A 72,089-nucleotide genomic window follows, 5' to 3' on the forward strand; every position below is an offset into this window, starting at 1 on the left:
TAGTCCCAGCTCTGCAAACTATTCCTATCACCATGAAAAGACAAAATTACAGGCAAACCAAGATCACAGAGACACAAGAGAAGGAGACAGACCTAACCAGTCTTCCTGACAAAGAATTCAAAATAAAAATCATAAACATGCTGACAGAGATGTAGAGAAATATACAAGAGAAATGGGATGAAGTCCAGAGGGAGATCACAGATGCCAGAAAGGAGATCACAGAAATGAAACAAACTCTGGAAGGATTTATAAGCAGAATGGATAAGATGCAAGAGGCCATTGATGGAATTGAAACTAGAGAACAGGAATGCATAGAAGCTGACATAGAGAGAGATAAAAGGATCTCCAGGAATGAAACAATATTAAGAGAACTGTGTGACCAATCAAAAAGGAACAATATCCATATTATAGGGGTACCAGAAGAAGAACAGAGAGGAAAAGGGACGGAAAGTATCTTGGAAGAAATAATTGCTGAAAACTTCCCCAAACTGGGGGAGGAAATAATCGAACAGACCACGGAAATACACAGAACCCCCAACAGAAAGGATCCAAGCAGGACAACACCAAGACACATAATAATTAAAATGGCAAAGATCAAGGACAAGGAAAGTTTTAAAGACAGTTAGAGAGAAAAAGATCACCTATAAAGGAAAACCCATCAGGCTAACATCAGACTTCTCAACAGAAACCCTACGGGCCAAAGAGAATGGCATGATATATTTAATGCAATGAAACAGAAGGGCTTTGAACCAAGGATACTGTATCCAGCACGATTATCATTTAAATATGATGGTGGGATTAAACAATTCCCAGGCAAGCAAAAGCTGAGGGAATTTGCTTCCCACAAACCACCTCTAGAGGGCATCTTACAGGGATTGCTCTAGATGGGAGCACTCCTAGAAAGAGCACAGAACAAAACACCCAAAATACGAAGAAGGGAGGAGGAGGAGGAATAAGAAGGGAGAGAAGAAAAGAATCCCCAGACAGTGTATATAACAGCTCAATAAGCAAACTAAGTTAGGCTATAAGATACTAAAGATGCTAACCTTGAACCTTCTGTAACCACGAATTTAAAGCCTGCAATGGCAATAAGTACATATCTCCCAATAGTCACCCTAAATGTAAATGGACTTAATGCACCAATCAAAAGACACAGAGTAATAGAATGGATAAAAAAGCAAGACTCATCTATATGCTGCTTATAAGAAACTCACTTCAAACCCAAAGACATGCACAGACTAAAAGTCAAGGGATGGAAAAACATATTTCAGGCAAACAACAGCGAGAAGAAAGCAGGGGTTGCAGTACTAATATCAGACAAAATAGACGTCAAAACAAAGAAAGTAACAAGAGATAAAGAAGGACACTACATAATGATAAAGGGCTCAGTCCAACAAGAGGATATAACCATTCTAAATATATATGCACCCAACACAGAGGCACCAGCATATGTGAAACAAATACTAACAGAACTAAAGAGGGAAATAGACTGCAATGCATTCATTTTAGGAGACTTCAACACACCACTCACCCCAAAGGATAGATCCACCGGGCAGAAAATAAGTAAGGACACACAGGCACTGAACAACACACCTAATGGACATCTATAGAACTCTACATCCAAAAGCAACAGGATATACATTCTTCTCAAGTGCACATGGAACATTCTCCAGAATAGACCACATACTAGCCCACAAAAAGAGCCTCAGTAAATTCCAAAATATTGAAATTGTACCAACCAATTTTTCAGACCACAAAGATATAAAAGTAGAAATAAATTCTACAAAGGAAACAAAAAGGCTCACAAACACATGGAGGCTTGACAACATGCTCCTAAATAATCAATGGATCAACGAACAAATTAAAATAGAGATCAAGGAATATATAGAAACAAATGACAACAACAACACTAAGCCCCAACTTCTGTGGGACACAGCGAAAGCCGTCCTAAGAGGAAAGTATATAGTGATCCAGGCACACTTGAAGAAGGAAGAACAATCCCAAATGAATAGTCTAACATCACAATTATCAAAACTGGAAAAAGAAGAACAAATGAGGCCTAAAGTCAGCAGAAGGAGGGACATAATAAAGATCAGAGAAGAAATAAACAAAATTGAAAAGAATAAAACAATAGCAAAAATCAATGAAACCAAGAGCTGGTTCTTTGAGAAAATAAACAAAATAGATAAGCCTCTAGCCAAATTTATTAAGAGAAAAAGAGAATCAACACAAATCAACAGAATCAGAAATGAGAATGGAAAAATCACGACAGACTCCACAGAAATACAAAGAATTATTAAAGACTACTATGAAAACCTATATGCCAACAAGCTGGAAAACCTAGAAGAAATGGACAACTTCCTAGAAAAACACAACCTTTCAAGACTGACCAAGGAAGAAACACAAAAGTTAAACAAACCAATTACGAGCAAAGAAATTGAAACTAATCAAAAAACTACCCAAGAAAAAAGCACCCGGGCTGGACGGATTTACCTCATAATTTTATCAGACACACAGAGAAGACATAATACCCATTCTCCTTAAAGTTTTCCAAAAAATAGAAGAGGAGGGAATACTCCCAAATTCATTCTATGAAGCCAACATCACCCTAATACCAAAACCAAGCAAAAACCCCACCAAAAAAGAAAATTACAGACCAATATCCCTGATGAATGTAGATGCAAAAATACTCAATAAAATATTAGCAAACAGAATTCAACAGTATATCAAAAGGATCATACACCATGACCAAGTGGAATTCATCCCAGGGATGCAAGGATGGTACAACATTCTAAAGTCCATCAACATCATCCACCACATCAACAAAAAGAAAGACAAAAACCACATGATCATCTCCATGGATGCTGAAAAAGCATTTGACAAAATTCAACATCCATTCATGATAAAAACTCTCAGCAAAATGGGAATAGAGGGCAAGTACCTCAACATAATAAAGGCCATATATCATAAACCCACAGCCAACATTATACTGAACAGCGAGAAGCTGAAAGCTTTTCCTCTGAGATCAGGAACTAGACAGGGATGCCCACTCTCCCCACTGCTATTTAACATAGTACTGGAGATCCTAGCCACGGCAATCAGACAAAACAAAGAAATACAAGGAAACCAGATTGGTAAAGAAGAAGTTAAACTGTCACTATTTGCAGATGACATGATATTGTACATAAAAAACCCTAAAGACTCCACTCCAAAACTACTAGAACTGATATCAGAATACAGCAAAGTTGTGGGATACAAAATTAACACACAGAAATCTGTAACTTTCCTATACACTAACAATGAACCAATAGAAAGAGAAATCAGGAAAACAATTCCATTCACAATTGCATCAAAAAGAATAAAATACCTAGGAATAAATCTAACCAAAGAACTGAATGACCTATACTCTGAAAACTACAAGTCACTCTTAAGAGAAATTAAAAGGGACACTAACAAATGGAAACTCATCCCATGCTCATGGCTAGGAAGAATCAATATCATCAAAATGGCCATCCTGCCCAAAGCAATATACAGATTTGATGCAATCCCTAGCAAATTACCAGCAACATTCTTCAATGAACTGGAGCAAATAATTCAAAAATTCATATGGAAACACCAAAGACCCCGAATAGCCAAAGCAATTCTGAGAAAGAAGAATAAAGTAGGGGGGATCTCACTCCCCAACTTCATGCTCTACTATAAAGCCATAGTAATCAAGACAATTTGGTACAGGCACAAGAACAGAGCCACAGACCAGTGGAACAGACTAGAGACTCCAGACATTAACCCAAACATATATGGTCAATTAATATTTGATAAAGGAGCCATGGACATACAATGGCGAAATGACAGTCTCTTCAACAGATGATGCTGGCAAAACTGGACAGCTACATGTAGGAGAATGAAACTGGACCATTGTCTAACCCCATATACAAAAGTAAATTCAAAATGGATCAAAGACCTGAATGTAAGTCATGAAACCATTAAACTCGTGGAAAAAAACATAGGCAAAAACCTCTTAGACATAAACATGAGTGACCTCTTCTTGAACATATCTCCCCGTGTAAGGAAAACAACAGCAAAAATGAACAAGTGGAACTATATTAAGCTGAAAAGCTTCTGTACAGCAAAAGACACCATCAATAGAACAAAAAGGAACCCTACAGTATGGGAGAATATATTTGAAAATGACACATCTGATAAAGGCTTGACATCCAAAATATATAAAGAGCTCACATGCCTCAACAAACAAAAATCAAATAATCCAATTAAAAAATGGGCAGAGGAACTGAACAGATAGTTCTCCAAAAAAGAAATACAGATGGCCAACAGACACACGAAAAGATGTTCCACATCATTAATTATCAGAGAAATGCAAATTAAAACTACAATGAGGTATCACCTCACACCAATAAGGATGGCTGCCATCCAAAAGACAAACAACAACAAATGTTGGCGAGGCTGTGGAGAAAGGGGAACCCTCCTACACTGCTGGTGGGAATGTAAATTAGTTCAACCATTGTGGAAAGCAGTATGGAGATTCATCAAAATGCTCAAAACAGACTTACCATTTGACCCAGGAATTCCACTCCTAGGAATTTACCCTAAGAATGCAGCAATCAAGTTTGAGAAAGACAGATGCACCCCTATGTTTATCGCAGCAATATTTACAATAGCCAAGAATTGGAAGCAACCTAAATGTCCATCAGTAGATGAATAGATAAAGAAGATGTGGTACATATACACAATGGAATACTACTCAGCCATAAGAAGAGGGCAAATCCTACCATTTGCAGCAACATGGATGGACCTGGAGGGTATTATGCTCAGTGAAATAAGCCAAGTGTAGAAAGAGAAATACCAAATGATTTCACTCATCTGTGGAGTATAAGAACAAAGGAAAAACTGAAGGAACAAAACAGCAGCGGAATTACAGAACCCAAGAATGGACTAACAGGTACCAAAGGGAAAGGGACTGGGGAGGATGGGTGGGAAGGGAGGGATAAGGCGGTGGGTGAAGAAGAAGAGGGGTATCAAGATTAGCATGCATGAGGGGGTGGGAGAAAGGGGAGGGCTGTACAACACAGAGAAGTCAAGTAGTGATTCTACAACATTTTGCTATGCCGATGGACAGTGACTGTAAAGGGGTTTATAGGGGCACCTGGTATAGGGGAGAGCCTAGTAAACATAATATTCTTCATATAAGTGTAGATTAATGATAACAAAAAAAAAAGAAAGAAAGAGAAGGGGGATTACTCCCTGATAGGATAAAACTAACTGTAAATCAATGATTAATGCATGCTTTAAATATCCTTAATTTTGATCACTTAAAGGGTGTCGGATGATTGGCTATGGATGTACACTTTTCTGATAATATTCCTTTCTCTTAAAAAAAAAAAAGCAGTTCCTGTGTGGTGACCTCCAATAAGTTCTACACAATGGTATAAAGGGCATATCAAAGTGTGGGCAAAGGGTCTGTTTGTGTTTATAAAGAGGATAAAAGCCTAATTTGGCTACCCAGAAAATGAACTAAGATATGATTTGAAGAAGAACTTCCAACATCAGCACTCTCTGGAAGAGACATACCAGAAGATGATCATCAAAAAACCTCAACAAAGATCCAGGCAATGCTGCAGTTGTAGCTGCATTCATCCCACCAGTTCCTGGACTTGCCATTGGAATGAAGGAGATATCTAAGCTGGCCTGTGCATACAGTAAAACAACAAATTTGACTGGATCTATACTGTTGGAACTCAACCAAGAATTAGGAGAAGTGCAAGTTGTAGCGCTCCAAAATCTTACAACTACAGACTATCTACTGTTAAAAGAACATATGGGATGTGAACAGTTCCCAGGAATGGGTTGTTTTAATTTGTCTGATTTCTCTCAGACTGTTCAAGTACAGTTGGACAATATCCATTATATCATAGACAAATTTTCACAAATGCCTAGGGTGCCTAACTGGTTTTCTTGGCTTCACTGGAGATGGCTGGTAATTATAGATCTGCTTTGGTTATGTAACTGTATTCCTATTATGTTAATGTGTGCACAATTTAATTAGTAGTTTAAAACCTATACATGCTTAAGTTACTCTACAAGAAGATGTCAAAGAAATAATCAATCTTCCCATGTTTTCTTCCGTCTGCTACCTCTATAGCTTTTCTTCTTCCTTCCTAATTACAACCCTTAAATAGAATTTGTGCCTCATATCGAATTCACCGAGTATCATAACTCCTCCAAGTGGTAAAGATACCTCAAGACAAATGCTGGGCATAGAAGCCACAGTGCATAAATCTGCAAAGAAGTAAAAAGCTAACCTTTTCAAACAATATGGCTTCTCTCTCACTTACCAACTTTACATTTCCCTGTATGGCCCCAGAAGATGACTGGTTAGCCAGAGACGGGTAAGATTCCTCAAGGGAGGAACAACCTAAGACAGGCACAGTCACAGGGGGGCCATCAGGTGAGAAATTGGGGATCAACAGAGGTGAGGCTTAGAACCTCACCCCCCCCCCTGTTTTGAGAGAAATCTTCTGTATCTGTGGATGTATTACTGCCCTTGTCTAGCTTGGATTAACACATAGTCTACAGGCACACACCTGATCATCTACATTTGCTCTCTTACAGCACTAAACTATGTTTTCTACCTTTATCTTGCATCTACCTACCACTTCAGCATTTTATTTAAAAAAATAATAATAATAATAATAAAGGGAGAAATGTGGGATTCACTGTTGGGAGCCAGGGCTATGTCCCTTCCCCCATGTCTGAACGCAGCATGGAAAAGCACAAGCTTGAGAACAGCCGGTGCAGTCCTTGGAAGTTATCTGCCCACAAAAACATATCTTGTCCTCGAAGACGAGCCAAGACTCCTCACTCTGAAAATAGGGAGACCTTGAAGATGTGTGGTAACACCGCCCCTGCTTCTGGCCTGCCTTCCCCCACTTGCTGATGTGGCGGGAATGGAGAACAAAGAACATCCTATTTACGCATTCCATGAGCAACAAACAGAACTCTGCTGAGCCTACCTTTGCCCGGCTACCACTGACGTCAATACTGTGCTTGATTGTCTATTGGATAATGCTATGTCCTGGAATCATGTAACCCCACTGCATTATATAAACTCTGGACCTTCAATAAAGTTTTGCTGGCGACGCGAAGGAGCGTCAGCCCTCCCCAGCTCTCTTGTGTCCTTTATTCAGGTCTCCTCACGTCCTTTGGTAGCCCTGTTCGACTGTTGCGGCTGGGCCATGACAATTCACATATAAATCAAGTATAAAAATCAAATGAATATTCATATTTGACCTGATTGTTTGTAGTTCATAATGAGTGATCAAAACCGAAAGTTTCTGTGATATGACTGCCGTTGCACTGTTCACCATGTAAGAACTTATTCACTATGTAAGAATTTGTTCACCATGTAAGAACTTGTTCATTATGCTTCAGAAGACTGGAGACTGACGAGAATTAAGCTGGGGTGGATTAATGATTGTGCATTGAGCATTGACTCCCCTATACAGAATTTAATTGTTGTTAACAACCATTAGATCAATAAATATGAGAGATGCTCTCTCAAAAAAAAAAAAAAACAGCTTTCTCGTCGCAGTCACCTGTCAGCATGGGCTTGTGGTGTGGGTGATGTCAGCAGCAGGCTGACGTCCAGTTGTCATGGTTACCATGGCGCTTCTCCAAGGGCAGTACCAAATGGATGTCTTGGGTCAAAATGGCAATGGTCTCACTTAAGAATCACTAATTTTTACAAATGAAACATTTGGAGAAATTACCTCACTCATAGATGATCATGCTGGATTATAGGCTTTCTTTAGCAATGAAAAGACAAGAATATCTTTCATATTAGAAAATCTTCCTCACACATACATGCACAGTGGGAAATTGCAAATGCCTCAGAATGCAGAAATAATACCAAAGGGGCAGGAGGCAGGTCCTGTTTATTTCAACCACCTTCCAGCATCTCAGACAAGTGGAACCTGGTGTCAGAAAGACGAAAGCAAGAGTGAGACAGACTTATTATATATTTCAATCATATTAGACCCTGTTGGTTTGAGAAGTGTGTTAGGAAGAGTGTCCCATGAGCTTGGGCCAGTGGCTGCCTGAAATAAAGGGCAAAGTTGATGAGTTTCTTCCTTAATTTGTGATCTTTCTTTAAACAGCATTTATTATTTTTTTTAATTGTGGTAAAATATACAGAGCATAAAATTTACCGTCTTAACCATTTTTAAAAGTGCAGTTCAATGGCATTAAGCACATCCACATTGTGGTGCAGCCATCTCCACCATCCATCTCCAGAGCTCTTTTCGTCTTACAAAACCAGAACTCTGCCCCCATTACACAACGACCCCCCTACCCCACTCCCGACCCATCCCACCCACAGCAAGACCCTGGCAGCCACCATTCTACTTCTGTCTCTCTGAATTTGACTACAGTAGGTATATCATGTAGATGGAATCATACAGTATTTGTCTTTTTATGACTGGTTTGTTTCACTTAGCATAATGTCATCAAAGTCCATCCATGTTTTAGCACATATCAGAATTTCCTTTCTTTTTAAGGCTGAATGATATTCCATTGTATGAATTTTATTTATCCACTCATCTGTCAATGGACACTTGAATTGGTTCCATCTTTTTGTTCCTGTGGATAATGCCACTATGAATGTGGCAGTACAACTCTCTTCAGGATTCTACTTCCATTTCTTTTTGACACATCCCCAGAAGTGTCTTCCTTAATCAGTTATCTTTTATAATGTCTGAAAAGTTAATAAATATTGATATTATTTCCTTTTGCACAAGAAAACACGTAGTGACCATTAGTGAAATGACTCAAGTTCTGTATATGTATATGCTCATGTTTTATATATATATGGAATAGATGTTCAACTAACTACTATTTATCATCAATAGCCTTGAGAAGTTCTCTAAAATTCTGTGAAAAAGAAGCCCATTCCTTTCTGCCTGAATATTTTAATTTAAATCAACCAGGAAAATTAAAACTATAAAATCAACTCCCTACATTGATGACCTCTACAACTTTTTTTCCTATGGTAAAAAACACAAAACACAAGGTAGTGCCAAGTATATTCACATTGCTGTGGGATCTGCAGAACTTTTCCATCTTGCAAAAATGAAACTCTGTAACCATTAAGAAATTCACCATTCTCCCCTCCCCCAACCCACAGCACTCACCGTTCTGCTTTCTGTTTCTATGAACTTGACTATTCTAGATACATCATATAGGTGGTAAATTCTTTAAAATTAGACTTTAAGCAAAATCTCTAGGCAATAAAGAAAATTGTTTATTGGCCATTAACCACTGTGTATACACATAAAGAGTGCTTTGGCAAATTTTTTACAAACCTCTCATTTCCTAGTGATTAAAGAATGCTAACTTCCCCTGAAAAAAAAACAACCACTCAATTTTAGTCAAAGCATAAATACTTTAATCAATAAAGGTAAAGTTATTTTGATAAATACCTGCTACTGTTTCAGGTTTCTTTAGAGGTTGATTTGTCTAGGCCAGAACTGGCTTCACTTTCTGTGGACCATGTGTGTGAGGAGTCTTATCTGGCTTCAAGAGCCTTCAACGCTCATTCTTGGTTCCATTTCTTCAGAATTCTTGAAAGAAACTGTGCAGCAAGGCAAAAATTAGCTTGACCATGTCCCCGGTAAGATCACAGCACTGCACTGACTTGCTTCCCCTCTTCTGCCCCGGGGCAGCTGAGCTTTCCCAGGGCCCGCTCTCCACCCAGCAGCCCCCCTCACCCACAGACTTGCTCCCTGCGTCCCCCTTGCCCTGCCTCCCGTGCCCTGTTTCCTAGATCCTCAGGAGCTGTTGCCGAAGCACAGCAACTTCACCCACTTTAGTCCTTTTTGTCATCATGTGACAGGTACATAAAATAGTAAAGGGACATTAAATGTCCTTGCCAAACAGTCCTCCTTTCCCCTTTCCATTCTCTCTCCCTTCCTCTCTTTCCCACTGGCTGGCCTACACTGCTGTCAGCAGGCTTCCAAGGATCTCTGCTTACCAACGGACCTGTCAGCAAATGCCACTTGTATTTGTCGAAGACCTGCTAACAGCAGCCCAAACCAAGAAAATAAAAAATAGGCACCTTGGGGTGACACAGCTCAGTCCAGCTGTGTCACCAGAGGAGCTGTGTGGGCGTCACACCTTCCTCTTGGGCGGAGGTGTCTCCACGGGGTGCTACTGTGGGAGTGACTCCAGCCAGGATGTGCAGAGCTGGCATCAGGTCTTAGATGTGACTTTGCCATATTTACACACTAACAAGTTTGCCTGATTCTATTTCTTGGTTGCAAGCAGGAGACATGAGACTCCTGGATCAGAAAAACAGGACTGGGTTGCTCACGACACAGCAGGAGCATCAACCCATCTGCATTGGATCCTCTTGCTGTCACATTCCACAGAGTGACCTGACGGGCTCAGGTCAATATTGCCCACGAAGTGGGTTTGTGTCACACCCCAGGACCACTGAGCATGGGTGATCCATTGCTTTTGCAGTGATTTGCTTTTTAGGGGCTGAGGAGTGAATAGACGTTACCTCATTTCTCCATGTCAGCTGCAGAAATGGCTCCGAAGACAGCCTGGGGGAAGAGCAGCGAGTCCTGGCCCACTCCGCAGGTAATATGTACCCCATTTGTCTCACAGGGCCTGTGGGAGGTCAGTGGCATTGTAAGGAAGCAATAAATAGACTGGCTTCCTACTTGGAATTCCTAAGTCACTCCTGTGTCTCCCCCAAATCATGCAAAGCTAGTAATATTTTACAAAGAGGTTTATGGCCTGAAGTCCACAAGATCATGTTCAGCCTGTTCTTAGCCAGTTCTCACCAGTTTCCATCATTCTTTATGGAGAAAGCTCACCTCAGGCCTAATACTGAATATTAAGCCTCCAGAAACCTCCCTTCCCGCCACTGCTAGGCCACAGCCCACTACAACTTACTTGTTCTACACCCTCTTCCCCAGATCCCAGTTCTCTCCTAAATGGCCACATGCCCTGAGGCACCAAACGGTGCCTGAGTCCGTGCTGATGTAGATCTCCAAGCTGTGGACTACATGGTGCAACTCTGATAAACTCTGAAAATTTTCAGATAAACTCTGAAAGTTTTACCCATGCCATTATATTTCAGAAAGGCATTCTGACTTACAAACTGAGTCTAAGCCAGTCTAAACTTAATAAAAAAGTAATTCACTTTCGTCAAAAGTCTTAATGGGAAAAGCATAAATTGAAATAGAAATTTGACTTTATTGGATCAATTGCCCATGAAATACACACATTTCCTATAGAATCCTGCAAAAAGAATCTGAAGGTGGAAATGTTTAGGATTATTGAGGGGAAATGCTTAGCAGACCTTCAAGGCCTTCTAATTATATCCAGAGGATGCCGGCTGATCTGCCCAGGCTCTGGCCAAGGACTTTATCCCATAAACACTTCATCTCCAACGTTACGTATGTTAACACACCAAAACATGTATGTCTTCACTCTGACTCTAGATAGTTGAAATGGATATAATTAACCCATTTTAAAGATGACCAAACTGAAACATCTAAAGGCTAGATAATTTGCCCAGGATTAGACGTTTAGTAGGAAGCAAAGCTGGAATCAGACCTATGTCTCCTGCCTCATAGTCAAGCTCCATTACACATCTGTCTCAGAATTTTCCGTATTATTTGTAGTAAATCCCTGAATAATCTGGTCAAAGAAGGAAAGGAAGAACAAGTCAGTTGCTTTAAAGAAGTCCAGGCTGGTGGCGATACGTAGCATGTACATAGCTAGGAAGATAGGTAGGTAAGTACATAGGAAGGAAGTAGGTAGGTGGATAAGTAAGTAGGAAAACAGCACATGCACACCTAGCCATAAATATTTGAGGCAGCTTAGAGAATTAGCCACATATGCAACAGAAAAATAAATAATAGAAACAGAATCAAAATCAGTTGAAAGGAACAAATAAATGGATGCCACCAGTCACTAGACTGTGACAGATGCTGCCACCGGGGGCAATATTCAGTCCTGAATCTCCCATAACAGTGTGGGATACACTTACCACTGTTAGGTCAATATATTGTTTACTTGGAGAAACAAACCTTTTCCTGCCTTACAGGTTCTTATAAAAAGGACTTTTAAGTAGCATGACAGATAAAGTCCTCCACTGAGCTTCTGTAAAAATACCCAGGTTTGTTCTTCCAAAGTACTTTTCTGTGTCAGCTGCCCTGTATGAAAGCTGAAGACATGACATTAAATCTTAATTCACTGGATGCTTTTCTGTGGGGAGCTAAGATAATGAGGTCCAGAAACATAGCTTTCGGATGATCTAACTGAGAGTGAAGGTGAACGTGGTCCGGCACCCTGTTTTCTGTCTCTTAACATCTAATTCCCAGTGACAGGAAGAGGTCTCAGCATGTAGGCATCTGACACCCCATAAACATCCCAGCTGAGAAGCTGCAGATGTACGAGAGAGTCAGACACCCAGGAGTTAGGAAGCAGGCAGAAAAGAAAAGGTGAAAATAAAGGAAGAAAATAACAAGGGTTGTAAATGGAAGATTCTAGATAAGATTATGTTTTTATAGTCTGTGTGGGTTAATATAGACATAATCCAAATGCCAAATGCATCAGCTTCTTGAAGGCTTTGATTCTTGCATTCATTTGAATGTTTCTGCATTAACAGCACATTTAACTTCTGTACATTGTTTAGTTGGTTTGCCTTCTAAAGTCTCTGACAGCCATTGTCTGTTGGACATTACTCTCTTGAGTCCATTTCCATGCTTCAGCTGCCACCTGCCTGCTCACTCTGACACTTATTCATTCAGTGGGAATAAAGTTTCTTCCCAATTCCAGATGCTATCCAGACCAATACATGTACTCTCTGAAAGAATAAATGGAGAAAGAAGATGTGAATTGAGTCGTGCTTGAATAAACGTATACCTGGTCCAATAAACATTTATTGAGCCCTGCCTATGCTAGGGACTGTGTGGGGTGTCGTGCTTATAAAAGATGAATAAAGCATGTCCTACCCCTCGTGAGTTCACAATTTAACAGAGAGGAGTGTGTGGTGGGAACACAATGCTTAACAAAAACTCACGCCCTTGAGCAAACACATTACCCCATTGTGCTCTGCCGGCTCTGACAGAGGGAGGAATGTAGTCCCTGACCCTCTCCTACTGGGAAGATGGGTGCATTTTCAGGGCGTTGGTGATTGCCTGCTCAACGTTCATTCCACCACTCCAGTTCCTTGCTAACAGAGCCATGATTTTGTTCAGGTTTGCATCCCTAAGAGAAGGAATCCATAGGAATAAATCCTAGTCAAAGCCAGTCATGGTAATTCCCTTCTTTGGCCAGAACTGGTTGAGGTAAGGACACATGCTGAAATTCCAAGGAGATACGAGAGGAAGCAGGCTGGGGGTACTTACAGGAAAGGTTCCCTTGTTCTTAAAAAGAAATGTCCATTTTCCTCTGGATCTGATGGCCAGACTTCCTGCCATCTTACCAATGGGAGGCATACTTGCCAAAGGGCTATAGGCAGTTGGTTAGCTGGTATTTATATGTGTGGACGTGTAAATGTGCATGTGTGGGTGTGGGCACTTCTCCACAAGGCTGTGTGCTCCTAAGGACATGGACTAGTTATTACACATCATTCCCTCCTCCCACAGGATCTAGCATAGCACCTGATACATAGAGGATACTACCTAACGTCTTTGAATAAATCAGTACATAAAAATTCCACTTACAGCACTTATTATAATCATATATTTGTATATAATGTATAATTTTACTAGAATTTTAACAAAACATGTGTTTCCACTACATGTAATGTTTTCCATTTTTGTGATTTGTCAAAATACAAACCAAGACTGTTCTAGATTTGTGCTGTCCAATATGGTAGCCCCTGGACACATGTGACTATATAAATTTAAATTAATTAAAACTCATTAAAAATTCAGTTCCTCAGGCACACTAGTCATATAAGGCCAATAATTAGCATATTAGTCAGATACAGAACATTTCCATCATCATAGAAAGTTTTATCGGACGGCATTAATCTAGAGCATGCACTGCCCTCCTTTGAATCCAGCCCAATGCCTGGCACACAGCAGGTATTCAATAAATGTTTGTTGAATTAATTAATGCATTCTCTTGATCATTCCAGATGTTATTAGAACAGCCAAAATACAATATGCCAAGTCCTCCCCTATCAATGAAAGCAATACAACTAAGTATTTAACATATGGCAAAGCCACTGCCCACTGGTCTATAAGGATGCAGAAATACCTGGAAAGGCCCACAGGTCTCCCAACTGGCAGGCTCTCCTAAGCACAAGTGCCCACCAGCCACAAAGTCAAGCCCAAGCATAGCTGATGAGTCCAGTCTGAGAATCCATGACATCACAGCCTCTGACGGACAGGTTTTAGGCTCAGAATATATTCTCTTTTCCATGGACTGACTCTCCTGAAGGCAGCTGAGCCAATGTACTTTTCAGAGCTTATGCCCAAATTCTGTTCTCATAAATTTCATTAAGAAACTACACTATGAATTACAGATTTGAGACTATGCTCCAAATCCCAAGGGATTCAAATGCCTTTTCCAGTCCTAGGGCAGCAGACATAACCGAGGCATGTAAACCAGACAGACCTGGGCTGGAGAGCCGGCTCAGCCCCTTAACAGCTTTGGCCCACAAGCAAGTTGTTCAGCTTCTCCAGCCTGTGTACTTTCATCAACACGATGGAGAGTAGGAAGTTCTACCTGATGAGAGTCTTTCTGAATTTGATGTGTCAGTGTGTGAGCACACGTTGGTCCCTCCCTGCACACAGTGTGGCCTGGACAATTGGTGGGTCACAGAAGGCGCTCGGCAGTCATGGGAGTCTTTCCCTTTGTCTCCCAGGCAGAGTCTGCCTGTTGTCTCTCCACATACATCCCCTGTTTGGGGGAATAGTTATTTTTTAAATGATAAATTCTGGCTTGAATTGATCAGTCAAAAGAAGGAAAACAGCACTGAGTCTAAAGAGAAATCAGCCCCTAAAAACCAGCAGTCTCCCCATAGACCGGATACCTGGCCCAGAGCAATCTGCAGTGAGCAGGGGCTGTCTGCTGCTGCCAGATCATCTCACACCTTCCAACCTCATCAAAACACCCAGCCCCACACTCGGGACATAATCCTGAATCCAATCAGGAGAAAGTACACTTGTGCCCAGCCAGTTGTGGTGGATTTGGTGAAAGACATGAGGCCCGTGTGGTCTGGGAGGCCTCTGTACACAGGCTCCAGTAAATAGGCCAGGTCTTGCCTTGTCCCTTGAGATTGGCCCCCCCCTCCCTTTCTCACCCTCCAGACCTTTCTCACCCTCCAGACACCCCTCTCTGTTGGCCAGGTTGTCGCCTCTGTCTTCCACCTCCCCACCTCAATGACCTGTCTTGGTTCTCTTTTCTGGCATACCTCTTTCTTCCCTGAAGCACCAACAGGATTCCTGAATATTCCCACTAAAACGGTAATATACACTCATAAGGATGTCTGCATCTAATAAGGATGAATTTAATAGGGCATATGATGTTAGAACATGAGTCCCTATTTAATCCCATGCTTTTCATCTCCAAAAGAGCTTCAGATTTAAAATGAGGATCTGTGCTTATAAAGTTAACCAATACTCAGTTATTGAAATCTTTTATTGATACATTGTAATGCATGAACCTCTTTCTGGGGTAATGTAGGCACCTGAGTGAATTGCATTCACTCTTGAGAAAGTAGCATCCTTTATTTAGTCTTCTTCTGTTTTTACAGTAACACATTCTATAAAATATTATTTTATTCAGCACATTTAAACATTGTATTGGCCCCTAAATTACCTTCTGACCTCAAGATTGAACATTAGCACAATTCAAGCTTTTGATTTTATTAAGTAGATAATACTACCCTTTCCCACTTTTGTCATTCTACACTGAAAAAGTCTTAATGGTTTTATTTGCTTATCTTTGGGTCATTGCTCATCAGTCTGAAATACATGATGAATATTTTAAGACACCCTACATATTTTAAGTCTTCTTTAATATTTTAAAGATGAATCAACCTTCGGATTTTTTTTTAGGAACTAGTTTCATCATTGATCTCAGCCTCTCCTGATGTTAGTGCAGCCAACATTTAATACAGTGCATTTGGATAAAAAGGGGCAAGCACTAAAGAAACAGAGCTATTTAATCATTCACTTAAAGTTCTTAGTCTTTCCTTTACATGCTTAACTTATCTATCAAGGCTTTACTTAATTGAGCCCTAGTGTTCCCCAGGCTTAAGGAGACCTTGCTTTGAGTAATCTCCCAGGACACAGCCAGTTTCAAGTGCTTCTGGGATGTTTCCGAGGTGAAGACAGCTATGGTGCATTAAAACAGCCACAGGCAAACTTTTATCATAATAGGGGCGAATTATTTTGACTGCTAAGTTTTGGAGCATAGCTCTTCCCAGAGATCAGAAACCGAAAACTGTACCATACTTTGCCTTTATTACCATCACCTGCATAGTTTTCTTTGTTTCTTTCTCCTGCAGACGGTCCTGTCCCACCAGATGAGAAGCCACAACACAGCTCTGCTTCCCTGGGCCAAGTGCTTACATCTTTGTAGTCCAGTAACAGTGACTATTTTCCAGCCAATCAAGGAAGAGTTCACCTTAACTCTACTGCTTCCATCAACAAGCATTTGTGTAGTATTTCCTATGTACTAAACATCCTGGCATATGATTTAGTCAAAGAAAGCTCTAGAATAAGACATATAAACAAAGGGTCACACTAGCACATGGGCTCAATGACCATAGGAGGGGCCAGGGACCATGTGGATACAGAGGAGGGTAGACTCTGCCCTGATGACTTGGTGAGGCTGGCAGAGAGATGATGTCCTTTGAGAAGGACTTAAAAGATCAACAGTAATTTCCCAGACAGAAAAGAAAGGGTGTGGGGCATTCTAGGCAGAAAATGTCATTCGCCAACTTAGAAAATACAGATGCAGAAATACAATTCAGTTCTATTTGGATATGATACGTATGAGAAGTCTGCAGGGCCTAGAGGTGGAAACGTCTAACAAGAAATTGGAAGTTGGAATCTGGAGCTCAGGAAAGATAATAAGAGTCTTTGTTTCATGGCCACTTGGTTGAAGGCGCAGTGTGGCTGGTCTCAACCCAGAGTCTGTGTGATAGAGGAGAGAGAGACCAAAGACAGAAAGCAGAGAGAAGGCATGGAACATCTCAAGGCACTAATTATAGAAATAGGACTACTTCTCTTTTTTTTCTGAAAAATCTCTGCAGGCAAAAGTTGACAGGTAGGCAAAAAATCTCACTGATGGAACCATGACTAGGCCTTCTTCCTGCACAATATGCCTACTGAGGGCCTCCTGCTTCGGTGTTTTTCTATTTGGAAGTAGATGTTTACACTCTCCTGGTCTCTGTATCCTTAATTTTATCCTTTATTTTATGTTCACTCTAACTGCTTCCAATGTTTTTTCTTGCATTGTAAGATCCTTATAAATGGACTCAAAATTTGTAGAATAAAGTTAAATAAAAATAAAGATCCAAATATAATTCAATGTAATGTCTAAGTTATTTTGTGTACTACAGAAGAAATCATCTATGCTTAAATGAATTAGTGTTTCAAAGGTTTGGGATTTTAGCTTTGTTTCACAACTAATTGCATCCTCTCCAGCATAAGTGGCAGGGGATCCCAGACTATCTGAAAATGCAGCTACTTACCTCAGGTACAATGCTCTTCTCTCAGAAGTTAGTAGCTTTCTTCATTCCAAGTTCCTGCCATGTTGCTGACAGAGATGATTGTTCAGGAGGTGGGCCACTCCAGCTGGAGTTCTACAGAGGGGTGAGAGAGCAGGGTATGTCACCCTTCCTCTACACACCCTGTGTTTGCTGTGACCTGTGATTACAGAGGAAAAGTGAGGCCAAGAGCCCTGGGGATGTGAGCACCAGCAGGAAGGAGAATTAGAGTGATGCTGGCTGGCAAGCAACACGCATGCATGAGCCGTGTCAGCACGCTTAAGGGCCAACCACGGGGCAGAGACCCTCCGCCTGGGGCATGTGGGAGCCAAAGGTGTCTGAGTAGGGCAGTAAATGTCACCTGGTTCAGGACCAGGTCCACATGGCTCAGCTTGGTACCAGGCAAGAACTCAATAGAATACCAGGAAAGGGTTTTCCTCTCTATATGGCTATGGGGTGCTGGCCTACACTGGGCCTATTAGACTCTCTCCAAGATCCTTGACATTAAGCCAGGGTCCCATGGATGGACACTATAAACCAATTCATCTCAGCCTGGTTCTTTAGCTAGTTCTTTAATTATGTGAGTCCTCTAATCCTCCCAATAAATTCACTTTTTGCTCAAGTTAGCCAAAAGTGGTTTCTGTTGCTTGCTACCAAAGGATTCTAATTATACTGCATTTGATAATTGCCCTGGCAACCCCACAGACCAGTCTGAGAATCACAAAGACCATGAGTGTGAAAGCATTTTACTAACAAGAAAGCTCTGCGTGTATTTTGGCATTTTTACCATGTAGAGGCAAATTCTTGGCATGTACACACTGAGCAACACAAATCCTAGAGGCTATGAAATTTCCATCACGTTGTTCTAGTGGGATTTGGGATGAATTGTGCCCAGGAATCTCCCCTGCGGCTGTGAACAGCACGCATGGTGCACTGCCCTGACCCAGTCTACATGATGTTTTCCAGTTGTACCCAAGCACCCGGCCAGGCAGGATCAGCGGGGTGCCCTCTGCAAGTAGGCAGGGCTATGCACATCACTAGCTAGATTTATGGTGTATGGATTCATTGGGATAAATCTTCCTGCCCTCAGAGACCAACTAAATAAACAAGGAGAGAATATAATGTCAGAGTGAGCTTCACAGCCTGAATGACTAGGAGTGGGCAGAATGACAGGGGAGCTAGAATTGCTTTCATTGAGATGCCTTTTTAAATACTCAGAAGTTTTGATGCTGACATGTGAGGCTGCTGTTTTCTTGTCTTTCCTTTGTGGCTCTTTCCAGCCATGCTGTATGTTCCCAGAGTGCTAGGTTCATTCTTATAAAAGAAAGGGCTTATGGTGAGCGTTCAGGATGGGCTCAGAATCTGCTCAACTGGCTGAAGGATGTCAAAACATCATTTCAAAAGGCACGGGCTTGACCCAGTGGTTTCTGTGGTTTAGAATTTTAAATCTCAAGGGAAGCACTGCCTTGAAGTGGACAGAAATGTGTCCCTGTGTTAAGTTGTCCTTGCATAGGAGAGTTTTGCAGAAGAGGCACTACAGCCCTCGATTTGGTGTCTGATATATGCAACACACCCTGCATGATTCAAAATTCCTCCATCCTGGTTCCTGCTGCCCAGGAGAACATAGGCTGGAAGGACAGATGTGTCCAGCACAGACACAGCTTTAATCAAAGGTAGAAAAACAAAAATGCCACAAGAGAAGCCAAGACAAAGTTTCTGGATATCCCAAAAAGAATGCTGGGACAAGAGAAGAATTTGTAAGGGGAGTCACCTCTGCACAGACCCGTGGTGGCTCTTCTGAAAGCTGAGAAGGTGGGGCAGTGGGAAGGAGTTTTGGCTGAGAGGAAAGTTGTGTACAGTGGTATGGCAGCTAAAAACAGGAGGCAAGAGTTTAAGTGGGTAACGGGCAAAACCACTGTTAGTATGTGATAAATGCCAAGTTTGGAGCCCAGATCTGCAGAACACTTCCACAAACTAGGAAGAAATCAACTGAAAGTCCATTTTGCAAGTCTGCCATGCATATGCAGTACTGCAAAGTCTGCAAAGGACTGTGGTCTCTCAGAGTTGGCCTCTGCCATCATGAACCCAAAAACCAGCTGAGGAAGGCAGGCGTCTATGGCCTGTGTGCAGCCATCTCCCCCAGCTCACACCCTCTCCCCTGTGTGCGTGGGCAAGAGCGTGCCCCAGAGTGACCCTGAGGCTGCTCGAAGGGAACAGCCCATGCACACAAGCCAGATTTGCAGCTGTACCCACCATTCCTTCTTCTCCTCTCAGACCCCAGATGTCCATGTCCAAGACCCTGAAGGCCTGGGGAGGGCTCCCCACCTTGGTACTGCTTTCTCTGCCCACATGAGCCCATAGATGCCCTCATCTGGGCACTGTGTCCTAATACACAAAGCCACCAGCCCTTGGAGTACCAGGGGAGTATGGGGATCTGACAGAAATAAGAGAGCCATTGTCACAAGGGCCTATGTCCCAGGTCTCATGAAGTCTTCCCTGAAAAAAGTGCCTTTACTTAGCTTCTGGCCCCAAACATACCCTCCCTAGGAGATCCTGCCCAGCCCAGAGGACAGATGGGAACAGATGCAGTGTCCTCTATTACACTCTTTTCTTTGCCTTACTCCTGGCCCCAGCACCAAAACAAAAGTAAACCACAGGACACCTTTTTCAGCCCCAAACAAAAGCACTGTGCACATGCACAGAGACAGTAAGAACGACCACTGCATTGTTAACTTGCAAACAGCCAAGTTTAGAATTCCAACTAAAGCAGTGAAGCCATGTGTACATATTTTTTAAAATATATATGGGGGAGGATACACATAAAAGGAGAACTAAATACATAGACAGAATATGGCAAATGTCAAAAGACTAATTCCCACTGATGAGAAATCAATCTTAGTCAAATGTCTTTCAGGCAAAGTGGAATTTAAGCAAGGACTTAAAGACAGAGAAGCAAAAGACTCATTTACACATGCTTGCAGAGCCCCTGACAGTCCCCCTATCAAAGCACTTCCCACACAAAATTTTATTTGTCTGTTTACTTCTCATTATCCTCCAGTGAACTTTACAATCCATGAGGGTACCTTGTTGAGTATAGTTTCTGCGGGGTTTCTGTTCAATATTACACTCCAGAGGACTTTCAGAGTGTCTGACCCACAGTAGGTATGTAGTCAGTATTAGATGTATAGAAGGATACTAGATGGACAGACAGAATACTGGATAGATAATGGAGAGGTGGATGGATGGATGGATAAGTAGGTGGGTGGGTGGATGGTTGAGTGGATGGGTAGATGGATAAGTGGATGGGTGGAAGGATGGGTGGGTGGGTGTATAAGTGGATGGGTGGATGGATGGGTGGATGGGTGGATAGGTGGAAGGATGGATGGGTGGGTGGGTGGGTGGATAAGTGGATAGATGGATATGTGGATGGGTGGATGAATGGATAGATGGGTGGGTGGATAAATGGATGGATGAGTGGGTAGATAATTGGGTGGGTGGCTGGATGGACAAGTAGATGGATGGATAGGTGAGTGGGTAGATGGATGCATGCATGCATGCTTGCTTGGATGAATGCAAGGGTGGATGGAAAGATTGACATGAGATCTGCATGGGCAAAAGGTGTTCTTTGTATGCATCAAAATGGAGCCTGTCTCACTTTCCTTGATACTTTTCCAAAACTACTTTTTTATTTAGCATTCCTTGGAGAGTACAAGTGTAACCAAGCACAGAAAATTATAATCAACAAAATTCCTTTTCAGTGAGAATATCATGTAATGGAGAAGTGAGAATGAGGTGGAAGGGACAGATGGTGTAAGAAGCAGCAACTGGGGAGCCTATAAGCTGAATGATGACTTGGGCAAGAATGATGGAAAACACAAATGGATGATCCTCATTTTGAAAAGGGTTATGGACAGATTCAGTATATAATTCAGACCAGAATTTCTTGTCAACAATGTGGCACAGAAAAAAAGCCCAGGATATATAATCTGACAATCTGGGTTCAAGTCAACCACTTACTTGCTCTAATAAAATGGGTAACTCACTGAGTCTCTCTGGTGCCTTAGTTACTTCACCACGAAAGGACAATAATAATAATAATATCTAGTTGGTCTTCCTGGTGCAGAAAATGCTTATAAGAGATTACAAGGTGAAAGTTCTCTATCAGTTGGCAGGCACCTTGCAAATGCAGATATTCATCATCAAGTGTTCAACCAATCTGTGACATAGGTACATCACAAACAGCATCCTCTTCACCCATTTCCAAATGAAACTGAGACACAGGGCATCAGACTATGTTACTTCATGTGCTGATGCTTGATGATCTGTGAAGGGCTGATCATCTCCTGGCCCTGACCATGGAGCCCCCACCCCCAGGCGTGCTGGGGCTGCACATTGCGGTGGGCAGCTCACTAGGCCCTTCAAAGAACACCAGGATGTCCCTGCTCATGACGGTGCTCCATAAAAGGCAAATTTCAGATATAAACACTTCTGTCTTTCCATGTGTCCTTGGTACCCGCTGCCCATCTAGGCAGAAGATGGGAGACTGTGTACCCCTACCCCAATGCTGACAACTTCAGCCTTTGAAGGTGCTCATCAGATCTCAGGATTCTCTCAAATTGTTTGGATTCAGTCCTGAAAGGGACCTTAAAAATCACCTAGTTCAAACCTGTCATTTAAAGAATGAGAAAACTTCTGCTAAAGAAGTGGTAAGATTTATTAAATATTCACAACATGTGGGCCCTGGGGATTTCAAAGTAGATATTGCATCTGGCAATAAAGAAATAAGAGTAAGTTCTAATTTACGAATTCTTTTGAGGACACAGATGGGAGGAGAATGCAGGGGCGCTGTTTATCAAGTGCTGCTGCCCATGGCAACTGGATAGTGTCTCTTGAGTAATGAGAACTTTGGGGGAAGTTATCCATTTAATCTAACATGTGGGGCAAGTTCTGCCTTCAGTTTTCAGGCACAATACTCTTTTGATTTTGCAACAAGGCCAGATGGCAGGATACGGCTGCAAAAAGATGAAAACATGTTTCTGGTTCATGGACAAAGAAATTGCGAGCCTCTCAAAGCTTCTCATTAGGCGCTTCGCTCACCTCACCCCCACTCCGGCCCCACCCCATCATAAGTCACTGCAAAGACCATTCCAGCATGTTGAATACACACTGCCCCAGAGTGCAAACAAGGCCCCCGGACAGCTACCTTGGGCCTTACTTCTGACCCTGAGGTAGAATACACCCTCCAGCATAGACTGAAATACAATATTAGTAGATTCACTCCTCCACAAGGCTTCTAAAAATAAAGCTCAGGGAGCAGCACAAAGACTGAGGGAGGGAGGGGGTCTGAGACCCTGCATGGCCTCCATGTCAGGCAGTGTCCATGACCAGACGGCAGAGCTGGGCAGCACCAGCCACATGTGAACCCAGCTCTCCCTTACAGCTTTTCAGTAGGTAGTGAGGACATGGAACAGGAAAGGCTCCATGTGCAAAAATGGATGGCTTAGAATGTGATATCTGGAGGCCTGACCCTCTCCGAGTTTTGCTCTTTCCTTTGGGTCATAAGCGATGCTATCATCTACATCCTTGCAATTATTTTCAGCTTCCGTAACCAGCACTAGATTTACCTCTGCCCCACAAGAGAACAGACTGTTTCCTTATGCCCACGAAAATAACAAGTTGAAAGAATTGAGAACATTAAGAAAAATGATATTGAATTAAAATTCGTGCACAATTAGTAACCCCCACTACGTGCCACATGCAGCGAGGCATTGGGTACACAAAGGGACCCAAAAGGCCTATTATCTGAGGAAGATCCTTGCCATTGCAGCCACTCAGCTGCCCTGTGTGTCAGTGCAGTCAGCAGACACTAATGCAGCCCTTGCGTAGTTTAAGAGGAAAGAGAAGGTAAATGTGAAGAACTTGGTTCTCAGCAAACTGGAAGTTAGTAGCTAAGGCACAGATTTGCCCTTGAGAAGGTCACAGAGCAGAGCCACTACTCTCCAGGTCACCTTCCACGATAGACACTGGTGAGAGGCGTCGCACACAGGGTGTCCTCGGGCAGCAGGGCTGTGCAGACCTCCTGAAGGGCTGTCAGCATCTGCAGGAGACCCAGAGGGAGGCACTGACCAGGTCTGCTCTGCACCTGCCGTCCAGCACTGAGGGGGAGGCGAACACCCCCGGGTGTTCCCGGCCAGCTTAGCCTCGGCACACCCAAGGTAGGTAGATGTTGCCTGATCATGTGGTGGGCGGCACAAAGTGGACCCCTGGGGCCCACAGACCTGCCATCCTCACCAGGGTTAGTGGGCCATTCTCATTAGGCAGCTGAACCTTATTTCTATTTCCCAAGCAACATAGTTTCCAGTTAATGATTCAGAGGCAATTTTTCAGCTTAGAATATCACACAGACAAGAGTTTCAGACCCTCTTCCTTCATTTGTCTGGGAAAGGAAACATTACTCCCTAACAAATGGTCCCTTAGGTATAAACTTAAGTCAATTTGTCATGGACCTGGGCCTGACATGTTCAAGGCACTGGGCTGTGCTCTCCACAGGCTGAGAAGTCACAAATCTGCACTCATGGAAAGTTGCTACAGTTCAGCATAGCTGCAATACCAGGTGAGTGTCATAAGGAAAGTACAAATCAAAGCTGGGAAAGGCTTCCTGCAGGATGGGCATTTCATGTTGATACAGAGGACCTGGGTGATTCTAGTCCTACCAGCATTTGATTTTTCATTCATTAAGTCAGCATGATATCTGAGCACATGGCGTCCTTGAGCAGCAGGGCTGTGCAGATCTCCTGAAGGACAGTCAGCATCTTCCCAGGACCCAGAGGGAGGAACTGACTAGGTCTTCTTGGACGGAGCCTGGACATGAAGGACACGTGGACACCCCATTTCTGGAAAAGGATCACTTGAGAAAAGACCTTCCATTGATAGGCCAATTCTGGGCTTATCCCTAGATTCAAAATTCCCTGTAATTTCCCCTGTTAGCCCAGAGTTCAAAGCAATGTGGCCACTACAAAGTGATTTTTTTTTTCATTTTTCCCTTTACAATCCCTTCTTGGAGGCAGTGGGAGCAAGCGTCTGAGCGGTTTCAGCTTCCTGCGGTGCCCGGCTCCAGGCCTGAGAGCCCCTTGTGCTGACAAAATCACCAGTTGTGGTTTCAAACCACATTTGTACAGACCATCATTTTCCCTTCTCGGATTTCTGGGTTCTGTACTCATACACATGCCAGGCTTATGAAGTTGTGCAAAGCTCAGGAAGTAAATTCCTCTGTAAGAAAATGATTTATAACATTACAGCTGTAGGCCCGCATGCTGTCAGAATAAATCTAGCTCAATTCTTCTCCAAGTTCTTCATAATTTATGCCTCCCTTATTCCCTCTCCCTGACTTGTCCAGTACAGCCCCACACACATGTCCACATATGCACATACAACACACGTGAGGCCCCCGGCCCCTTTGCTTCACTGTCATGTCACAGGGCTGTGGCCAATCCCCCTGGGACTGTGTTCCCTTTACTGTGGCCCCCACTCACTGGCTGGCCATACCCAGGGCTTCTGACCCATCTGGAAAGCCTGCCTCTAAACATCAGCCTCCAGTGCAGCTCCACAGTGAGAGTCTGCAAATGCTATGGTCCCTGCACTGGTGGCTTGACCAAACCAACAAAGTCCCCACAGCCTTTCTGGAAGTCTCTGACTGCCCAAACGGTAAAATGAATAACCAAGAAAGGAGGCTAATGAGCAAACATGGTGCATTGCCTTCACACAACAGAAGCAAGACCAGGTAGCTCACAGGCATCCAAAAACTGCTAAGACCCACAGCACTGTACAGTAATTAACGTGAGATGGAACTGTCCATCCATGGTGTCTGTGCCTTTGACACGAGCATCAGCAATGGGTTAGTGTGAAGAATGGTTGTCTGATTCTGTCTTACATTTCCTCCCACCATGCATTTCTGCCAACCTGCTTTGAACAGGAGCAGGGGTCCGGGTAAATGGTTATCCCCAAGGTAGTGTTCCTCCTGTAGCTTTCTCTTGCAGCCTTCAAAAAGCATTTGCACTGCCTCCAGAGATGTCCTGAATGGTTTGCCCTGGTCATCAGTTTCCCTTGCAAGAAGCAAAAGCAGGAGCATTTGCCCACAGAGTTTAATCGGCCTGCCTTCTGGCCCCAGACTAGCTCTTGGAGTGATGGGATTTTCAATCTAACCCATTTGTTAGAGTTCTTGAAGACTGCTTGGATTTCTTTCCATGGCGTCAGCCACCGAGGAATTACTGGCACACTGCTCTCCCAAAACATTTGTCAGCTCAGATAATCCCCCTGCCTCTGGCTTTAGATGGTAAAGTCAAGGAGAGAAATGTATTGAATTCTGTGTTACATGTTGCCTACCAATTTTTGGATGTGCAACAAATGCTATCAATAATTAATCACCTGCTCACTGCAAATATAAACCCCTCCTCAGGAGTAAATTGGACTGTTGAAGGAGGCCTGTTCCTTGGCCTCATGCTCATCAAAAGGTCACAAGGGTGTATTAGTAGTCGAGCTGGAGAGTGGTATGCAAGGCCGGGGAGAGCTGAAAGCCCATGACAGGTTGGTCCAAGCAGCTCTTTCAAATTACCCAGGAGCTTGATTCCTCCCAAACTATTTACCAAATTTCACTTTAAAATACAGATTTTTGACGATTTGAAAATCAAAATCTCATGGTTGGACAAGACTTAAAGTCACCTGTTTCAATCTTCTTTCTAATGCTTTCAAATAGGGTGGTTATACAGTTTTCCTATAACAGGGCTTTGACGGCCACCCACAACTCCATCCCCCTCAAGAGTTCTGTTGGAGTGGCACCCCTCAGTGTCCTGGCCCTGGGTACTGAACAGTACCCAAACAGTCCTGTGGCCCTTCAGTCCTTTCCTCAGAGATGTGTGTTCCCCCTTCCCCCTGTTCTCAAGCTGAATGGTCCGGGGCACCCACGCAGTCATGAAGGCTCCTTCAGAGTGCTCCCAGTCCATCACACCCCTCTAAAGGGGGGCCACACTCCCAGAACCCGGCCACACACCCCGGGTGGTCCCACTGAGCCAGAATAAGACAATCACTCCTCTCCTTCTAAAGGCTACATTTTTATTAACACAGCCATGGCTCATATTTTTGGCAGGCACAACAAACCTGTACTGAATATTAACTTTATTCTTGACCAAGCTTTAGCCTGTTTCACTCCTGTTCCCGCTAAATCCCACTGCACCCCTCCCCAACCCCCAACCCACCCCAGACTCCTTCAATTCATTTTCTAGACCCAAAAGCTGACCCCTTTGTTTCCAGGTATTTTAATTTAAAAGTAGATGGCTAAACCACAAATCAAACTTAGGGCACACCCCTCCATGTCCTTTTAAAGTTGCTTCAGAACCAACAAGAAAAAAAGTCCAACAAGAGAACAAGGACCATTAAGTTGAAATGAAATCCAGACCACATTTCATTTAGAAATGAACTTTAGTCAATCATTGATTCAAGCCCCCTATTAATTTTAGTCAACCATTGATTCAAGCCCCCTGGTATCCAGGCAGCCTAAAAGACAGAAGGCATATATCAAAGCAACTGCTTGGGTGACAGTGACAATGGGGCCATTCTCTTGCTTCAGCTCTGTGGGGCACAACCGGGGTCAGGGTGAGTGGAGGGGCCACACAGGAGTCGCTGCAGCTCACAGGCCTCCTGATCTCGGTGACGGTGGCAGAGAGCCAAGCAGAGCAGCGATCTCTCACAAAGACCAGCTCATCTCCAGCTCACAGGCTAGAATGCCTCCCCCACTGCATTCTACCATCAAAAAGTATCAATGCGGGGGCTTTCTTGTCCCCTCCTGGCATGAGCCGGAAGATCTGTCCTTTCACTTTATCTCCGAATAAAAGCCTCTGCCTTGCTCTCCTACCCTGGGTGTTTGCAAAGTTCTCTCTTTGACTCCACGAACAAGTACCCCGGCGTCATCTTTGGGGGCTCGTCCAGGATAACTTCGGAGGTGAGTATCAGCATCTGAGCCTGTTTTTTTCTTTCACTGTCCTTATAGAAGGAAGCCATCTATGGCACTCAAAATCGGGCGCTCGTCAGCCACTTAAATGGGACTAACCCGGCTGCCCATCTCAAAGTCTGGAGCGACAGGTTCCCCTGCGTCTCCCTCAGTGAATCCCCCATCCCCCTTGGGAGCCGGGAATATCAGCTGAGTGGAGGCCAGGATTCCCTTTCAAAGGCATCTCCTTGGATACGAGGGACTGAGGAAGGCCGTGGGCAACTGCGAGAGTCTAGGCTGAGGCTGCACGTCAGTGGCTTCTCAAAGGCCCACGTGTCTGCAATCAGGCCCCGACAGCCCGTCTGGGTATCCATGAGGCGTGTCTCTCTGTCTCTCTGACTTCCAACCTGCTTCTTCAGGCCGCCCTGGCCTCAGTGAGGCAGGGGGCATTCCTAACTCTCTAATTTTATCAATTTCATGGAAGCTGATACTCACCACAGCAAGGTAGGAGATCTATGCTTTGCTCTTATTCTTGATTAAATGCTGTACTTTTTATCTCATAAAAATGTGTCTGGGCACCAGTTAGTCACTTAAAAGACAACTAGCATTGGCTACCAGTCTTGAGTCTCAGATGAATGGTTTCCCAGTGTCTGCCACTCCTTGATCCCCCGCCTCCGGACAGATGGGAATGTCAGGGAGTGGCTGAGCCAATTTCCTACTTTCCTATCCTAATCTGCAGACTCCGAGGGCAGACCAGACTAGTAGACAGTCATCCTTGGATCTTGGCTGGAACCAATTGATCTGATAGTGCTGAGGGAACCTCTGGCTAGGCTGCTGCCTATGTGAGAGTCGCAGATGACCCCTGACCTCTTGTCTCACAGAGCAGATTTTCTTACAGTGGGTGACTAGCAGGATAATTCCCAGGCAGTGGCAGAAACTGGTGTTTGAGAGTATAGACTCCCCCTTCACTACTGTCCACAGCAGCCTCTGTCTGAATTTTATCACTGGCCTTAGAAAAAGTTCTCCTGCTCCTCATTCGAAGAGGTCCTCTTGGGACTGTGCCACTTCCTCCTGTGTAGTGTTAAATCAGGTTTGTGAAGTAGTCAAGCTGTAAACTGAGCCCAACATGTAAATGGCTCCATTCTATTGACCTCTCTTCCTTAGAGGCAGTCATCCTGGTGTATGGCATTTCCTTTTCTGCAGCCCCAGGAAAATGGAACAGGCTGTGACTCTGATGAACCACTGCTCTGGCAGTGAGAGGTCACACAGTCTCTGCACTTTATCACACAGGCAGGGGCCTCTCAAAAATGATCCCGAGTGTATTGTGCTAAAGCCTGTGCAGAAAAAATTAGGGTCTGGATTAGAACTCCCAAAAGGTGTAATGTAAGATCACACTGGTAAGGTCCACTAAAGCCAGAGCTATGAGGCAACTCTTGCTTAGTGGGAAAGCAAGAGGGAAATCAAGGCAAGGTGCAGGCCATGCTGGTAAGGAGTGGTTAAGTCCAGTAGGCCTGGCAGAGGAGTTAATTGACCACTGTCACCCAGGCTACAAGGAGAGGGGACGCCCTCACAGGAAAGGCCGGCCAGGTGTCACACACCTGTCTTTCTCTCTCTCTTTCAGATGGGAGCTTCCTCTTCAAGTTTAAAGCCAGACACACCTCTGGCATGCATTCTAAAGAGTTGGGAGCCATTTGATCCCCAAACTCTGAAAAAGAAGTGTCTTATCTTCTTCTGGCCTCAATACAAACTTTCTGATTGGAGAGGCTTGGCCCCTGAGAGAAATATACAATATAATAAGGTTATGCAGCTAAATTAATTTTGCCACAAGAAAGGAAAATGGCCAAAAGTCCCATGATCTATTCCAATATAAAACTGGTTTTTTAAATCCATTTATTGAAAATCTATTCTACTTATTGGGTTCATCGTTGTCCTCAAAAATTGGGAAGTTTTTAAACTAGACCCTCTGAAACAGAAGAAATTTATCTTTAATACAGACTGGCTTAAATCTTTCAAAAGAAAGAATGCTTAAAGAGAGCCTTTACTTCCTCATGCTTAGTGAAGATTTTCTAAGTAATCTAGCATGGTGTTAAGAATGAGTGAACTAAAGCGTAGTAACTGAGCTTCTTGGCTGCAAGGACGTTGGGTTTAGAACATCCTACACCTTGCACTTCCCAAGCCCTCAACATCAATGGAGTAGGGGTGTTTTTCACTGATATGGTCACATAGCCTACATTTTTATACCATCTCTTGGTTTAGAAGATGTAATTTGGCATATCAAATCCTTAACCAATTTTACTCAAAGACCTTAATACTAAGGTTAAACTAATGCACCAAGCAGTTATGCAAAATAGAATGGCACTAGACATCTTAACAGCAGCACAGGGTAAGACCTGTGCTATAATTAAAATTAAGTATTGGGTGTACATTCCAAATTATTCATAAAATGTCTCTGATTTGATAAGGAAAATATTCAACACAGCCGTCAAGGTCAGCAAACCGCTTTTTCCCTCCAGTTGGCAAAGCACTCCCAGCTCCCTCCTGCTCTCCTCCGGGCTCCTCTTCTGCCAAAATGCCACATATAAAAATAATATAAATGCTCCCCTTGCTTGTGCTCAGGGCTCAGACCTTGGGAGATTACTCTCCTCTGGGCCCGCTGGTGTAAAATAAACCTCAAAACTCCAAGGCCTCCGAGTGCCACTTGGTTCTTCTGCCAGTGATCCAGTCCAGGTTTTCCAGTATTTTCCATAACATTTGGTTCCCTGACTGGGAAACCCACCTGCTCTGGCCCATTGTTGCCACCAGTTTGGAGCAATGGCGGGGTGGTGATGGAACAGACCGCGGAGAAGGCACGCCCTGCCTGACCATTCGGCAGTCTCCCGCCCTGTCGCCCTGGGCCAGCCTCACTCCGCTACTCCCGCCAGACTCAAGGAGGCTTGGCAGGTGAGGACCTGGTTCCGACATCAAATCCGGTAAGGCCCTGGGGCCCCTGACCCAGCCAGTTCCCACCCCTTGAGGTGGAAGGGGAGTCTGATCACCTCCTGGAGACTTCTTAGAAGTCTCACAGGTAGACATTCACAGAGGGGGAATGTTTAAACTCTGGTCTGCCTGGGTGTATGTGTGTGTGTGTGTGAATGTGCAGGGCAGCTGAAGTCATTCAGTCTGTACTGAATCTGTGATTCCACAGCTTGAGCTATGGAATCTGAGTGGGCCCTCATCCGCATTCACTGTTGGCCACCACGACATAATAGTGAGTCAGCTTCGGCTGACCTGGGACTTATACAGGTGCACCTTAGTCAAGTCTGACCAAAGTCTCCGAGAGGAGTGTGAATGGATGGGCATCTGATTGGTCTCCTCTCTAGAGCAGGCACCCCTTCTTTGTCTGTTGTCACAGCACCGTCCATGGATACATCATGGGGTTAGGGCACAGTAAACCCACAGTCCTTGACACTATGATCAAGAATTTCAGAAAGGGATTTTCAGAAAACTATAGAGTAAAATGAACTCCTAGCAGGTTGAAAACCCTGTGTGAATCTATATTGCCCACCTTTAATTTCGGGTGGCCTCCAGAAGGAACCCTAGATGTCCCAACAATCCACTGAGCCTGGCGGGTCATCCCTAGAGATCCAGGTCATCCTGATCGTTCCCAGACTTTAACTGCTGGTTAGAAGCTGCCCAGATGCTTCCCCCTTGGGTGCGATTTGCTTGCAACAGGCAGGGACAGGGTAGGGTCTTAGTTGCCTCAACAAAGAAGCCTGCAAAGAATCAACAGAAGCCTGAGCCTCCGCAAATTTTTGCTGGTGACCCAAAGGAAGAGCCAATATTGCCCCCACCTTATGCAGCCCCAAGGTCAGCAGCACCCAGCCTCCCAGTCCCAGACACCCTGCCACTGTCAGCCTCCCCGCCAACTCCAGAACCAGTGGACCCACTCTCCCCTTGACCAACAGCCAGACTGTACCCTTGGCTGGGAGCAGGCACCCTCCAGATGCCGCAGGGGCCTGAAAGGCTTGATAAAGATGGGACCATCCAGCTCGGCCAGTCCATGTTTTACTATCAACCCTTCTCCATGACTAACCTCTTCAATTAAGAACACAACACCCCGTCAGAAAAGCCACAAGCCTGGTTGACCTCATGAAACCCCTCTTCCAAACCCATTGGCCAACCTGGAAAGACTGCCAACAGCTTTTCTACACCCTGTTCACAATGGAAGAGAGGAGGCAGCCAGGGTCCTTGATTGGGGTGCATGGGCTGAAATTGCTGTCCCCGAGGAGCACCCCAAGTGGGACTTCACCACCCCTGAGGGTCAGCACCAGATGCACCGATATCAGGATGCCCTCCCCCAGGGGATCAAAGACAGGTCCAAAAAGCCTACGAACATGACCAAAGTATCTTCAGTCACTCAACAACCCAGAGAGTCTCCTGGGGACTATTATGAAAGACTGCGTGAAGCTTATCGCATCTACACCCCCTTCAATCCTGAGTCACCAGGGAGTCAACAAATGGTCAACACCTCATTCGTAGCTCAAGCTGCCCCAGACATCAGACAAAAGCTCCAAACACTAGAAGGCTTTGCCGGGATAAATATCACTCAACTGATTAAAACTGCCAACAAAGTATATCTAAACAGAGAAGTTCAGGCCGATAGAGAGGCTGAAAGAAAAATGAAGAAAAAGGCCAGCCTCCTGGCAGCTGCCCTAAAAGAAAGAGAGATGACCAAAAGACCGAGAAAAAGCCAGCCACCAAGAAGGGGGAAGCCTAGGACACCCCTAGCCAGGGACCAGTGGGCTTACTGTGAAGAGAAGGGGCACTGGAAGAACAAATGCCCCAACAGAGGCAAAGCCCTGAAGCCTGGTCGCTGCCAGGAGGAGCTCCACGGGGACAGGCTCATTAGTCTGGCAGGAACAGACGCAGATTGACAAAGACCAGGCTCTCTCATGCTCAGCCCCCGTGAGCCCAGGGTCAGAATGAAAGTAGGGGTCAAGAGATGACTTTTATGGTTGACACAAGGGCAGAACACTCTGTGGTCACCCTCCCTGTAATTCCCTTCAGTAAAAGGACTGCAACTATTCTCGGAGCCACCGGGACAAAAGCAGTCCAGCAACACTTCTGCCAAGCCCGCCAATGTGAACTTGGAGGCCACAAGGCCTGACATAAGTTTCTCTACCTGCCCGAGCGCCCTGTTCCCCTCTTCAGCCAAGACATACTCCCAAAGCTCAGAGCCCAAATAACGTTTGAACCAACTGGCTACACCAGCCTCAAACTAAACCCAGGCCAAGAAGAGCCAGGGTCCCTCATACTGGCAATAACCGCACCCAGGGAAGAGGGGTGGAGGCTATTCTGTGTCCAGACCCTCTCCAGTAGCCCACCTGAATTCAGAGCTGACTTCCCCTCACTTTGGGCTGAAAACGACCCACCAGGACTGGCCCATAACCAAGCCCCTGTCATTGTAGAATTGGCTCCAGGGGCCCAGCCACAAAGACAGCGGCAGTACCCCCTCTCACAAGAAGCAAGAGCAGGCATCCAGGAACACCTGACCAGACTCAAAGAGGAAGGCATTCTAACTGAGTGTTAGTTGCCCTGGAACACCCCACTTCTACCAGTCAAAAAGCCAGGAGGAGGGCACCAGCTTGTTCAAGCCCTGCGAACCATTAACAGAGTGACTGTTTCTTTACACCCCGTGGTCCCAAATCCGTACACCCTCCTCAGCCAGATCCTGGGGTCTGCCAAATGGTTCACTTGCCTAGACTTAAAGGATGCCTTTTTCTGCCTCTGGCTGGTCCCCCAAAGCCAGCTCTTGTTTGCCTTTGAATAGACTGAACCAGATATGGCGGCAGATGCAGTTAACATGGACAGCTGCTGCAAGTGTTCAAGAACTCACCCACTCTCTTTGGAGAGGCATTGGCCGCAGACCTCACCAGCTTTCTGAGGGAAGCCACATGCTGCGCCCTCCTGCAGTGTGTAGATGACCTCCTCCTTGCCAGTGATACCCAGGTAAATTGTGCAAAAGGCACAAAAGCCCTCCTGCAACTCCTGTCAGACTCAGTATACCAAGCCTCATAAAAAAAAGGGGGCACAAATCTGCCAGCAGCAAGTCTGGTACTTGGGCTTCCTCCTCACCCAGGGAAGAAGGGCACTAAGGCCAAAGAAGAAAAAGGTCATTAGCTCCTTATCTCAGCTCCAGATGAAGAAAGGCATACAAGAGTTCCTGGGGGCCACCGGGTTCTGCAAAATCTGGATTCCCGGATTTTTGGCAATGGCAAAACCCCTCTACAGCCCCCTGGCTGTGGGATGATGGTGGGGGAACCATACGGACAACCCCATGTCTAGACAAAAGAGGCAGAGCCACCTTCCTGGAAATAAAGGCTGCTTCAGAACAGACACCAGCCCTAGGCCTGCCAGATACAAAAAAAAAAACCTTCAGTCTCTTCATACATGAAAAAAAAGTAGCCCTTGAAGTTCTCACATAAACTGGTAGGCCCTGGCAGCGGCCGGTTGCATACCTGTCGAAAGAAAAAAAAAAACTAAACCTGATTGAGGCAGGGTAGCCACCCTGCCTCAGGACACTGACAGCCACAGTTTTATTCATTAAAAAGCAGATAAACTTACTCTGAGACAAAAAATAAGTGTCAAGTTCTCCCATACTCTTGTGTCCCTCTTAAACACACAGGGACACCAATTCCTCTCCAACTCTCAGTTGGCACAATACTAAAACTCCTCAAGGCTGTCTGTCTCCCAGAAAAAGTAGCAATTCTGCATTGCAAAGAACACCAAAAGGAAAACAACCCTATAACACAGGGGAACCAGCTGGCAGATAAAGCAGCTAAAACAGCAGCCAATAAAAACAGATAAAGCTCCTTCCCTCACTCACCATGGCCTAATACCCCCAGTGGAGGCCCCTCCACCCAAGTACACTGAAAAAGAGAATGACTGGGCCATGGCTAAAGGAGCCACCCTAAAAAAAAAAAAAATGATGGCTGCTGCCTGATAGACAAATCTTTGTCCCAACTGCAACCGGAAGGCATCTAGTCAGCAAATACCATCAGCTCACCCACCTAGGAAAAACTGCACTAGAAGCCCTCCTCAAAAAGCAATACTAACCTGCCTTTGTAGCAGATGCACTACAGATTTTAACTAAATCTCTCAACATAACCTGGAAATTCCACACTGCATACAGGCCACAAAGTTCAGGGAAAGTGAAGCAAATAAACTGCACCCTCAAAGGAACCCTAGCTAAGTTTTGTCAAGAAACTGGCCTCCGTGGCATGTGGACCTACTGCCCCTGGCCCTCCTGCATGCTCACTGCACACCTGGGACTCAAGGCTTTTCCCTTTTTGCATCAGTGTATGGACACTCTCTCCCGTGTCTAGGAAGCCTCCCAGGGAACCTACAGCAGATAGGTAATAAGAGAGTAAGAGAACAGCTCTAAGCCTTAAGAGCTGCCGTAAATAAGCTGCAGCAGTATACCTTAGAAAGAGCCCTGATGTCCTTAGAGACCTCAGTACATTCCTTACAGGCTGGGGACTCAGTCTGAGTCAAAAATTGAAAAAGGGATCCCCTCAAACCTCAGTAGACTGGGCCCCATATTGTTGTTCTAACCACTCCTACTGCCCTCAAAGTTACAGGCATACTCCATGGGTTCATCATTCCAGAGTGTGAAGAGCCCATACTCCGGACAAAGAAATACATCAGTAGAAGGCCCAGCCAGACCCCCAGAATCCTCTCTGCCTCCACATCCAACAATTACCCTCTGGCTAATGAACACCTGCACGCCGTGGATCCTGGCCCTCGCCAGAATGGAATCTCTCATCCTGGGCATTAAACTCTCTGCTGCTGCCCCCTCTGACTAAACTGTTCCTCAAAAAGTTGCCCTTTCTATTGTCTATTGGGTAATCATTAAGCTGCTTTGCTGTACTTACACGTCTCTCCAGCTGAACTCAAGTGTCAGCCTACATTTCCAAAGTACCTCTCTATAATGTTTAACTGTACAAAAGTTATAAAGTGCATGGTCATCACCCAAGGGAGCTGCCCTCAGTGGCCCTCCACCTTTAGCACCCGTCCTCTCACACTCAAATAAGCCAGCCTGAGTGTAACGCTCAGCTGCATAAAAATAAATTAAGACTGAAAAAAACTGCATATTTTTGTTAAGCACAGGTTTATCAAGAGTCTGAAGGACTCATTTCAACTTGTACACACAAGACCCATACAGACAGATGCATAAAAACATAATCATTTGTGTTCTTCACAAAGTACTCAGGACTTTAACAAAAGAGTCACAAGGAAAAAATCCTAGCTCAAAGCAATTACAAGTATAAATATAAGCCATTATAAACCTATCATAAACCAGAAAGATGATGCCCCCTAAAATGAAATGTTTAAAGGGGCATCAGAGGGGGGAGTGATAAGGAAAATATTCAACACAGCCATCCAGGTCAGCAAACTGCTTTTTTCCTCCAGTTGGCAAAGCACTCCCAGCTCCCCCTGCCCTCCTCCAGGCTCCTCTTCTGCCCTGCTCATGCCAACATGCCACATATCAAAATAATATAAATGCTCCCCTTGCTTGTGCTCAGGACTCAGACCTTAGGAGAGCACTCCCCTCTGGGCCTGCCGGTGTAAAATAAACCTCAAAACTCCAAGACCTTCAAGTGCCACTTGGTTCTGTCAGTGATCCAGTCCAGGTTTTCCAGTATTTTCTGTAACATATTCACTCCAGGACCTCCAAAAGCTAGTTCAAGCTATGTCAGGCCCAGAAGTCCCATGGACTACAATAACATGGAGCTGGTTTTCTAAATCCTTTTGAAGCCATAAAACTGAAAATGGTGATCAAAATGGAACCCAAGATAGAAATGCCCATCTTCCGAGGCCCTCTCAACTGACCAGTGATGGGGAACTAACTGCACCCTTTACTGCGCCCCCTCTCAGCATGGAGCAGCCAGAGTGGTTGTCATCCCCTTTCCCCTAGCAGCACCTAGGGTCTCCGTCTGTAGAGGGGAGAATGAGACAGGGACCATGGGCTTAGACAGAGTAGGGTGAGGGGCTCTGGAAAAAACAAAGCAAGATAATCCATTGTTGGATTTACTTTGGCCTGCTAGGGGGCCCAGCTAGTTTTTCTGACTTTACCCAGGTGCTGCTTTTCTTCCTCCAGCCCTAAACAAATGATTTGCAACCTGGGCAATGTAGCAAGCAAGCCCAAAACAACGTCGTAAAAACAGGAAGGATTCCATCTTGGAAATAAGATTGCATTTTAAAACCCAATTAGTTAAAAAGTAAGTTTCTTAACACACTCTTTAACAGACAGTAACTCAGCCCACCTTGGGAGCAAAGCAGGCAGTCTTGAGTGATATGCTCCCAGACCAGGAAGCTATCCGGGAGGAAATCAGAGCAGTAAAATTCTTGTAAATAACCAGGAAGACTAATTAGAAACCTACTGTCTCTTCAAAGATAAACATTTTGGGACCACGTAGCAGGTGTGCATCCCAACCCTTTGTCTCTCAACCGCCTATAAAACCCCTAGACAAAGCACCACCCCAGGATCTCTTGTCCCCTCCTGGTGTGAGCCGGAGCTCTGTCCTTTCGCTATATCTCTAAATAAAAGCCTCTGCCTTGCTCTCCTAAAAAATAAAAAAGTATCAATGCTACCACTGGGTTTTCCCATAGTATTAAGAAGTGCACGCTGCCTTCTTTTTTCCCTTGATTTCCCTCTAAATTGCAGTGGTAGGAAGAGAAGAAGAGGAAGAAACGGGAAGATGAGAAAGGAGGAAAAAAGATGAGAGATGGCTTATCGCAAATATGACTCCTGCACTACTTTAAAAAAATGCACAGAACTACTCAAAACTCTGGCGTTTTGTAGGAAAGCAAACTGGTAAGAGGGATAATGTACACGGACCTCCCGGCTCGAGAGAGGGAATAAACGCTCCCCTCCGAGTGTGCCCTGGCAGAGGGGGCTGCTCTGCCCTCAGGATATCCATGCCGCCAGTCACCGGGTCCGACGCCCTGAACCCAGAAGGCAGGCGGGACAGTTGTCCACAAACGGCCTAACTGAAAGGAGCCTGAGCCGCAGCGCTCGCAGCCTCCCATTCGCAGTCAGGGTGAGCCAGAGTTCTTGCTTGCTGACGGGGGCTTATAAATTGATCACCAAAGATCGTTCTTCCTGATGATCCTCTCTTCTCATTGTTCATAAATCACTTTTAATTACCAGCCCACAAGTCGTCCTTTGGATTCACTTCGCTTACATGGCTTTCAGTTAAAAGGAAAGCGGAGCTCAGTTAGAAATGCAGTTTGAGCTTATTTCCTGAACATTTCCATGACTGTTGTTGTTATTACTCTGATGTGGGGGCTGAATTGGCCAGAGGCACCAACTCCACTTACACACAGCTGGCAAATGAAAACAGTATCAGCACATCTCCGTTACACAGCAGGCTTTTATACAGGGGATGGTTCGTGTTTTACTGCAGTTTCCTTTGGAAATGCTCAAAGCAATGACATCTGTTTCCTTTCATTGGGATTTTTATGTTCTTCCAGCCAAAAAAGGAGAGGATAGAGTTCATTAATTCAGCATAGTAATAATTACAATGTCCACATAAATTTTGTTGAGTTTGGTGCTTTTAAATATGGAAGCACCCATCAACCTCTTTCCCTCCCACTTTCATAGTTAAGAAGTGAAGATAAAAAACTGGAAACCCTCAAGGTGAGGCTCCAGACATCCTGCAGCCATAAAGAACTCTCCAATGGCTTTCCAAGGGGCAGGGGCCATTCCCAGACTACCACCAGGGAGCTGTCAAAGACCTTGGGAACATACCACAAGGTGATCACTCTGCCTGCGGTTGACCACACTGCTATGGCAGAGGGAAACTTACACTGCCCCACATTTTATATCTTGAAGAAGGTGAAAATCTGCCACAGATAATCAGAGGCAGGAGATGTAAGTGAGCAGAAGGAGACAGGGCCAAGACATGAAAATCCACGTAAGTTAATAAGTTTGGGCTTCTTCCTGAATGCATAGAATACACTGACAGTTTTAATCAGAGGAGTGACTTAATAAAGTACATTTGTGAAAGATTGCTCTAGTTTTAGTTTGAATAATGGGTTGAGAAACAGTGATACTTGAGACAGAGGAGCCTTGGGGTCAGGCTCAGTGACGTGGGCAAGGGCTGGAGGAGGCCTGGATCACAGGGCAAAGAGGGACAGGCACAGATTCAAGAAGCCTTCGAAGCACAGAAGTCATAGGAAGTGCTGATTGATCAGATGGTGGAAAGGCAAGCTGTGGAAGGATCTAGAAGTCAAGGGGACTCCCAGGATTCTGGGTCTGGCCACTGCGTGGAGAATAATCCCATTCACTTAAGATAGAAGACAGTCCAGGAGAAGTAAGTTACAGACAAAGGATAAGAGAATGTGCTGAATTTGAGGTTTCTATAAACACCACGTGGAGATGAGCATTTGTGCTGGATTGTGTGTGCCTGGAACTCAGGAGAATCAACTGGACAAGACATCTTGATTTGCATCATCAGAGGCCACAGGAAGAAATGTAATTGATAGCAGAGCACATAGGATGTGCAGGGAGGAGAAACTAGCACAGGACCCAGGAGAAGTTCGCCATACAGGGGAGAGCTGGGGAAGATTCCTGCCAGAGAGGCTGGCAGGCTTGTTCCCAGGGAGGAAGGAAAAGCCAGAAGGCCAGCTGTGTCACGAGGCCCAAGAGGCTGTTTCATGGGGAGGAGTTGAGACGCTGGGCAGTGGCAGGCGCTGTCAGAGGCATGGTTCTATAGCCACACAGTGTCCACTGGTGGCTTGTTAAGAGCTGTGTTGGTGGCAACTGAATCTGGGAATGAGTGAGAAGTGAGGATGGGGAGACAGACCCTCACCCAGTTTGGCCACAAAGGGAAGGAGAGGACAGGCCAGTAGCTGCCCAGAGGGAGATATGGGAATGTAGGTCAGGAGGAACTTTCGTTTAGCTTGTGAATGAGACCTGCCTAGGTTTGCATTTGCCTGCCCAGCTGAAGGAGCTCACTGGAGGGGAAGAGGCGGTGGGGACGGAGTCATTGCAGGGCAGAGGCCCTGGAGAAGAGAAGGGAGTGATGGTGGAACAGGGAGGGGAAGTGGGCTCCCACAGAGGAGCCGCCCGACCTCCTCCGCAGCTGCAGGCTCTGAGGACAGTGAGGAGGGGATAGGCAGGGTGGTAGGTGTGCTGGAAGGAAGTTCATGCTCCCTCCTGGCAGCCTGTTTTCTCTGTGAATGTAAGACAGGAAGATGGTGAAAATATAACAGAACTGAAAGGAGGAACTCCTCCAGCAACCAGAGCTCCACTCCTGGCCTGAAAGATCAGGAGAGGAGTTGGCAACCAGGCCACCAGCTGCGTGGGGCTCAGGTCTGCAGCCTACCACTTGCCTGACGTCACAGACTTGATAGGCTTAGTCCATCCCTTGAGTTAGTCATTAAGTTACATGTATTTACAGAGCTCCTACCAAGAGCCAGGCCTATCCAGAGTCGCCAGCAAACAATAATGACTGAATAAGGCTGAGCAGCGAGGCCAAGGTCACCTCCCCCCAACACCACCCCAGATTCTCCCAGTCACCTGCCCATCCTCCCCTGTAGCATCTTCCCGATATGCCCACTGTAAGACACTCAAGAGCTTTCTTTTTTTTTATGTGCATATTTGAGCTTTGATTATACATTTCTCCAAATAGACTAGCTTGGTGGTTACTCCAGAATTTGAAAAAGCTGAAGACAATGGGCTGATTGACATTTTCACTTCCTAAACTCTCAGGATATTTGAGGAATTCAAGGCCCGTGAATTAACAGACCTAAAACAAGGTCACCTTTGGTTGACCTCCTGGCTCACCTTCCCTGGAGCTGAGGGAATGCTTTGGAAAGAATGACCTTCTGTCTAAATGGGTCAGGTCACCCTGCAGGGCAGGTCCTCCACACAGTACCCTGGAACAGATTCCGTCTTGAAGGAAAAGACATGACCTTGAGGTGAAATGAAGCAGCTGACTAAGTACTGAGACGTAACAGATAAAAGGTAGCCCAGCAAACTCAGATGGGCTGGGGCCACTGAGTGACATCTAGGAGGCCGGACATGCCCCTCCTACTGGGAACCTGGTTCAGATCATTGCCACAAAGAGATTGGCAACAACCAATGGTCTTATCTCACGCTCCGAGCATTAAGCCAAGCCTCACAACCACCCTGTGCCTCAGTCTCCTCACTTGTAAAATCAGGACACAAACAGAATACCTACCAAATGGGTCTGTTGTACAGATTAAATGAGTTATTATCTTCATGAGGGGTCTGGAAGAGTGTTGACACTTTATAAATACTAAATAAGCAGTATTCTTATTTTTTATTCCTTGCCAAAAAAGAAAATTGATCTAATAGACAGGTATCATGACATGAAAGAACCAGCCTCCCTTCTCCCCTTAGAGGGACAGAAGAAATGACTGTGAGATCCTCACCTTCCTTCAGCCCCTACACAAAACTATTTCATTCACCCATGTCAGGAATTCCACATCAGGGCCACTATGTCGGAGGAGAGCTTGGTCCCTGCCTCTTCTCTGCCCATCTGTCCTCCCCTCTGGGCAGGCAATTAGGGGAGCCTGCAGCCCTTCCATGTGAGATTTTCTAACAGAAAAGCTGAGGTAACACCATGCCCTGGACATGTGGAAAGAGACTGCTGAAATCAAGGGGAAACTGTAGGAAGGTGACTTTCCAAACCAAAGTAGGGAGAACTAAAGCCTAAAGACAATACAGGAAACCTGAAGCTGGCAGCCCCCAGTGCGTGCCTCTCTGGAGGGTGAGCAGCCCCAAGGAAAGAGTCCCAGGCTTCCCTTCCTCCCCAGAGGGGCTGAAGCTCCCTCCCTCTCACCCCACAATGCTTCTCAATTCAAAAGACCTATAAATTAATTTAGGGTGTCACAGAATCACAAACTCCCATTTAAAAGTCATGGTTAAAGAATGCAAAGAAGCCCCACAACAAGGGCTCCAATGTGGGAAGGCTCCAGCCCACCTGCCAAGTACAAGCTCCCTTTGTGCCCTCCATGCCCCAAACCCTGGCTTCCCTGATGGCAGTTTGTTTCCAACCACCTTGGAGGGAGGGGAGGTGGATGGGCAGGGGTTGTCTTTCCTTGACTGGCCTACCAAGAATCCTTGTCAACAGTGTTTTGATTGATATTTTGAACTTTCAAAGAAAAATAGACATTCTGTGGTTGTGTGGTTTAGAAATCTTTTCTGCATTTCCAGTACATCAGACACTGGCTTAGGGGCAACGGCAAGAGACAGCAAATGAACCCATTTTCTATCATCATACCTATCTGGGGTTAGGGTCAAAGCAGGCCAGAAGATTAAATAAGTAGCCAGGATTGGGGGCAGGAATGAAGCAAGCATTGGCACAAGGATGAGGTGCGTCTGCATGATACAGAAGCGGGGGGCCCATGAGGCTCGGTTCATACTCCTGTGGCCTTGTATCAGTTCACGCCTTGTTTCACATGAACACACTCCTTGCCTTTTAAACAGGTGAGATAGTTCATAAGAAGGAATTTCTTCAAAGTTGTGATGAGCTCTTACATTGGACTATTCTCAAAACCTTACGTGTAGAAGAAAAGGATACTTAAGTATGTGCACTGGGAGGGTGCTGTTTCTTATCTCGGCAGTGTGGACTCAGACATCTGCACACTGCAGAGCGCCCACTGCAGGTTCCCCTAGGCGTCCTGAGGCCCCTCAGAGGCTGAGCAGGATCAGGAAAGGTGAAAGCAGATTGGCCACAGGATGAGCCCAAGGAACACCTGGCAAAAAGTGGTGAGGAAAGGAGCCCAGAGCCTTTCCTGCCCGGAGCCACTGTCCACTCATCACATACTCTCAGGACATGTAGTGAGCCCTCCAAGAAACAGCACTTGGAACAGAGTCTATGAGAACAAAAGGCCTTTGTTTGCATACATACAGGGCTTTGTTTGTACTGAAAAGAAGTCCTAGTGGACCCTGACGATTTGTCTGTGCCCCCGCAGCTCCAAATGCGGACACCTTGCTTGTAAAGATGCTGGACAGGGGGTAAAATCCAGGTTTATTTTTCCTCCCTATGTTTGGTATGTAAAAAGTGGTGCAGTATGTAAAAAGTGCCAGACAAAACAATTACAACGAAAGTAAGCTTGAATGTAATTAAATAAGTCAACGAGAAGACAGTACCAGTTGTGTGGACAACTCAAGAGGTAACAAAGGGAACATTTCTATGACAGTGCTCTCTTTATACAAACCAAACTTGACAAAGATGGCATGCCAGCGCCATGTGCTGGAAGGTACTGATGTCAGGTCCTAAGTGTGCTGGGCTGTCCCAAAGCCACCCCAGTGGGGTCCCAGCAGGGGGCCCAGCCTGGGGTCCAGCCTGGCAGAAACACTGCACAGGCCAGCCATCAGCACAGCCCACAGGTCTCCCTAACTGCCTTGGCTGGTATTGGTGGCTCTGCATTTTTCTAACAACAAGCACATGAGGTGAATATTGTCAAAGGGGCCAAGAGTCTGTGGTCAAGGCCAGAGGTGATGAGGAAGAAGGTCTGTTTAAATCCTGCAGGGGTCATCCAAGCAGCACAGTGTCCTGGCACAGGCACGGGGCTTGAGGTGAGACCAGCCCAGCCTCACTCCGCTCCTAACTAAGCCCATGTCAAGACAAGCAGCTTTACTCCTGTGAGTTTGGTCAACTCATCCTCGAAACAGAGCCACAAGCCGAGGTGAAATGAGGAGATGCCCAGGCACCAAACGATGGAGCACGCACGCAGGATTTCCTTTTTCCTGTCTACCTGGAGATAAATCCTCATCCCAAGTCCAGAAGAAAAAGGAACCAGAGATAAGCCATGAGGTCCAGGGTCATTATAAGTGTATTTCACAATTTTTATAAATAATTAAAAGGGTAAATGTAGTTAAAATTTATACATATCAGTATAAATAAAATTTTATAAATACAAATTGCATTATAAATTATAAAATAATTCATGTGGTCATATATAAATACATTGTAAGTATAAATGATATAGTCATAAAATATAAACTATACATATTATACACATTTGTAATACATATTTACATTTTATATAGTCATATTTATCATATAATTTAATTATGTATTAAGTATAGTATTAATATAAACGTACATGTATTATATGCATAAACGCATAACAAAACCACTTGTGTCAGGCAATGTATGAAGTACTCATACTCCCAACAATGTACCAGTATTCCCATTGGATAGAAGAGAAACTGAGGCAGGAGGTTCAGGGACTTACCCAAATCATCCAGACTCGTGGTGGCTTCTTGTGTGAGAACTGCAGAGAGAACGTCATTTGTTGGCTCTGGATCGTCCCAGCTCCTGGAGCTGCCCAGGGACATCAGGTTGGACTGTGAGTGAGGAGGGATCCTCTGCCCACCCCCCAGGACTCCTGTGACACTCCCCCAGCTCACTGCCATCTCCTCCCTCATCCTCCCCCACGGTGGGCAGGACCCTTGCCCTCCACTGACAGTGCAGACAGGGCTTGGTCCCCCACACTCACCACAGCACGCCCTCTGATGGAGCTGACAGCAAGCTCACGCCAAGCTCAGATGCCCAGCTCACACCAAGCTGAATTCTACCTCCCTGCCCTTTCCCACACTATGACCCCCAAATGCCCTCCCTCTTTCCCTCTGCCCATCCAAATGCTGCAGCTCCTCTCAGACCAGGCTCATCAAGCTCCGTCATAAAGCCTTACAGAGCAGCTCCAGCCCACACAGCTCTCTCCTCATCAGACCGCTGCTGCCCTTGGCTCAGCCCTGCACAGCCCAGTTTCTCCCATAGCTGTGCCCTAAATATTCACTTTGCTGCTCCCAAATACACTGCCAGTCCTGAAAGATAGTGACTATGTTTAGAAAGTTTCTGTTGTCTCAGTCTCTAAGTCTGGTGTGGAGCACACAGTCCAAACTCAGCAGATTTTGATGGATTGATTGAACTGATTGATGGGCTTCAATTAAGCAGTAACACCACCAGAAAAAAAATGGTGGCACTTTGATAATGACACCAGTAAGTCTGGTTATTTGGGATCTCAGAAGTTTCATTATGTTTTAACATATGCTTCTTCTGTATAGAACAACCTAATTAGTTTTCTCACAAAAGTGTCTGGGTACACATTCTGGGTGCTTATCAAGGGAGCAGTAATAGACATAAGACATGAGCTCATTTGCCATCATCATTAGCCAGTGACAGCAGTGTCCTGAGCTTCCAGGACAGGAGGCAGGCAAACTGCCCCACAGTCTCATTGCCCAGTATGCCTTCTGCAGGCTCTGTGGAGCTAATTTCTGTTCTAGTCATTTATAACATTTGAGGTCCTGAATATGTGCAACCTGACTTAGCCTAATAAGCCATGCCATAGAGGGTAGCATGAACTCTCAATTTCCTTGCTTTCTCAGTTAACTGGCTAACAAAAAAGATGCCTTTGGGTCATTGAAAATATTACAGCAACAAAAGCAAAAATGAACAAGTGAGACTACATAAACTCAAAAACTTCTGCACAACAAAGGAAACCACCAACAAAATGAAAAGGTAGCCTATGGAATATGAAAAAACATTTGCAAATCATATATATGACAACGGGTAAATATCCAAAATATAAGAATTCATACAACTCAAGAGCAAAAAACAATCCAATGAAATTATGGGCAGAGGAACTAAACAGACATTTCCCCCAAGGGGACATACCAATGGCCAACAGGCACATGAAAAGATGCTCAACACCAGGAATCCTCAGGGAAATGCAAATCTAAACTACAATGAGATATCATCTCACATCTGTTAGAATGGCTATTATCAGAAAGACAGGCAATAACAAGTGTTGGTGAGGATGTGGATAAAAGGGAACTCTCATACACTGTTGGTAGGAATGTAAATTGGTGCATCTGCTACAGAAAACAAAATGGTAGTTTCTCAAAACTTGAAAATGGAACAATTGTATGATCCAGCAACCCCACTTCTGGGTATAAGCAAATGCAAACAGGATCTCAAAGAGATACCTGCACTCCCATGTTCACTGGAACATTATGCACAATAACCAAGATATGCAAATAACCTAAATGTCTATAGATGGATGAATGAATAAAGAAGATGTGGTATATATACACACACACAATAGAATATTATTTAACCATGGGAAAGAAGGATATCCTGATATTTGTGACAACCTGGATGGAACTCAAGGGTATTATGCTAATTGAAATGTCAGACAGAGAAAGACAAACACTGATCTCATTTACATGTGAAATTAAAAAAGCTGAGCTCACAGAAGCCAAGAGCAGAATGGTGGTTTTCAGGGTCTGGGAGATGGGGGAAATAAGTTGTTGTTGATCAAAGAGTACAACTATTTAGAAAATTAATAAGTTCTGAGAAATCTAATGTATAACATGGTGATTACAGTTAACAATTCCATACTATATACTTGAAAGTTGCTAAGAGAACAGATCTTAAATGTTTTCACAACAACAATAAAAAAAATGATGATTATGTGCCATAATGGAGGTATTAGCTAATGCTGTGGTCTGTGGTGGTAATTCCTTTTGCAATACAAGTGTATCAAATACACGTTGTACACCTTAAACTTACACAATATTATATGTCAATTATATCTTAACAAAGCTATGAAAAGATTATTTTAAAACCCAAAAGCTGACTTTTATCACTTCTCCCACTCTATTTTTTTTTTAGAGGGCATCTCTCATGTTTATTGATCAAATGGTTGTTAACACCAATAAAATTCAGTATAGGGGGGTCAATGCTCAATGTACAATCATTAATCCATCTCAAGCCTAATTCTCGTCAGTCTCCAATCTTCTGAAGCATAACAAACAAGTTCTTACATGGTGAACGAATTCTTACATAGTGAATAAATTCTTACATGGTGAACAGTACAAGGGCATTCATCACAGAAACTTTCGGTTTTGATCACGCATTATGACCTATAAACAATCAGGTCAAATATGAATATTCGTTTGATTTTTGTACTTGATTTATATGTTGATCCCACATTTCTCCCTCTATTATTATTATTATTTTTATTTTTATTTTATTTTATTTTTTTTTGAGTTGTACATTTTATTGTAGGTACCTCAATTAAAAAAAATTAAATCACAGCATGGATTAAATAGTTACCATCTAAAGATGAAATATATGGTTGAAAAAACAGCACAAACAATCATCATCCCTTAATGATTTCTATCCTTTTTTTTTTTTTTTTTTCAGTTGCAGTGGGACATTTTTTTTTTTTTTGAGAGGGCATCTCTCATATTTATTGATCAAATGGTTGTTAACAACAATAAAATTCAGTATAGGGGGGTCAACGCTCAATGTACAATCATTAATCCATCTCAAGCCTAATTCTCGTCAGTCTCCAATCTTCTGAAGCATAACGAACAAGTTCTTACATGGTGAATGAATTCTTACACAGTGAATAAATTCTTACATGGTGAACAGTACAAGGGCATTCATCACAGAAACTTTCGGTTTTGATCATGCATTATGACCTATAAACAATCAAGTCAAATATGAATATTCGTTTGATTTTTGTACTTGATTTATATGTTGATCCCACATTTCTCCTATTATTATTATTATTTTTATTTTTAATAAAATGCTGAAGTGGTAGGTAGATGCAAGATAAAGGTAGAAAACATAGTTTAGTGCTGTAAGAGGGCAAATGTAGATGATCAGATGATCAGGTGTGTGCCTATGGACTAAGTATTAATCCAGGCTAGACAAGGGCAGCAAGACATCCATGGATGCAGAAGATTTCTCTCAAAGCAGGGGGGGTGAGGTTCTGAGCCTCACCTCTGTTGATCCCCAAATTCTCACCTGATGGCCCCCCTGCGACTGTGCCTGTCTTAGGTTGTTCCTCCCTTGAGGAATCTTACCCATCTCTGGCTAAACAGTCATCTTCCGGGGCCATACAGGGAAATGTAAAGTTGGTAAGTGAGAGAGAAGCCATATTGTTTGCAAAGGTTAGCTTTTTACTTCTTTGCAGATTTATGCCCTGTGGCTTCTATGCCCAGCACTTGTCTCAAGGTATCTTTACCACCTGGAGGAATTATGATACTCGGTAAATTCGATATGAGGCACGAATTCCATTTAAGGGTTGTAATTAGGAAGGAAGAAGAAAAGCTATAGATGTAGCATATGAAGGAAACATGGGAGGATTGATTATTTCTTTGACATATCTTCTTGTATAGTACCTTAAGTATGTATAGGTTTTAAACTACTAACTAATTTGCACACACATATTAACATAATAGGAATACGGTGACATAAACAAAGCAAATCTATAATTACCATCTATCTCCAGTGAAGCCAAGAAAACTATTTAGGCACCCTAGGCATTTGTGAAAATTTATCTATGATATGATGGATATTGTCCAACTGTACTTGAACCATCAGACAAATTAAAGCAGCCCATTTCTGGGATCTGTTCACATCCCATATGTTCTTTTAACCATAGATAGTCTATAGTCATGAGATTTTGGAGTGCTACAACTTGCACCCCTCCCAACTCCTGGTTGAGTTCCAACAGTACAGATCCGGTCAAATTCGTTGTCTCACTGTATGCACATGCCAACCTAGACATCTCCCTCCTCATTCCTATGGCAAGTCCAGGAGACAGTGGGCTGGATGCAGCCACAACCGCAGCATCGTCCGGATCCCTGTGGAGGCTTTTTGATGATCATCCCCCTGCACAAGTCCTCCAGAGAGTGCTGATGCTGGAAGCTCCTCCTCATATTGTATCTTAGTTCATTTTCTGGGTATCCAAGCTAGGCCTTGATCTTCTGCATAGAAACAAACAGATCCTTTGCCCACACTTTGACATGCCCTCTATACCACTGTGCAGAACTCATTGGAGGTCAGCACACAGTAACTGCTTTTTTTTTTTAATTAAGAGAAAGGAATATTATCAGAAAAGAGTACCTCCATAGCTGATCATCTGACACCCTTTAAGTGATCAACATTAAGCATATTTAAAGCATGCGTTGATCTTTGATTTAGCAATAGTTTTATCCTGTCAAGGAGTAACCCCCTTTTCTTTCTTTCTTTCTTTCTTTTTTTTTTTTTTAATTTTTAATCTACACTTACATGAAGAATACTATGTTTACTATGCTCTCCCCTATATCAGGTCCCCCCTAACAACCACATTACAGTTACTGTCCATCAGCTTAGCAAAATGTTGTAGAGTCACTACTTGTCCTCTCTGTGTTGTGCAGCCCACCCTCCCCTTGCTCCCTCCCCCCCATGCATGCTAATCTTAATACCCCCCTTCTTCTTCCCCCGCCTTATCCCTCCCTGCCCACCCATCCTCCCCAGTTCCTTTCCTTTGGTACCTGTTAGTCCATTTTTGGGTTCTGTAATTCCACTGCTGTTTTGTTCCTTCAGTTTTTCCTTTGTTCCTATACTCCTCAGATGAGTGAAATCATTTGGTATTTCTCTTTCTCCGCTTGGCTTATTTCACTGAGCATAATACTCTCCAGCTCCATCCATGATGCTGCAAATGGTTGGATTTTTCCACTTCTTATGGCTGAGTAGTATTCTATTGTGTATATGTACCACATCTTCTTTATCCATTCATCTACCGATGGACATTTAGGTTGCTTCTAATTCTTGGCTATTGTAAATAGTGCTGCGATAAACATAGGGGTGCATCTGTTTTTCTCAAACTTGATTGCTGTGTTCTTAGGGTAAATTCCTAGGAGTGGAATTCCTGGGTCAAATGGTAGGTCTGTTTTGAGCATTTTGATGAACCTCCATACTGCTTTCCACAATGGTTGAACTAATTTACATTCCCACCAGCAGTGTAGGAGGGTTCCCCTTTCTCCACAGCCTCGCCAACATTTGTTGTTGTTTGTCTATTGGATGGCAGCTATCCTTACTGGTGTGAGGTGATACCTCATTGTAGTTTTAATTTGCATTTCTCTGATAATTAGCGATGTGGAGCATCTTTTCATATGTCTGTTGGCCATCTCTATTTCTTTTTTAGAGAACTGTCTGTTCAGTTCCTCTGCCCATTTTTTAATTGGGTTATTTGTTTTTTGTTTGTTGAGGCGTGTGAGCTCTTTATATATTCTAGACGTCAAGCCTTTATCAGATCTGTCATTTACAAATATATTCTCCCATACTGTAGGGTTCCTTTTTGTTCTATTGATGGTGTCTTTCGCTGTACAGAAGCTTTTCAGCTTAATGTAGTCCCACTTGCTCATTTTTGCTGTTGTTTTCCTTGCCCGGGGAGATATGTTCAAGAAGAGGTCACTCATGTTTATGTCTGAGAGGTTTTTGCCTATGTTTTTTTCCAAGAGTTTAATGGTTTCATGACTTACATTCAGGTCTTTGATCCATTTTGAGTTTACCTTTGTATATGGGGTTAGACAATGGTCCAGTTTCATTCTCCTACATGTAGCTGTCCAGTTTTGCCAGCACCATCTGTTGAAGAGGCTGTCATTTTACCATTGTATGTCCATGGCTCCTTTATCAAATATTTATTGACCATATATGTTTGGGTTAATTTCTGGAGTCTCTAATCTGTTCCACTGGTCTGTGGCTCTGTTCTTGTGCCAGTACCAAATTGTCTTGATTACTATGGCTTTGTAGTAGAGCTTGAAGTTGGGGAGTGAGATCCCCCCTACTTTATTCTTCTTTTTCAGGATAGCTTTGGCTATTCAGGGTCTTTGGTGTTTCCATATGAATTTTTGAATTATTTGTTCCAATTCATTGAAGAATGTTGCTGGTAATTTGAGAGGGATTGCATCAAATCTGTATATTGCTTTGGGCAGGATGGCCATTTTGACGATATTAATTCTTCCTAGCCATGAGCATGGGATGAGTTTCCATTTATTAGTGTCCCCTTTAATTTCTCTTAAGAGTGACTTGTAGTTTTCAGAGTATAAGTCTTTCACTTCTTTGGTTAGGTTTATTCCTAGGTATTTTATTCTTTTTGATGCAATGGTGAATGGAATTGTTTTCCTGATTTCTCTTTCTACTGATTCATTGTTAGTGTATAGGAAAGCTACAGATTTCTGTGTGTTAATTTTGTATCCTGCAACTTTGCTGTATTCTGATATCAGTTCTAGTAGTTTTGGAGTGGAGTCTTTAGGGTTTTTTATGTACAGTATCATATCATCTGCAAATAGTGACAGTTTAACTTCTTCTTTACCAATCTGGATTCCTTGTATTTCTTTGTTTTGTCTGATTGCCGTGGCTAGGACCTCCAGTACTATGTTAAATAACAGTGGGGAGAGTGGGCATCCCTGTCTGGTTCCCGATCTCAGAGGAAAGGCTTTCAGCTTCTCGCTGTTCAGTATAATGCTGGCTGTGGGTTTATCATATATGGCCTTTATTATGTTGAGGTACTTGCCCTCTATTCCCATTTTGCTGAGAGTTTTTATCATGAATGGATGTTGAATTTTGTCAAATGCTTTTTCAGCATCTATGGAGATGATCATGTGGTTTTTGTCTTTCTTTTTGTTGATGTGGTGGATGATGTTGATGGATTTTCGAATGTTGTACCATCCTTGCATCCCTGGGATGAACCCCACTTGGTCATGGTGTATGATCCTTTTGATATACTGTTGAATTCTGTTTGCTAATATTTTATTGAGTATTTTTGCATCTACATTCATCAGGGATATTGGTCTGTAATTTTCTTTTTTGGTGGGGTCTTTGCCTGGTTTTGGTATTAGGGTGATGTTGGCTTCATAGAATGAGTTTGGGAGTATTTCCTCTTCTTCTATTTTGTGGAACACTTTAAGGAGAATGGGTATTTTGTCCTCTCTGTGTGTCTGATAAAATTCCGAGGTAAATCCGTCCGGCCCCGGGGTTTTGTTCTTGGGTAGTTTTTTGATTACTGTTTCAATTTCTTTGCTCGTAATTGGTTTGTTTTACTTTTGTGTTTCTTCCTTGGTCAGTCTTGGGAGGTTGTATTTTTCTAGGAAGTTGTCCATTTCTTCTAGGTTTTCCAGCTTGTTGGCATATAGGTTTTCATAGTAGTCTTTAATAATTCTTTGTATTTCTGTGGAGTCTGTAGTGATTTTTCCATTCTCATTTCTGATTATGTTGATTAGTGTTGATTCTCTTTTTCTCTTAATAAGTTGGGCTAGAGGCTTATCTATTTTGTTTATTTTCTCAAAGAACCAGCTCTTAGTTTCGTTGATTTTTGCTATTGTTTTATTCTTCTCAATTTTGTTTATTTCTTCTCTGATCTTTATTATGTCCCTCCTTCTGCTGACTTTAGGTCTCATTTGTTCTTCTTTTTCCAGTTTTGATAATTGTGATGTTAGACTATGCATTTGGGATTGTTCTTCCTTCTTCAAGTGTGCCTGGATCACTATATACTTTCCTCTTAGGACGGCTTTCGCTGCGTCCCACAGAAGTTGGGGCTTAGTGTTGTTGTTGTCATTTGTTTCTATATATTCCTTGATCTCTATTTTGATTTGTTCATTGATCCATTGATTATTTAGTAGCATGTTGTTAAGCCTCCATGTGTTTGTGAGCCTTTTTGTTTTCTTTGTAGAATTTATTTCTACTTTTATATCTTTGTGGTCTGAAAAATTGGTTGGTAGAATTTCAATATTTTGGAATTTACTGAGGCTCTTTTTGTGAGCTAGTATGTGGTCTATTCTGGAGAATATTCCATGTGCACTTGAGAAGAATGTATATCCTGTTGCTTTTGGATGTAGAGTTCTATAAATGTCTGTTAGGTCCATCTGTTCTAGTGTGTTGTTCAGTGCCTGTGTGTCCTTACTTATTTTCTGCCCAGTGGATCTATCCTTTGGGGTGAGTGGTGTGTTGAAGTCTCCTACAATGAATGCATTGCAGTCTATTTCCCTCTTTAGTTCTGTTAGTATTTGCGTCACATATGCTGGTGCTCCTGTATTGGGTGCATATATATTTAGAATGGTTATAATCTCTTGTTGGACTGAGCCCTTTATCATTATGTAGTGTCCTTCTTTATCTCTTGTTACTTTCTTTGTTTTGAAGTCTATTTTGTCTGATATTAGTTTTGCAACCTCTGCTTTCTTCTCACTGTTGTTTGCCTGAAATATGTTTTTCCATCCCTTGACTTTTAGTCTATGCTTATCTTTGGGTTTAAGGTGAGTTTCTTGTAAGCAGCATATAGATGGGTCTTGCTTTTTTATCCATTCTATTACTCTATTTGATTGGTGCATTAAGTCCATTTACATTTAGGGTGACTATTGAGAGATATGTACTTATTGCCATTGCAGGCTTTAGATTCGTGGTTACCAAAGGTTCAAGGTTAGCTTCTTTAGTATCTTACTGCCTAACTTAGCTCGCTTATTGAGCTGTTATATACACTGTCCGGAGATTCTTTTCTTCTCTCCCTTCTTATTCCTCCTCCTCCATTCTTCATATGTTGTGTGTTTTGTTCTGTGCTCTTTTTAGGGGTGCTCTCATCTAGAGCAGTCCCTGTAGGATGCCCTGTAGAGGTGGTTTGTGGGAGGCAAATTCCCTCAGCTTTTGCTTGTCTGGGAATTGTTTAATCCCACCATCATATCTAAATGATAGTCGTGCTGGATACAGTATCCTTGGTTCAAGCCCCTTCTGTTTCATTGCATTAAGCATATCATGCCATTCTCTTCTGGCCTGTAGGGTTTCTGTCGAGAAGTCTGATGTTAGCCTGATGGGTTTTCCTTTATAGGTGACCTTTTTCTCTCTAGCTGCCTTTAAAACTCTTTCCTTGTCCTTGATCCTTGCCATTTTAATTACTATGTGTCTTGGTGTTGTCCTCCTTGGATCCTTTCTGTTGGGGGTTCTGTGTAATTCCATGGTCTGTTCGATTATTTCCTCCCCCAGTTTGGGGAAGTTTTCAGCAATTATTTCTTCAAAGAGACTTTCTACCCCTTTTCCTCTTTATTCTTCTTCTGGTATCCCTATAATACAAATATTATTCCTTTTGGATTGGTCACATAGTTCTCTTAGTGTTGTTTCATTCCTGGAGATCCTTTTATCTCTCTCTATGTCAGCTTCTATACGTTCCTGTTCTCTGGCTTCTATTCCTTCAATGGCCTCTTGCATCTTATCCATTCTGCTTATAAATCCTTCCAGGGATTGTTTCACTTCTGTGATCTCCTTCCTGACATCTGTGATCTCCTTCCGGACTTCATCCCACTGCTCTTGCATTTTTCTCTGCATCTCATCCCATTGCTCTTGCATTTTTCTCTGCATCTCTGTCAGCATGTTCATGATTTTTATTTTGAATTCTTTTTCAGGAGGACTGGTTAGGTCTATCTCCTTCTCAGGTGTTGTCTCTGTGATCTTTGTCTGCCTGTAGTTTTGCCTTTTCATGGTGATAGAGATAGTTTGCAGAGCTGGTACAAGTGACCACTGGAAGAGCTTCCCTTCTTGTTGGTTTGTGGCCTTCCTCTCCTGGGAGAATAGCGACCTCTTGTGGCTTGTGCTGGGCAGCTGTGTGCAGACAGGGCTTCTGCTTCCTGCCTGGTTGCTGTGGGGTTTATCTCTGCTGTTGCTGTGGGCGTGGCCTGGCTGGGGCTGCTCCTCCAAAATGGTGGAGCCCCATTGGAGGGGGAGCGGCCGGGAGGCTATTTATCTCCATAAGGAACCTCTGTGCTCCCTGCTGTCCATGGGGTTAGAGTGCCCAGAGATCCCCAGATTCCCTGCCTCTGGTCTAAGTGACCTGTCCTGCCCCTGTAAGACTTCCAAAAAGCACTCTCCAAACCAAAACAACAACAGCAACCATGAGAGAGGGAACAGAGAAAAAAAAAAAAGAAAAAAACTCTTGATTTTTTCTTTTATCCTCAGGCGCCGGTCCCAGGCACCCACTCACTGGTCCTACTGCCCTGTCTCCCTAGCCCCAGGGTCCCTGTCCCTTCAACGCTTCCAAAAAGCACCCGCCCACCGGTCCCGCAGGGAAAAACGCGCGATATTCTTTGTCCTCAGGCGCCGGTCCCAGGCACCCACTCACCAGTCCCGCTGCCCTGCCTCCCTAGCACCAGGGTCCCTGTCCCTTTAAGGCTTCCAAAAAGCACTCACCAAAAAGAGAAAAAAAAAGGAGAAAAACGCGTGATTTCCTCCGTCCTCAGGTGCCGGTCTCAGGCACCCGCCCACCAGTCCCACAGGGAAAAACGCGCGATATTCTTTGTCCTCAGGCGCCGGTCCCAGGCACCCGCTCACCGGTCCTGCTGCTCTGCCTCCCTAGCACCAGGGTCCCTGTCCCTTTAAGGCTTCCAAAAAGCACTCACCAAAAAGAGAAAAAAAAAGGAGAAAAACGCGCGATTTCCTCCGTCCTCAGGTGCCGGTCTCAGGCACCCGCCCACCAGTCCTGCAGGGAAAAACGCGGGATAATCTTTGTCCTCAGGTGCCGGTCCCAGGCACCCGCTCACCAGTCCCGCCGCCCTGCCTCCCTAGCACCGGGGTCCCTGTCCCTTTAAGGCTTCCAAAAAGCACTTGCCAAAAAAAAAACTGCTCCGGTTTCTTTCCACCCACCGGGAGCCGGGGGGAGGGGCGCTCGGGTCCCGCCAGGCCAGGGCTTGTATCTTACCCCCTTCGCAAGGCGCTGGGTTCTTGCAGGTGTGGATGTGGTCTGGATGTTGTCCTGTGTCCTGTGGTCTCTATTTTAGGAAGATTTTTCTTTGTTATATTTTCATAGCTCTATGTGTTTTTGGGAGGAGATTTTCACTGCTCTACTCATGCCACCATCCTGGCTCCGCCCCCCTCCCACTCTTCAATGTGTATGAATATCCCTATATGTTCTACTCTCTTAAGTGGTTTTACTCTATGAACCTCAATAGTGGTATATTTCACTTGTATTCAGCAACTACTACCATCACAACATCAAGATGAGGCACAAGACTCTAGTAATGCCAGCCATGTTCAGTAATGGTGCTTCCAAAGTCTAGAATCCCTATGTCATAGATTGATTTGAAAGCAACCTCAATTCTCCCCTCCTCCTGCATTCATATCCTTCATAATGTGGCTTCACAGTTCCTCCCATCAAAAAATGGAGTCTGTCTTCCACTTCTTGAATCTGGGCCGGCCTGTGATTTGCTTCAACAATAGTATGCAGCAGAAGTGAAATCAGCTAGTTCAGAGTCAATGGCTCAAACTATCTTGACCAGCATCAGCCACCCAACCCCCATACATGGGAATCCAGTCAGATCTGCCTGACCCACAGCTAACCCTGGATGCAGGTACTAACCCAGCTAAGACCAGAAGAGCTGCCATGTTGATTAGAAAACACCACAGCAATAATAAACCCATCTGTAATGTGACAACAGGGAAGTGCACTCTGCTTCAACCGGTGACTGGCAGGCAAGAGATGGCCGTTGCTAACCCATCCTCCAACAGCAAACCTCTTCTCTTTGTTGGTTCCTGGAGCGGGTGCTACAGACAGAGAAGCGAGTAGTATATGTACACATAACTCCTAAAGAGGAAAATAATGCAGGAATGCTACAGAACAGGAAGCCCGGAAGAAAAATCCTGTTCTTTCAGTCACTTGCTAGAAACCTGCTGAGTCTCAGCCTTCTCATATATAAAACTAGAATGATGACACCCATCTCACAGGGTCATTGTAAGGATTAATGATAATATATATGCATATATATGTGCATGATAGTTCTTGTGGAAAACCCTTTTGGCTTATCCAACATCCAATCTCCAGCTGCCCCTTCCTTGCTGGGTTTTACTATGATGTCTATACAAGCGAAGTATTTGTTTCTGAGCATCCTCTGCAGATAGGAGCTGGGAGTGGCCATGTGACACAGATCTGGCCAATGAAACATAGAAGTCTGCTACATCACCTCTTATTACTTCCCTTTCTCCATGCCTTTACCACATACTTGCATAAAGCTGCAGCACCATCTTACCACCATGAAGGAAAGGCCAAGAGAACTCCAGTAATGTCACCTCTGACAACATTGAGTTGCTAAGCAATACCAGCAGTTGTGCACCTTGAAACTTCTTATATGAAAAAATAATAAACTATTATTTTCTTAAGCAGCTGGTCAGGAAAGTTTATGCTGTGGTAACAAACAACTCCAAAATCTCAGTGGCTTAACACATTTATTTCTCACTCCTGGGAAACTAGCTATGAGTTTAGACAATAGTCAGGCATGCTGTGACACAAAGTAGCCTGTTCCGATTCTATGGCTCTAACACAAAGGCTCCTGGATCACCAAGGTGAAGGAAAAGAGCACACAGTGTTCTTACACCCACTGTCCCATGCTGCAACACAGCCCATTAACCAGAACTACTCACATGACTCATCAAGTAAGCTGCAAGGGGACTGGGAACTATATTGTCTACCTACCTGGAAGGAGACAGAAACCAGATATTGGTAAACATTATTAATATCTACAAGGCATTATTACAACTTAATGATTTCTTTTCATTCCTATTAAAAAGTTTTTATTTGGTTGTCAAATTTTCAACATCTCTTGATAAGTTCCTGTAAGTTTTCTCCACAGGAAATACAATGTAATAAATTTTGCTCATAAACTTTCTCTGAGAGAATCATTCATGTGTTGCTGTAATAAAGTCTATTTAGTCAATGTTCATAATTTTTTATAACATTGAATTCCATATATTAATATTCTTACAACTATCTTCATGAGTGATATTAAGTGATTAAACTGTTATTTTCCCTTTTTGTACTGTCTTTATTATATTTTGTGATGGGGAAGATCTCAATCCTGGTAGTCATTAGAATCACTCCAGGAGCTCTTGCAAAATACTGATGTCCAGGCCCAACTCCAGACCAACTGAGTCTCAATCTTTGTGTATGGAATCCAAGGAGCAGTAATTTTTAAAATTCTCTGGTGAATCTAGCTGTGCAGAATATACAAAGATTATATTGATTTGTATCCGTTTAAAAGATGATAAAATCACTCTAGTGCTCAGATTATTTAACCATTTTTCATATACAATGTCTGACATTCAAATTAAAACAACAAAGCATACTAGCAAACAAGAAAACAGACAAAAAGAAATTTTACCCTTTGGATTCCAGATTGAGGTATAAGTCACAGGATTTAAAATAGCTAACCTTAATATGTGCCAGGACATAAAAGATAAAAGTTTTAGTTTTGTCAGGGAACTAGAAACTATTTTTAAAAGGAAATTCTAGAACTGAAAAATGCAGAATTAAGAACTCAGTATATAGGTTTAACCACAAATTAGACATAACTGAAGAAAGAAACAGTAAAGTAGAAGGCAGAGCATTAGAAATATCCAGGAAGAAAGCACAGAAAGACAAACGAAGTAAAATACAAACGAGAAGGTAAAATACATAGGTAATACAATAAGAAGTTTAACAAATAAATAATTGGAAACATGAAGAGAGAAGAAGGAATTTGGGTAGAAACTATAATGGAAAATAGAATAGTGGAAAAATTTTCCAAAACTAATGAAAAATATCAAGTCACAAAGTCAAGAAGTCTTTCAAATCCCAAACAGAATAAACAAACAACAACACAACAACAACAAAAAACTAATTACATCACCATAAAACTGCTAAAAACCTAAGACAACAAGAATACCTTGAGAAACCTGAAGAACATAGAAAAATTCTGTTAAAGGAGAAACCGATGGCTGATGTGTTACAGAAACAATGATGCCAAAGACAATGGAATGATATTTTCGAATGACCAAAAGAAAATCACCTCAAACCTAGAATTGTATACCTAGCAAAAATGCCCTTCAAGAACATGGATGAAATAATGATATTTTCAGATAATTATTTTTAAATAAAATGCTGTAGCAAAGACAGGTCATGAAGCATCAGACTGCTCAGAAACACTTTTCAACAATAACAGTATCAAGTGGTGAGCAATAGACTCTGCTAGTGGGCAATCGGATTTTCCAGTTCTCTCTCTTCCTGGTTTTGGAAGCAAGATGTATATCTTTGGTCAATCGTGAGGGATGGTCGGGGGGTGGGGGCAAGGGAGCAATCTTGAACTGAAAGAGACTGGACTTCCTACAAATATGAACACAAGACGGCTAGGGTGTTTTACTAAGAAAAAATAAATAAACCATAATTATATTTATGTTAGTGAAATGTCAAATGAAAATCTGAAAGCAGAAAATTTTATCACAGACCATTTAAATAAATTAGGATTCTTTTTTCTCATGTGACATGAAATCCAGGAGTGGACCAACTGGCACTAGTTCAGCAGCTCAAATATGTCAAGGCTGAGAGTTCTGTGATTCTCTTAGTCTTCACATCATGGTCTCAAGATGGCCACTAGAGGTAAAGCCACCCAAATTCAATTTCAATCTGAAAAAAAAAGTAAAATAACCCAAGGAAAAAGCAATGGAAGTCAAAATAAGTAAAACATCCCAGAAATTTCCAGCAGTCTTCCACTTTCTTCTGACTATTCAGGACACTATCACATGACTCTCTGTCACTACAAAGGAGACCAAGAAATGTCATTTTTTTTAGCAGGGCAGATGCTACCCCTTATACAGAGCTAGTGTTGTGTTGTGGCTGGACTGGCCCTTGTGGTTCTTAGTATAATTGTAAGACACACATAAGCAAAAAACCACTAGGAAACTGAAAAAGCAAGGTTTATTACACACACACCCTGGAGGGTACCCAGCCTACCTGAGGACACAGAGAGGGTACAAGGTAAAGAGAGAAAGAGACAGAGTGAGAGAAGACCTGAGATTTTGCCTTTATTGTGGTTGAGGGGGTTGCCTAGGGTTTCTGAGGTTCACTTTTTATTGATGAATTTAAAGTATGAGAGAGGTAATTAAAGAACTGAAAGGAAAAAGTAGGGTCACTCTAGCAGGGCACTCAATATAGGTTACCCAGGGTTTTCTGAAAGGGGAACTTTATAGGTGGAATCTCTTATCTAATTGTCTAGCTGCCAATGTGTTTATTTGAGATGGATGTCTTTGAAGAAAATGCCTTGGTAATTAAAAACTAAATGTCAGGCACTACCTTCCACAGAGGCTGAACTGGGACTACAGCCATATACATATGAGCCTGGAAAGTCTCTGGTAAGGAAATCTGGTCCGTCAGCCTGCAGTGGAGGGGAAGGACAGTGTATTCCTTCTGTAATTAAAGGGGCATCTTTCCCTTTGCTTGGCATGGTTTACTAGGAAGAAGGGAATTACCAGAATTCTCCAGAAGTGGCTCATTCTGCTGAAAGCTATCTGCATTCCAAGGGAGAGCAGAGGCAGTACATGGATGACTCTTGAAATGTCTGCTTCTTGTTAGTTGTGTGGGGGAGAGAAGGACTAGGTGGAGTTTATTAGTATCATTAGATAGTTTATCCTAAGAATGAATAAATTCATTCCCTCAACCTACCTCAATGGAAAGGAATGAAGCTGCAGGACATTTTCAACTTAAATCTGATTTCAACAATTTGGAAATAGTTTTATGTTTTTAGTCCTTAACATACCATTTCTAATGATGTTCTTTGACTTCTAAGAGAACGTTTTTATTGACCATAAAGAATAAAACAATCTGGTATCCAAGCCATGTTCCACAAATTCAGCCTATTAGCATCCTTGAAAAGCAAACAAATCAATCAAAACACACTATACAGGCTTTTGGAGAATAAAATGTGACTTGTAAGAAGATGTTTACTACTTAAAATAAAGGAATTTTTGAAATCCAAGCAGGGATTGTAATTAATTTTTACAAATTTAGGATGATGGATTTCATGTATAATTGGAGCATTAGTATTAATACTTGCTTACTCATTATCCATTCTCCCTTTCTTCTTCACTGACAGAACACTGCTTTTATATGAGGAAATGTCTATGAGGGCTCACTGCAAGTAGTATGGGCCCAGGTGAGTGCCCCCCAACATTCCTAGCCAATAACATCACTATGGATAGGCTGAGACCAACAGAAAACACTCTTCTATATAGACATTTATAGCAAATCCCAAAAAGGTAAACAGCCCTCTTTAAAGCACATTCCTCTGTGGTCTCTACATTTATTGTCCTGGGACAACAGAAGACAAGTATTCAGCCCTTTAGCAGGACAAGAAGCCTGAAAAACATCCTTATCTTCTAGGAAATATACATTACTTTTCTTTAGTTTATAAAGGACCAAACCTAGAGAACTCAAATCACTTCCACCCCCTGCCCATCATTATAACTAGACTCAGAGTTGGGGGTAGAGGGGAGGATGGAGGGTCAAACTACAGTCTGAAGGAGAGATGGGGGAAGTGAAGGTACACAAGGCCAGCAGGCCCTGGGACAAACTGAAGGCCACTTGAGAGGCCCAGACCAACTTTAGACAGTCCAGCAGTCAGAATGGCAGGTCCCTCTCAGACCATGCGTGCTGTGGATCTGGATGGCAGAACATCTGTGGAGGACAAGAAGATATTCCAGGGGAAGAACTTCAGAGCTGGGGAGAGGCCAAGTGTGTATATTCTCCATGTAGACATAGGCTGGGCCTGCCTTCAGATAACAGACAGAGCTAAGCAGCATCCCCACTGAGGCCTCAGAGTTCTGTGGAAGCTGAGAACCCTCCACTCCACTTCCACTGAATCTCTTCCACATACACACACACACACACACTCCATTGGAACAGAGCAGGTTACCAAAGAGGATATAAAAAGAGTGAACAATTGCTAAAACCAAAAACAAAGAACTGTGGGAACTTCTGTAAGATGGCAGCATAGGAAGATCTTGAACTCATCTCTTCCCATGGACATACCAAATCTACAGCTACATATGGGTCATTTCCCCCTGAAAAAGATCTGAAAACTAGAAGAACTTTTCTCCATAAGAAAAAATAAAAATACCACATCAAGATGGGTCTTGGCACACCCATAACAATGGGACTATATCAAGAATAAATCAGGAGGTTTAGACAATTACAAGGGTTTGAAGATAACCAAGAGATAAAACAAGCTGAATGAGAGGGATTTCTATACAAGGCCACTCCTTCAAGAATGAAAGAGAGGTAGCTGCTTTGCCTAATACATACAAACACAGAAAGTCAAGCAAAATGAGGAAACAGAGAAATACTCCAAACAAAAGAACAAGAAAAAAAGAAAAAGACCTTAATGATACACAGATAAGTGACCTACCTGGTAAATAATTCAAAGTATGGTCTAAAGATGCTCACTGAACTCAGGAGAAAAATACATAAACACAGTGAGACATTGAAAAAAGAGATATCAAATATAAGAAAGTACACAGAGCTAATAATTGAACTGAAAAATACATTAGAGGAGTTCAACCACAGACTAGATGAAGCAGAAGAATGAAGCAGTGACCTGGCAGACAAAGCAATAGAACTCACTGAGACAAAGCAGCAAAAAGTAAAAGGGATTTTATAAAATGAAGATGACTTAAAGGACCTATAGGACAACATCAAGCAGAATAACATTTACATTTACATTATAGGAGACCAAGAATGAGAAGAGTAAGAAAAGGGAGCAGAAAATTTATTTGAAGAAATAATGGCTGAAAACTTCCTTAATGTGGGAAGACAGCAGCCAGGCAGGTCCAGGAAGTCCAAAGAATTCCAAATAAGATGAGAGGGCCTAAAGAGATCCACATAATGACACAGTATACTTAAAATGTCAAAAGTTAAAAATTAAGAGAGAATCTTAAAAGCAGCAAGAGAAAAACCAATTGTTATCTACAAGGGAAACCCCACAAGACAATCAGCAGATTTTTCAGGAGAAACTTTGCAGGTTATAAGGGAGTTGCATGACAGATTCAAAGTGCTAAAAGTAAAAAAAATGCCAACCAAGAATACTCTGCCCAGTGAGGTTATCATTCAGAATTGAAGGAGAAATAAAGAGTTTTCCAGACAAACAAAACCTAAAGGAGTACATCACTATTAAATCAACCTTACAAGAAATATTAAAGGGACTTCTTTAAGCTGAAAATAAATGGCACTAATTAATAACAAGAAAACATACAAAAGTAAATTTTACTGGAAATAGATATGTAGTAAATATAGTGGGTTAATCATTTATAAAGCTACTATGAAGGCCAAAAGACAGAAGTAATAAAATTAACTTAAAACTACTAATTAATTAAAGGATACATAAATTAAAAAGATGTAAAATGTGACATTAAAAATATGAAACATTAGGGGGGTTAAAATACAGTTTGGGATGTGATCAAATTTAAGTTTCTATCAACTTAAAATAGACTTATATACACAGAATGATATATGTGAACCTCATGGTAATGACAAAGTAAAAACATAGAACATATCTATCAATGACTTGCAATGTAAATGAACTAAACTCTCCAATTAAAAGACACATAGAGCAGCTAAATGGGTAAAATAAAAACAAGACTCATCTATATACTGCCTAAAAGAGAATCACTTCAGAAATAAAAACAGACAGATGGAAAGTGAATGCAAGGAGAAAGATATCCCATGCAAATGGAAATAAAAGAAAGCTGGTGGATCTATACTCATAACAAACAAAATAAACTTTAACACAAAGACTGTAATAAAAGACAAGCGGCACTACTTAATGATAAGTGGTCAATCCAGCAAGAAAATATAACATTTATAAATATATATGCACTCAAGATAGGAGCACCAAAATACACAAAGCAAATATTAACATACTCAAGGGAGAAATTGAGAGCAATACAATAACAGTTGTAGGGAACTTTAACAATCCATTTACCTCAATGGATAGATCATCAAGACAAAAAATTAACAAGGAACCATTGGCCTCAAACAAATTAGACCAGATGGACCTCATAGATATTTACAGAACACTCTCTCCAAAAGCAGATTACACATTCCTCTCAAGTGCACATAAATCATTTTCTAGATAGAACACATTAGACCATAGAACAAGTCTCAAATTCAAGAAGATTGAAATCATATCAAGCATTCTTTCCAACCACAATGGTATGAAACTGGAAATCAATTATAAGAAAACTGGAAATAAGCTACAACTACATGGAGATTAAATTACATGTTACTGAATAACTACTGGGTCATAGAAGAAATCAAAGGAGAAAACAAAAAACACCTTGAGACAAATAATGACAGTAATACAACATACCAAAATCTATGGGGTGCAGCAAAAGTGGTTCTAAGAAGGAAGTCCATGCAGTATAGGCTTACCTCAAGAAATATATGAAATCTCAAATAAACAATTTACCTTTATTTCTGAAGGAACTAGGAAAAGGACAAACAAATTCCAAGGCTAGTAGAAAGAAGAGAATAAAGACCAGAGTGAAATCATGGGACTATGACTGAATGATGAAGAAATAGAAAAATCTAAATAGACAAATTACTAGTAAGGAGATTAAATCAGTTATCTAAAACCCCTCAATACACAAGTCCAAAACCAGAAGACTTCACTAATGAATTCTACCAAACATTCATAAAAGAGTTGATAACTATGATGCTCAAGCTTTCTGAAATAATTGAAGTGAGCAAAATGTTTCTAAACTCATTTTACAAGGCCAACATTACCCCAATACCAAAAGCAGACTAGGACACCACAAAAAAAGAAAATTACAAGCTAATATCCCTGATGAACATACATGCAAAAAAATCTCAACAAAGTATTAGCTAACTGAATCCAATAATACATTGAAAGGATCATACTTCATGATCAAGTGAGTGTGTGATTTATTCCAGGGATGCAAGGATGGTTCTATATCCTCAAATCAATCAATATGATACCCTGCATTAAAAAATGAAAGAAAAAAATCATATAGATGTATGTATACATACAACCTCAATAGATGTAAAGAAAAAACATTTGATAAAATTTAACATCCATTTATGATTTTAAAAAATAATCTCTCAACAAAGTGGGTATTGAGGGAAAATATCTCAACATACAGATATATATAAAGGAAACCCACAATTAATATCATACTCAACAGTGAAAAGCTGAAAGCTTTTCCTCTAAGATCAGAAACAAGACAATCCCACATTTTTATTCCAATCCCCATTTTTATTCCAAATAGGATTAGAAGTCTTAGCCACAGCATTTAGACAAAAAAAAAAAAGAGGAAAAGAAATGAGTCACCTAAATCAGAAAGAAGTAAAACTGTCACTCTTTACAGATGATGATACTATATATAGAAAATCCTAAAGAATTCACCCAAAACTGTTAGAATAAATGAATTTAGTAAAGTTGCAGGATACAAAATTAATATACAAAAATCTGTTGCATATCTATACACTAATAAAAAATTATCAGAAGGAGAAATCAGGAAAACAATGCCATTTACAATCACATCAAAAAAAATCTATGAATAAATTTAACCAAGGAGGTGAAAGACATGTACTCTGAAAACCATAAGTAGGGTACCTTAACACCCTGATGAAAGAAATTGAAGATGACACAAATGCTCATGGGTTGGAAGAATTAGTATGGTTAAAATGTCCATAATGCCCAAAGAAATCTACAGAGTCAATGTAATCCCTATCAAAATTCCAATGACATTTTTCACAAAACTAGGACATAAAATTCTAAACTGTATGTAGAACCATAAAAGGCCCCGAATAGCCTAAACAATCTTGAGAAAGAAAAATAAAGTGAGGGGTAACATGCTGCCTCATTTCAAACTATACTACAAAGCTATAGTAATCAAAACAGTATGGTGTGAACATAAAAACAGACATGTAAGATCACTGGAACAAAATAGAGGGCTCAGAAATAAATCCACACATATACGGTCAATTGCTTTATGACAAAGGAGGCAAGAATATACAATGGGGAAGGAACAGTCTCTTCAATAAATGGTGTTGGCAAAACTGGACAGTTACATGCAGAAGAGGAATGAACCTGGACTACTATCTTACACAATACAAAAAAATTACATCAAAGTGGATTAAAGACCTAAATGTAAGACCTGAAACTATAAATCTCCTAGAAGAAAACATAGGCAGTAATGATACCAGTCTTAATGATTTTTTTTCAGATGACACCAAAAGCAACGGAAACAAAAGCAAAAATAAACAAATGGGACTATGTTAAACTAAATATCTTCTGCTGCACAGCAAAGAAAACTATCAACAAAACAAAAACATCCCAATAAATGAGACAAAGGATTTGCAAATTATATCCAATAGGGGGTTGATCTCCAATATATATTAAACTTATACAACAGCAAAGAAAGAAAAACATACAATCTGATTTTTAAATGAGCAGAGGATCTGAATAGATATTTTCCCAAAGAAGACACAGAGGCCAGCAGCTACATGAAAAGATGCTCAACATCACTAATCATCAGGGAAATGCAAATTAAAACCAAAATGAGATTATCATCTCCCACATGTCAGGATGGCTAGTATCAAAAGGACAAGAAATAACAAGTGCTCGTGAAGATGTGGAAAAAAGGGAACCCTTGTGCACTGTTAAGTGGGAATGTAAACTGCTGCAGTCACTATGGAAAATGCAATCGAATACTACTAAGCCATAAAAAAAAGAATGAAATTGTCTTGCCAATGGGTTTCAGCCCCGGGCAAGTTCACTATGGATTCAGTATGACTAAAGAATTTGAGAGCAAAACGTTCTTTAGGGTGAAAGGGTTTATTACCCAGCTTGTTCTCCCGGTGGTAGGATGAGCACTAGCATCCCTGCCTCCACCCAGAGCACTGGGCCGACCTCTCTATATAGTGCAATAGTATCTTATTGCCTGAAGGTGTGGAAGCGGTAGCCTAGCAACAGACCAGTTACATCATCAGGGGGTTTAAATTCATTGAGGATTCTGGCCATAGGAACCCCAACTTCCCCACACTCCACCCCTCCAGGATTCTCACCTTACAGTCTACACACTTTCAATCTTCCACAATGGTCTCTGTGCAAGAAAGCTGGAGCACTGTACCCAGATTCCACAACAGCAACAGAGGATAACAACTTAGAGATAATAACAAAAATTAAGATACAATAAGATTTTGATACAGGTAACAAAAATTATAATAATCCTCAAGCCAGAGGAGGTTTTCCTAATGAAAAAATTATAATAATCCTCAAGCCAGAGGAAGTTCCCAATCCACAAAGACCTTAGGGGTGATAAGACACATGTTTTAATGACACCAACATAGGCAAATCTTGTTCATCAGGTAGAATGCATGCAAGAAAGTAGTCCTATGATAGGACTGTAGCAGGAAGGAGGTCCCTTCCAGGTCTAGTATACTATACTTTTACTCCTTTCCCAATGGGAGTTACTGAAGGGTCCATTTATAGTGTTATGTGAGGTACATGCACTGGCCATAATGATAAAAAAGAACTCCACGGTAAGATGCTCCTACCTTCTGGCCATTCAGGATGTACTACTGTGACCTTTGGTGGCCACTCACCGGTTTTTCCAGGAATACACAGGAGGCCAGCTTCCAGGCCTTGTCCCCAAGGTGCCAGGAGAGCCAACCATCATTGGTCCATGTGTCAAAAGGACCAAGGCCACATCCACTCAATGGATTCTCCGGGGTTCAGCGTAGTAAGTGCTGGCAGCAAGATGTTATTCTGGTGGCCGAACCTCAGCTTCAGTGACTCTTCCTTGGTTTGTACTTGCAGTTGTATAGGGGAGGCAGCCATATATGTTAATATGTCTATGGGGCTCAGGACTCCCTTTCGGGGTCTCTCATTCAAACACCGTAGCACAGTCCATAAGCACACTGACCATCCCCATAAGACTATGGGTAATCTGACTTTAGTCTGGATTTTAACAAGCCATTGTGCCTCTCTATCATGCCTGCTATGGTAGTGTTGTATGGCACATGAAACTTCCACTTGATTCCCAGCTGTCGTACCCATTCTTGCAGAGTATGTCCAGTAAAACGGGTGCTATGATCACTCTCAATTACCTGGGGTCAGTCATAGGCAGCAAAGACATGCTCCAGGCTTCTTCTGGTCATCTGCTGGTCTGCACAACAGGTAGGAAAAGCAACCAGAAGTCCAGTAGCTGTGTCCAGACAAGTCATAGCATACTGGTATCCTTCTGACACAGGTAGAGGCCCTATATACTCTATCTGCCACCTGATGAGGGGTATAGACCCCTTAGCTATTGTCCTATGTTGCTGTGGAATTCAGTGTAAGTTCCTTTTGGAGCACACGGCACACTCCTGCCGGGCTCTATTAACTTCTTCAAAGGTCAAAGACAAGCCCCACTGACAGGCTACAGCCCACATTGTCTTTTGCCCCGCATGCAACAAACGCTGATGTAACCATTGGGCTACATCAGAGGCAGGCTTTCCTTCTAACCAATGTATCTGGGCCAATTTATCTGCTTCACCATTTCCTGAGGATGACAGAGGCAAATGACCTGTGTCACATGGTATACTGTAATTATTTTAGTCTGACCACAGGCCCATAAGTCTGGCCACAATTCTTGACCCCAAAGGGCTCAGTGACCAACCAGCCAGTTGGCATGGTACCAGGTTGGTAGCCACAGGGTCAAGCTCTGATAGACAGCCCAGCTGTCAGTGCAGACCACTATAGGGGAGGGCTCCTGGCTAATCACAAGCCACACAGCCCATAACTCTGTCCATTGGCTGCTCTTCCCTTCACCATCTTCCATCTATATTGTCTCAGTCTTAGGATGAAAAGCTATGGCCCTCCCTTTTGGGGGCTGCCCATGGCTGGAGCCATCTGTGTACCATGCATCTTCGGATATAGGGGCCCTTCCCTCCCGACAGGGACTCTCTGCTACTAATGGTTCTAAAGCAAGTTCTTCCTGCTTTTGACTAGTATATGTCACTGGCTCTAATAAGCATTGGAGTACATCACTCAAGGGGCTACTAGAGAGGGCACTACACTGCTATAGGTAAGCACCCCACTTGGCTAGTGCGGGCATTTGTGCCACACCACTCCTTGGCTTTTGTGTCCAGTCTCGTACCCACCCCAAGATGGGACAGGTGGTTATTACCTTTATCGGGGCCATTCCAGTGATGGGTTCTGTAGCCAGCAAGGCATGATAAACAGCAGCCAGTTGTTTTTCTATCAAAGTGTATCGTACCTCTGTGACCAGAATCCAATGGGTTTGTGAGTTCATTCAAGCCACTGCCAGAGACCCCAGCCATAACTGTCTTCAGTCACATGAACATCCAGCTCACAGGGCCTTGATGGGTCTATCACACTCAAGGCCAGCACGGCCTTGACTGTCCGTTTTGCTATAGTAAAGGCAGATGCACATGTCCCATCCCAGTCCCACCTGATGCCCTTTTGTATTAACAGGTACAAGGGCTTCAGAATTTGTGCCAAGTGTGTGATAAACACTCTTCAGTACCCTAGAAGACCCAGAAACTCCTGCAGCAATGCTACAGTTGTAGGGGTTGGAATGGCCTGATCTTTATCTATGACTACTTCTGGTATAACTTTGGTCTTACCTGACCAGATGACCCCCAGGAATTTGACTGACAAACCAGGTCCCTGAATCTTGGTGTTGTTCCCAGCCCATCCTTTCTCCTGTAAATGTTGCAGCAGTCTAGGTGCTGCACCTTCTAGATCTGAAAGAGAATCAGATGTGAGCATGACATCATCAATATAATGGTACAGCTGCACCGTTGGCAGTTTCTCCCATGTAGCCAAGTCCTGGGCTACAAGTCCATGACAGATGGCGGGGCTGTGGAGGTATCTGTGGAAGGATGGTGAAAGTCCATTGCCATCCTTCCCACATGAAGGCAAACTGCTCCTGACATTCCTGCCCAATGTCAATGGAAAAGAAGGCATTAGCAAGATCTACCACATAATGGTATGTTTCTAGGTCATGGCTGAGGGTATCCATCAAGCCTGCAATAGAGGGGACAGCAGCATGCATAGGGGGTATGACTTTATTCAGTTCTCTTTAATCCAGATGTAAACCAGGTGCCATGTGGCTTTTTTTACTGGCCACACTGGGGAATTGAAAGGACTATGGGTGGGCTTCATAATACCCACCTTTTCCAGCTCCTGGAGAGTTTCTCCAATCTCTTTATGCCCTCCAGGCAGTTTGTATTGTTTGGTATTAGTCACCCACTGAGGCACAGGCAAAGCTATGGGCGGGTGCCTAGCATGTCCCCTCAGAACTGCCTTCACCACACGTACTCTCAGTCTGAACTCACCTGCAGTGGTCTGCAACCATAGACCCTGCAGGGTATCAATCCCCAAAATACACTCAGGGATAGGAGATATATACACAGTATACTCTTTTGGTGGTGGATACCCTATTCGGATTTGGGCTTTTTTCACTCTGATAGCCTTCCCCATATCCATCTATGATAGTGAGGGTCCTGGGGAACCACTCAGGGTTCCCATGAATCAGTGAACATTCAGCCCCTGTGTCCACCAGAGCCAGGACACATTGTATGTTCACTGGGGACCAATGGATAGCTATTTCCACATGTGGCCTGCGCCCCCCCTGGTCCATCAGTGCAGATACCTTGACCTTCCCCTCAGTCAAACCGTGTTCCCCAATCACCTTCCTGTGTGGGCTCAAGTGAAGCTGGCTCTTTCTCCAGCCGGAAGTCTTGCAAACACACAGGCCAAACTTGTGGCTCTGTCTCTGACCTCTGCGTCTTTGGTCTTAATGGCTGGAACTGCTGCTCTGGTTTCAGCTGTTGCCATCAATCTAGTAAGATCCTATTTGACTTCCCATCTAATTTCCTTCCATCTGCTCCTGCCCATATTAAATCTGCCCACATCTGGGTCCTTGTAACCTTCATGGGGCCCTTTAAATTCTTCTTGTGAGTAGAAGATCTTATTTCTTTCTGGGTTCTCATTGCTTCAGCCTCTCCTAAGTCTGCAACTGTATGTATCACCTCACTTGTGGGATGCCTTAAGTGAGGGGAAAGTATGGCCACTAGAGACCCAAAGAGGGATGTGGGAGCCATTTGAAGCACAATATTATTCATCCCAGTAGTGAAAATCTCTTCATCTGGGCCATAATTCTCTGGACTATAGATGGCATTTCTTACGCCTAGCTCTCATAACACCTGTTGGAGCTCAGCATACGTCAGCCATGTAACACGAGAGGATGGTAGATCACCCTGATTGAGTCACACAGCATAAAGTGCAGCCATAAGCCAATCGAGGAGGGAGTGACTCCCTGGGCTCTGATGTGCATTTTGTAATCGCTACCTCAAGGCAGGCTGCACTGTCAGGGAAGCCAGCTTTCCCATCTCTGATCCCAACAGAGCCATTCCATCCACCCCTAAATCCCACACACACAGGAGCCAAGCTGATATTGACTCTGAGGGCTTCTGCCTAAACTGGGAGCCCAAATCCACCAGCTCAGCCTGAGTACAGGGGTGGAGCATAGAGTGCTCCACGACCTGGGTAGGGGGCTGCTCCTCTCCTTGGGGAACTTTCAGGTACTGGGCCTTTATTTTCTTTACAGCCACTGGGCATGCTTTCAATACAGGGGGCCAGTGCCTCCAGCACCACCCCTTCATCCTTGCCCAGTTCCTCCATTTTGGGGGCTGATGGCATCTTTCTCTCCACTCTCCCAAGTGCCTCCTCTGCTACAATCTTTACCTTTCTACTGTGCCTCACAGCAATGCTAGCTCAGTCTTCAGCAGCTCTCTTACCTTCACCTCAATGCTTCACAGCTGGCGTTCTCATGCCACCTCTGCCTGTGCCTCCCTCAGGAATTTGTCTTTTTCCTTGATGGCCTTTTCCTCCTTCAGAGTACCTGGCAGCGCTGCTGTCTCATTCTGTAAAGAATTTTTTCTCTCTTCAATGGCACCTTGCTGCTGGCGTTCTTATGCTGCCTCCTCTCACATCAATGCCATTTCCTTCTTCAGGGAATTCACAGTAGTTTGCAGCTCACGTTCCCGTGCCATTTCTTGGGTCCTTTTCAGGATCATGTCCTTCTCTTCTGTAGACTTTTTTAATACTGTGAGAAGCAGCCAACCCACAGTCCCCTCTGCTTCATGGGCACTCGGTCTCTGAAAAGACCTACTTACTATATCAAGGGCTATTCCTACTGCCTCAGGTGTCACCTCTACTTGCCTCCAGTCTGGGTGGGGCCCAGTCCTCTAGAAGGCAAGCCACCTCAGACCACATACCTATTGGGGGACAATCCACTGTTTCCCCATTCACAGGGACATCCTGCTGAAGCACCCCTTCCATAAGGGCAGCCTGTCTTTTTCCTTGGTCAACAATGAACCCTGCTGACTTTCGCCAATTGCCTTGCCAATGGGTTTCAGCCTCAGGCAAGTTCGGTATGGGTTCAATGTGACCAAAAAATTGACAGCAAAACGTTCTTTGGGGTGAAAGGGTTCATTACCCAGCTTGTTCTCCCAGCGGTAGGTCGAGCACGAGCATCTCTACCTCCGCCCAGAGCCCCGGACCGAGCTCTCTATATAGCACAATAATAGCTGATTGCCTGAAGGTGTGGAAGCAGTAGCCTTGTAACAGGCCAGTTACATCATCAGGTGGTTTAAGTTCAGTGAGGATCCTGGCCA

The 72,089-nt window shown here is 43.2% G+C and overlaps 1 long non-coding RNA gene across 1 annotated transcript; it reads left to right on the forward strand.

The window, feature by feature from the left end:
- Positions 1–27,250: 27,250 nt before the first annotated feature.
- LOC140843411 (uncharacterized) lies at positions 27,251–37,847 on the forward strand. The gene is made up of 3 exons (XR_012121147.1): positions 27,251–27,752; positions 29,362–30,709; positions 35,354–37,847. It is a non-coding gene; the product is annotated as an uncharacterized lncRNA (long non-coding RNA).
- Positions 37,848–72,089: the final 34,242 nt, after the last annotated feature.

Source organism: Manis javanica, chromosome 9, assembly GCF_040802235.1.
Source record: "Manis javanica isolate MJ-LG chromosome 9, MJ_LKY, whole genome shotgun sequence".
NCBI classification, from domain to species: domain Eukaryota; kingdom Metazoa; phylum Chordata; class Mammalia; order Pholidota; family Manidae; genus Manis; species Manis javanica.